The 60,948-nt window shown below is 37.6% G+C and overlaps 1 protein-coding gene and 1 long non-coding RNA gene across 2 annotated transcripts in view; one reads left to right on the top strand and one right to left on the bottom strand.

Moving 5' to 3' along the window:
* Positions 1-2,009: 2,009 nt before the first annotated feature.
* On the bottom strand, positions 2,010-30,702 carry LOC131530227 (uncharacterized). Its single transcript, XM_058760379.1, has 9 exons — positions 30,371-30,702; positions 27,839-27,936; positions 26,329-26,361; positions 25,955-25,990; positions 22,018-22,344; positions 21,430-21,735; positions 3,514-3,598; positions 3,367-3,417; positions 2,010-2,988 (listed from the first exon to the last, which is right to left on the bottom strand). The coding sequence occupies exons 1-8, from the start codon at positions 30,700-30,702 to the stop codon at positions 3,399-3,401; spliced, it is 1,236 nt and encodes a 411-aa protein (XP_058616362.1). The 3' UTR covers positions 2,010-2,988; positions 3,367-3,398.
* A 29,491-nt stretch (positions 30,703-60,193) lies between these two features.
* Positions 60,194-60,948, top strand: part of LOC131530744 (uncharacterized) — a 4,465-nt gene continuing 3,710 nt past the window's right edge. The window contains exon 1 of the long non-coding RNA XR_009268469.1: positions 60,194-60,948. This exon is cut by the window's right edge and continues 749 nt beyond it. This is a non-coding gene — a long non-coding RNA (uncharacterized LOC131530744).

The raw sequence follows: 60,948 nt of genomic DNA, 5'->3' as shown, positions 1-60,948 counted from the left end.
GCAGGACTTTTACTTTCTGACCCTGGATTTGACACCTCTGGTCATAAATTAATCTATTACTTTTCCTACATAATTTTTAACAGAAAAAGTGGTAAAATACCTATTTAGGAGTCTTAGACCTTTCCAACGATATATAGTTTGTCATGATTAGATTAGGATTTAATTGTAAAATACTGATGTTCAGCTGTTACAGAACTGCAGGAATTTACTATTAAACAAATGCCATCGTAATATTAAATATTGGAAAAATTAAGAATTATATTGCTCAGGCTTTTAGACATGAACACTTATCATACGATCCTCAACAGTGGTGACAATAATTATTCATACTGTGGTGTTACCCAGCATGCATTGCAGCATGAAGCATTTTGTTGATTGTCACCATTGTTGAGATTCATACGCTGGTTCTTGATGTCTGTGTGTGTCTGCATAGGACTGGAGTTTAAATATTTAAATGCATTAGATTTAAAATTCTTTCTCTATAACTACTACAGCAGTAAATTCATTGCGTACTGTGGTTTCACAGAGTTGTTTATTCAAACACAGAACATAAACTAAAAAAATGAAAAATGTTGTATGTATATATATATATATACACACAGTATATTGGATGCAAACAGGTAAGCACCTGATGATTACCTCATCATATGAAAACAACTAACAGTTGCTCACTGCACAGCACTGATCTCTCCGCTTTACAACAGCACATGCATTGCTACAGAGATCTAACACAGGAGTCAAGGGTCAAGAGCCCAACTAAAGCAAACACTGATCTACATGATGGTGGTATCATTTTAACCAATAAAACATCAACATCTGATCCTCTGTGATTCACAGTAACAGCAGGTGTTCATCACTAATGCACAATCATCATTTAATTAGTCTCTCAATTATCTCTTAATTACCTCAACTCATTGAGGTCTTGGGATTTGACTCGAAACTTGCTTGTGACTTGAAAGGAATGAGTTGGTTCCTCCTCTGGTGAAATCAGCTGCTGAGTTCATGGGTGGAATAAACACATGGCAGGACTTTTACTTTCTGACCCTGGATTTGACACCTCTGTTTATGACAAGAGTGCACCTGAAAAAAATCTACATCATGACATGAATTCTGACCTTTGTCACAGAAAGTCTTCTTAGTTGCCTTTTCTCTATCACGAATTAGAAATCATAAGAAATTATTTATCAGTAGAAAACTTAAAATTTCAAAATTCATCCTTTGAAACCAATTTTAAAATCAGACATTGCATTACCATGTAAATGGTACATTAAAATCATGTTACAAAATATTTTCATTCATGAATTATAAAAATTAAGTTTGGATAGTGCACTATAATGTCTCTGTTCAAAACTGTGGGTGACAGTTAAGAGGTTAAGTTCATGAAAATGCTTTATGAACAATATTTTATATAATATATATATTTTATGAAACATGTTTAACTCTAAACCTGTTAGAAAATCAAAGCCATAAATCTAAACAAGTTGTGTTCCAAATTTGCGCTGAGAGGAACTATTTTTTGTACCTAGTGTAAAATAGATTTATTAAAGGTAATGAGGGTGGAATATTACAATTCCAATAAAAATACACACCTGAGCCAAATTTATGCAGGCAAAATTATAAAAAAAATAAAATAAATAAACTAAAATGGACAAAAATGTCCATAAGTTTGCACAAGGGTTAATTAGTGAAACTAACTTAAAATCTCAGAGGAACTTCAAGTGAATACTGTTTGGGTAGTGTGTGTAATTCAGTTTTTGTGTGATGAAAGTGTTTACTGACATAAAATAATAATAAACTTTTTTTTTATCAGTTGCCAAGGTAAAATTTTGTTTAGTTCATGTAGAAGTACTAAAACTGAAATAAAATTAATACAAATATTGACATATATCTAAATAAATAATAACAATTGCAAAATCAAAATTACTAAAAGTTTAATTAAAATGAAAATGAAAACAGAAAATATGAAGAGTTCCAATTCAAAAGCCTCTAAAAGCCATCTTGGTCAAAAAATGAGATACTGAGTGAATGCTCTCCACACATAGTATATGTTCATAAGGTACTTTCACTTCAAATGCCCTAAATACCAGCCTCAAGCCATTCAGAAGTACCAGTACTTACATAGAAACAGACTTACTTAGAGGTTTATGCATCTGAACTCTTCATATACAAATTACTCAAAACTAAGCAAAACAAGATGTATGAATTATTTTACACTTTGTATGCAAATGCAAATACAGTACATTAATACAGTGTGCATAAAAACTGACAGTACAATGTGTGTAGCACAGATCTTCTTCACATGGAATTTGTCCATTTAATACATTTTGTAAATGAAATAATGAAGTAATGTTGACTGTCCTGAGAACTCATGGTAGGTTTGTCTTAAATGTTTATACACTTTTATATCTGTGTAAATACATGGTTAAATGCTTAATTGTGTGTTTCCATCTTATTTTCACAAAGCATTTGGTTTATAACTTTATCAAGACAACTAAATGCTAAAAGTAGGTTATTGTTGAACTGAATACAAATAATGTATAAAGAAAGTTTAATAATGAATAAGCGCCACCTGGTGGTTCCATCACAACAAGTTTCTTTCAGAAGCTTCACTCCAGAAACACTCAACCTCTGTTTGATCTGCTGAGAAACAGCTGAAAACACATCACTTCTACAAGCACTTCACCAAAGCATAACCCATAACCAGAAACCAAGGCACTTATTACAATAAGCATGCTAAATGATAAATATAATATTATTCCAGGTTTATAAACTACAACTACGAGGTAATGTTCTGATATAAATGTCCTAAATTATATGTGCTTCTAGTAACAGGTAGGTTATTATTTCCACAACATGTAAAAAGTGTTTTATGATTAGTAAGTAAAGTACTTTAGGTTACAGCTCAACAGCTAAAGCTGAAGTGTGGAAATAATGTTGCAGATCCAAGAACCACTTGGGATCCTCTCAGATCACGTGTCCTTTTTCCATCTGCAAGGAAAGAGTACAGAGAGAGAAATTAACAGCTGTTACAGTTACAGGAACTGAGGAAGTCATCAGATCTGTCATCAGTCAGTGATTAAGAGTCAGTCTGAAGTTTCTATCACCCATCTGAATGATTTTGATGTAAACTCCATTTAGTCAGTGAAAAGATTAGCGGATGAATACAAATGTTTGTTCCCCTATTTTTTTTTCATCATAAGGGCAGAAATGGTATTATATTTTCTGATTTAATGGTGATTCGTTGTTTGATATCTGAATAAATGACATGAATCAAGCCCCATCACACACATAAAAACACACACACATCTGCAGTGAAATAAAACACAGCTGAGAATCTCATAATACTAGTAAGCTGCAGTACTTTACCTCATCCTTGGACTTTTGACAGATGCCTGCGCTTATTTTTCATCTTCTCTCCTTTTAAAAATAAACACACACAGACAATTAAACACTAATTTTGCATAATAAAGACAATATTTTCCTCTCACTATAATAGCTGGTTGTAATACTTGCCCTTTGTAAAGCACCTTCATCAAATCACAACAGTCGATAGGGCCACGAAAAACAGTCACGCGTATTCCTGAAGGTGGACCTGCATCTGGAACACAAGAGCCTTTACAGTTAATTCCCTTTCGAATGGGAACTTGCACTGCGCCCCCTAGAGGACAGTAAAGGATTACTGTAGTGAGGATTACTATGAATTCCAGGACAAAATGCTTTGTGCTCCTCCATGTCAGAGATATCTGACACTTGGGGATTCGCTTATTCGCTTATCTGACAACTTGTGCATGTTATATTTAGGAGAAGAACATGCATGCAGGGGGCTAGGCAGGGTAGGTGATTTGGTTCAAAAACATTTTTTGTTATGCTGGTTGAAAGTCTCTTCACGTCCCGATAGCAATCACTCAGTTAAGTGGTCTAAATGTATTTATATTGTCTGTGGAAAGCATAGGACCATAAAATATTCATCCAATCATATCCCTCGGTCCGAGGACTATGATAGGCTGTTCTACCTGCCTGTCAATGTATGTATTTGTATACCTCCATGAACCCTGTTCGCACAGACATGATACGTCACCAGAGCATTTATTACGTTACTGCAGACCGAGCGAGAATGGAAGGCGTTATTATTGTAATATTATGAGCTTTTTTTCTCACCGGTGAATGAGACACAAGGTAATCTGACATTCCACAAGGTAATGTTCACTGGTGTCAAAAGTATTCACATTCATTACTCAAGTAGAAGTATAGATACTAGGGTTTAAAACGACTTTTGTAGAAGTTGAAGTATCAACTCAAGCTTTTTACTCAAGTAAAAGTGTAAAAGTACTGGTTTCAAAACTACTTAAAGTATAAAAGTAAAAGTAATGTAAGGAAAAAAATGCCATTAAGGACAAAAGCTTAGGCTGCACCACAGGGGCCTATTGTGCACTACCCCACCTCCTCAAAAAAAAAACATTTTTCTAAAGGCCATAATGACTGTAATGTTATATTAAAATGTTAATGTTGAAAAATTTGGGTTGCACTAGGCTACCTGTTTCAGCCGCATATATTTCCATTAAAAATGAACGCATTTTAGTACAATGCAAATACATTAAAGAACCATATATGTGTACTACTGAGCATTAATGTGTTTCATGGAGCGGAAGATATGATGACTAGTTGCCTAGAAGTATTGCAATGGTGCAAAAAGTCAAACTTCAGAGGAATGTCATCATTAACCTTCATTGGAATGTAAATGTACACCCAAGCTTAGCTGCAGGAATCTGTGAGGGCAGCGGACAAGACAATTGCTGTACCCAGGGCAGCCTTAGTAACAATTACCCTTGTATGGTTGTCTATATACAGGGGTGAACATGTTTTTCAGCCTGGTTCTCATATGAGAACCTGGAGATTTGGTTTGGTCCTCACACAGGCCATGGCATGTAGTGTGACCCATAAACTATAACTATAAAAAATTAATTAATAATAGTGATAATAATATTATTGCACTTCATTTCTTTTCTTTTATATATATATATATATATATATATATATATATTAACTAACTAAAAAATAAACTAAATAATCAAGTGTGATAATACAAATGCAATTATTTCATAGTAAACTTAAAATAAAATGTTAATATTTTTATTATTATCATTATTTTAATTTTAATTTTCATCATTTTCAAACGTAAAATCAGCGAGCTTTTATTTTGGCGGGTTGCCGGCAAGTAAGTGTAATGCGCTTCCGGGTTTAGCGCTGCTGATGGAATTGCGTCAGTGAATGAAATGTCACAGTTTTGCTTTGAAAACGGCAGCAGGTAGCCTAGATTATGCTTTCAGTTTGAATAGAAATCTTATACAGTACAGTTTGTCGATCTAAAATGGAATTAATTTGTGCATTAACAGCTGTCAACCATGTCGATACGCCAAATGCGCTGTCAGAACTTATTACGCAGTGCATTTTTAATTTTGGTCGCATGCGGACCATATATGTGCACCCAGTCTATATACAATAAACATTAGTGCTGTCAAAATTAATGATTAATCCAAGTGATTAATAAACTCAATCCTGATACCTTCCTGGTTTGTATATGCTCAATTCTATAGCTAATGGCAACAATGTAACAATGAAAACTAGAAGAGTAACAAACACTTTGGACTCAATCCTGTATGTACAACAACAGGGTAATCTACATAAGTTACATTCCGCTCGAGTTCTCTTCTTGAGTCTCTGCAGTGGCGGTTCTACATTGAATTACTCTCTGGGCGAGACCCCCTCTTTTTTTCAAAAAAAAAACTTTTTTGCACAAACAGCCATGTTTTACTATAACAATATACGTTTATAAGCTTATGTTTCTCAATTGCACAAATCCTTTAACAGAACATTTGAAAAACACAATTCTGCACAAAACAGTATGAGTTATCAGAACTCTATACTGTATATACATAATAAACACTCTGTGTTTATTTGGCAATCGACAATCAACAGATTTCCCATCCCCCAACACCATCACTCACGACCTGAAGTCAAGACTAAACCAATTCACCTCCACATAATCGTTTTGTATATTTTACTAGCCATTTCACACAATTCAGAAAAAAAACAAAACGTGCAAATTATAGGCCTGTGTTTTAATATTATGAATGAAATGTGCGTTATTTGGAAGAAAGTCAAGGTGTGACTGACTTCAGCCCACTTGTCCCACTAATGGAGCGGACAAGCACTAGAGGGCTGCTTTGGGTTTGGGCTCCCGCGGGACCCAACGCAAATCTCGCGGGAGCGGGCGGTTTTACCTTTGCTGCGGGCGGTCAGAATGGTGTGTAATAGAAATGGAGTCAACACATTAAGTTGAGAAGAAAATTAAAGCGGCTGTTTACATGACAAAAGCGAAGCAAGGCAAGTCAGACATCTGGAAACAATTCTCAATTGTCACTGAAAAAAATGGGAAAGAGTTAAACTTCTTAAGTTGCGATAAATGTGCACAAGGACATAAATCTGGCACCTCTGCCTGAGGCGACATACCTATTTTCTAAGTTCTATGTGTTTATTTACTTAAGTTAAAGTTATTTCATATTTTACTTTGGCTTATTTAGCATACTTAAACTGTTTGTTAACAGTTAAGTTCATTGTACACTGAGTCCGAAATTTTTGCGTGCGTTTTTCCGATTTTTCGTATTCCTCATCCTTTCCTATGAAAATGCATGCTACGGATGCGAAAACTTAGAAACTCGAACCTGATTTTTTTTTTATGAAGGACGAAAGTTTCTTTTGCTAATAAAAAAAATACCCAATGTTTTTGTCAGGTGTGGTGCTTTGGTTTAGCATCATCTTATTTAAATGCAATCATGTTTAAATCCTGCTATTCTGGATGATAAATTGAACGAATATTTGAGTATTTGTGTAGCCAACATTTTTACAAGCTCTGAGAGAAAGTCCAGCGGGAGTGGGCGGTCCTGGTCAGAAATTCAGCCAGGCGGGCGGGTGCGGGTTTAAGAAAACAGTCCAGCGCAGGGCTCTACAGCACCTTCTCAGCAAGCAGGGCGCCAATTTGCCAATTCCCACACAGTTATATGATAGATAACAGAAAACCGTTTAAGCGGCGCAGATTATTTTATTTTTATTTTTTCAAGTGCTTGTGCACTTCCCCACGTGTCATGAAAAATGCGCCGAGCGGCTGCCCCGTCGCCCATGCCTAAAACCGCCACTGAGTCTCTGCCACGCAGAGTTGTAAATCAGGGTCAGAAAGTAAAAAGTCCTGCCATGTGTTTATTCCACCCATGAACTCAGCAGCTGATTTCACCAGAGGAGGAACCAAGTCATTCCTTTCAAGTCACAAACGAGTCTCGAGTCAAATCCCAAGTCCTCAAGAGTTAAAGTTAATGAGATAATTAAGAGACTAATTAAATTATGATTGTGCATTAGTGATGAACACCTGCTGTTATTGAGAATAACAGAGGATCAGCTGTTGATGTTTTATTGGTTAAAATGATGCCACCATCACGGAGATCAGTGCTTGCTTTAGTTGGGCTCTTGGCCTTTTAATAACTCAAAGTCATTTGCTTTTAAGCAATTGCAATAGTGTTTACAGCAAACATTTGTGCATTGCTGAATTAAAAGCTTGAGGTTTGGTTCTTTTGAGCTTGAGTTTAGCTTGCACTTTCTGCTTCTAAATCATTTGAACGAACGTCATGAAGATGTCTCTTTAGTTTGTTGACTGACATTCAGCTATTATTGAGCTGTGAAAAAAGTCCTGTTAAACAAGTGCCACTATAATGCTCTAATATTGGAAAAAATAACTATATCAGCTCAGGCTTTTAAACATGAACACTTATCATATGATCCTCAACAGTGGTGACAATAATTTTTCATACTGCAGTGCATCATGGGAGTTTTTACTATGGTGTTACCCAGCATGCATTGCAGCATGAAGCATTTTGAAGATTGTCACCATTGTTGAGATTCATATGCTGGTTAGTGATGTCTGTGTGTGTCTAATTAGAGTAAGAGTTCAAATATGTACAATAGGTTTAAAATAAATTCATTATACTTGTTGGACCAATGCTTTCCTTGCATGCTGTAGGTTCACAGGGTTGATTATTCAAAACATAAACCTACAAATTAAATAAAATATGTTGGATGTAGTCAGGCCAGGTGACGATTATTTATTCATCTAAAAGCAGCTAACAAGTGCTCACTGCACAGCACTGATCTCTCTGATTTATAACAGCACATGCATTGCTACAGAAAGAGATCTAACACAGGAGTCACGGACCAAGAGCCCAACTAAAGCAAGCACTGATCTCCATGATGGTGGCATCATTTTAACCAATAAAACATCAACAGCTGATCCTCTGTTATTCTCAATAACAGCAGGTGTTCATCACTAATGCACAATCATAATTTAATTAGTCTCTTAATTATCTCATTAACTTTAACTCTTTGAGGACTTGGGATTTGACTCGAGACTCGTTTGTGACTTGAAAGGAATGAGTTGGTTCCTCCTCTGGTGAAATCAGCTGCTGAGTTCATGGGTGGAATAAACACATGGCAGGACTTTTACTTTCTGACCCCTGGACTTTACAACTCTGCTGCCACGGACATCTTCGTACTTGGCTATACGTCTGCTGTGTCCAGTGTTGGGGTAATATAGCCTACTTATCACAACATTGTCAATACATAGCTAATTTATTCAAAGCGTCTCTCTACCGAACTACCTACTGTAGCTTAATTTGCGGAGGGCGAAGAAAGCACCCGTTTGATAAATGAGCCAGTAGTGGAGAAATAATAACTTTTAAGAAATAATCTTTTTGAGTAACGACCCCAGTGTTTTGTGATTTGTGTCATGTGCAGGTGCGATGGATCGCGTATAAACCAACAGGGTGTCGGAATGGTATATGTTTATACTTCTCATCCAATCACAATCAAATTCACTCTATCCAGATGGCGCGATTTATCTGGATAGATTTTTTTTTTTTTTTTAACGATGACAAGCGGAATGAAAGCAAGCCGAAATGAAATAGGAGTAACGAGGCTATTTTTAAAATGTAAGGAGTAGAAAGTACAGATAATTGCGTGAAAATGTAAGGAGTAGAAGTAAAAAGTCGGCTGAAAAATAATTACTCCAGTAAAGTATAGATACCCAAAATTTCTACTTAAGTAAGGTAACGAAGTATTTGTACTTCGTTACTTGACACCTCTGGTAATGTTACATTCAACTCTCCACCCAACGCAGTCTCTCATTGTTCATGTGTTTTGGAGGAGGCGTGGCTTTGGAGAGTGATTTGCAGGGAGGGTGGGATCGCTTTCAAAGCTAGCTTGCTGTTGCCGAAATTACTGTTGAAGAAAAATTCATTTTGGTTGATTTTCTATATGCTCATGAAACATAGTGGAGTGTTTCTTTCTAGTTTCTTACCATGAGTGGAAAAGTACAGCTGCAGAGAGCTTGTGAGCTTGTAACCTTGAGTGCGTAGAGTGTATAAAGGTGGAGAAGCACCCTCACCGTGTGTCACACTCTGCAGCAACCTGTGTGCATGACTGTTGACTTTCTTTGCAAAGAATAAACCTTTTTAAAGACTAAGAGTGAGTTTGTCTCTTATGCTGATGGGAGTCAGTTAAAATTGCCCTGACAATTTGGTGTCAGAAGTTGGGATTCATTGGATGAGTTTTCTGGACCTGAAAGCTGTGACTGTACACACTCAAAAAAATGATTCGGTCTAAATTTACATTTTATGTAATTCAATTGCATAACAATTTTCCATCCATTTAGATTACATAGTTTTAACATAAACAAATCAATATACTTAATGTGAGTCATATGCATCAGTCATAAGTGAATGAAACAGGTAAGATTTATGTAATAATTCACAGCAAAGTCCCCACACTGCTGAGTTTTCATGTGTTTCCACACTACAGAGTGTTCAAGTAGCATTGAAGCAGTGCTGGAGTTAAGAAGATAATTATGTGATGATTGATCATTAATGATGAACAGCTGCTGTTATCAAGAAGAATCACCGAAGAAAAGATAAACACAAGAACTACAACTGACTTCAGCCACAGCTGAAGATGAAATCAACTGAAATAAAAGAAGACATTAAATCTCTCAAAATCTGATTAAACAGCTTCACAAACAGCATCAGATTGACCAGATTGACTTTATTTCTGTCAGACTTCTAGAGAAGCTCTTATTGAGAATTAACAGAGGTTTAGATGCTTTATTGTTTTGTTTGAAATCACCATCAAAGAGACCAGTGTTTCCTTTTGTTGAGCTCTTGACCCTTGACATTTTGGTGTTAATATTACACTGGTTGCTTTAATTGTGTGATCATTTAAAACACACTTAGCTTAACCAGTGAAGCCAAGTGCAAAAGAGTTGTGAGTAGATAATCCACTGACCTCGTTCCAAATCCAATTTCTGATTGTATAGATGTTATACTGTTTTAGATTTTTTCATAGTTTCATATCCTGTAGTGTTGTAAATATCAGATAATTTGAATAATTTACAAATCACTTTGTGCACATAAAGTTTTCATCTGTAGCAATACAAAGACCACAGACATCAAGAATCAGTGTATGAATCTCAACAATGGTGACAGTCAAGAAAATATTCAGATGAAACTCTGAATATCACAAAACAAGCTACTAAAAGTCACAACTATAACAGCATACGTAAAATAAAATAGTAAGAATAAAAGAAAATAATCAGACAATTCAGCTGTGTTGTTTATTCATGCTGCAATGCATGCTGGGATACACGGGAGAGTCTTGCACTATGCTGGTACCCAGCATGCATTGCAACATGAAGCATTTTGTTGACTGTCACCATTGTTGAGATTCATACGCTGATTCTTGATGTCTGTGGTCTTTGCATTGATACTGATGAAAACTTTTTGTGCACAAAGTGATTTGTAAATTATTTAAATGATCTGATTTTACAAGACTACTAGACCCGAAGCTATATAAAAAATCTAAAGCAGTACTACATCCATACAATCAGATGTTGGACTTAAAATGTGAAAACTTTTTTTTTTTTCTTAGCTTTGCTGGTTAAGCTAAGCGTGTTTTATATAAACACACAGTTAAAGCAATCAGTGTAATATTAACACCAAAACGTCGAGGGTCAAGAGCCCAACAAAAGGAAACACTGGTCCCTTTGATGGTGATTTCAAACAAAACAATAAAGCATCTAAACCTCTGTTAATTCTCAATAAGAGCTTCTCTAGAAGTCTGACAGAAATAAAGTCAATCTGGTCAGTCTGATGCTGTTTAATCAGATCTTGAGAGATTTAATGTCTTCTTTTATTTCAGTTGATTTCATCTTCGTCTGTGGCTGAAGTCAGTTGTAGTTCTCGTGTTTCTCTTTCCTTCGGTGATTCTTCTTGATAACAGCAGCTGTTCATCATTAATGATCAATCATCACATAATTATCTTCTTAACTCCAGCACTGCTTCAATTCTACTTGAACACTCTGTAGTGTGGAAACACATGAACACTGAGCAGTGTGGGGACTTTGCTGTGAATTATTACATAAATCTTACCTGTTTCATTCACGTATGACTGATGGATATGAATCATATTAAGTATATTGATTTGTTTATGTTAAAACTATGTAATCTAAATGGATGGAAAATTGTTATGCAATTGAATTACATAAAATGTCAATTTAGACCAAATCATTTTTTTGAGTGCATCCTGGACTTAGAGTCCAGCCCTAACCCCGAATAGGTTTGAAGGGATGACAGGGACCGACCGCCGGGGCCCGGAGGGGACACCACTGGAATTAATAAACGAACCCAGGTGGCAACAGAACTCTCTGGTAAGAGACAAATCAAAATTTTCTAAAGAATTTGGGTTTAGAAAATTTGAATTGAAATTAAGATAAGGGGATAAACCATACTGGTGGGTCTGACTCTGTGGTAGTGCGTAATTAAGAAGTATCTGGGAGAAATTGAGATCACTACACAGTAAAACCTCCAGTGTATATATAATCCACACTCAGAGTGTTAAAAAAGTAACACTGAAGCAGTGTTAAAGTTAATGAGATAATTAGTGTAGTAATTGAGTGATGATTGAGCATTAATGAAGAACACCTGCTGTTAACAAACTGAATCACTGAAAGAAAGAGAAATAAGAACAGAAAAAAGAGACTAGACGAGCAGAAAAACAAGAACTACAGCTGACTTCAGCCACAGCCTTAGATGAAATCAACACAAGATAAAAGACATTACATCTCTCAAGATCTCGGCTGAGAATGAATAAACAACTCCATAAACAGCATCACCAGCTTCACACGTTACTAACCAGATTGACTTTAGATGTTGATGCTTTAGTTTTGTTTGAGTTACCATTATCGAGGTCAGTGTTTGCTTTAGTTGGGCCTTTGACCCTTGACTTAAAACATTACAATTCTTTTGGCTGCTATAACTGCATGTTTGTTTAGACATGTTAGTTATGGTGAAAAAAAGCCAAGTGAAAATGTGATCAGGAGTTGGTTATGTTTATACGTTAATAAAGACGTAATCAGTGTATAGCGGTTTGAATAACTGATTAAACTTCGAGTACAGTCACTGGTAGATTTATTAGTTAATTTTGTTATTGAGATTATATACATAGTTTAAGACCTGACCGTTTTAATATTAATCTGAAAGACTTTTAAAACTTATTCTGCACTGAAAGTTTGCTTTTCTTCATCAAACAGACTTCAAGAATCAGCATGTGAATCTCAACAATGGTGACAATCAACATAAAGCTCCATGTTGCAGTGCATTCTGGGAGCACCAATCAAAACTAATCCATGGCTCCCAGCATGCAATGCGACATGAATAAATTATGCAGCTGTCTTAGTATTTCCTTTTGTTTTGATATTTTGTTGTGACTTTTAGTAGTGTGTTTTGTAATGTTCACAGATGATCTTTTTATCTGAATATGTTGATTATCACCATTGTTGAGATTCATACGCTGAGTCTTGATGTCTGTATGATAATGCAGTTTTAACTTTTAGTGCCGATTTACTTTTAAATGTCTTTCAAATTATGATGAATCAAGCTTTATACTTCATTCAAACAAAATAAAAAAATCAATGATAATGCTCTGAATGAAATCAGTTATGGAAATCACTAAACGCTGGTGACTTCTATGTAGAAGTCTGACCATCAACACCAAATGCCATAACTAACATGTCTAAACAAACACGCAGTTATGGCAGCCAAAGGAATTGTAATGTTTTAAGTCAAGGGTCGAGAGCCCAACTAAAGCAAACACTGACCTCGATAATGGTAATTCAAACAAAACTAAAACATCAACATCTAAAGTCAATCTGGTTAGTAATGTGTGAAGCCGGTGATGCTGTTTGTGGAGTTGTTTAATCATCCTCTGCTGAGATCTTGAGAGATGTAATGTCTTTTATCTTGTGTTGATTTCATCTAAGGCTGTGGCTGAAGTCAGCTGTAGTTCTTGTATTTCTTCTCATCTCATCTCTTTTTTTCTGTTCTTATTTCTCTTTCTTTCAATGGTTCAGTTTGTTAACAGCAGGTGTTCTTCACTAATGCTCAATCATTACTCAATTATTAAACAAATTATCTCATTAACTTTAACACTGCTTCAGTGTTACTTTTTTAACACTCTGAGTGTGGATTATATATACACTGGGAGTGTTGATTTAACACTGGAGGTTTTACTGTGTACGAGCGGATACAGCACAGTTAATACATTTCTGGGAGAGATTGAAACTGTGTCTGAGGCAAGGCAGCGTGATCAAGAAGTTTTTGGGAGAGATTGAGATGACGTGGGTAGAGACAGCACAGTTAACCTCTTAACTGTCACTGTCCACCCTGTGGGACGCCTACCTTTACTTCACTATTTTACAATTAAATCCTAATCTAATCATGACAAACTATATATCGTTGGAAAGGTCTAAGACTCCTAAATAGGTATTTTACCACTTTTTCTGTTAAAAAATTATGTAGGAAAAGTAATAGATTAATTTATGACCAGAGGTGTCAAATCCAGGGTCAGAAAGTAAAAGTCCTGCCATGTGTTTATTCCACCCATGAACTCAGCAGCTGATTTCACCAGAGGAGGAACCAACTCATTCCTTTCAAGTCACAAGCAAGTTTCGAGTCAAATCCCAAGACCTCAACGAGTTGAGGTAATTAAGAGATAATTGAGAGACTAATTAAATGTTGATTGTGCATTAGTGATGAACACCTGCTGTTACTGAGAATCACAGAGGATCAGATGTTGATGTTTTATTGGTTAAAATGATGCCACCATCATGGAGATCAGTGTTTGCTTTAGTTGGGCTCTTGACCCTTTTAGTAACTGAGAATGGATTGCTTTTAAGCAATTGCAATATTGCTTCACAACAAACATTTGCACATTGCTGAATTAAAAGCTTGAGGAAGCAGATGAGCTTACACTTTTGGCTTTTATGTCACTTGAATGAACATCATGAAGGTGTCTCTCTTTGGTTTATTTACTGACGTTCAGCTGTTACAGAACTGCAGGAATTTACTATTAAACAAATGCCATCGTAATATTAAATATTGGAAAAAATTAAGAATTATATTGCTCAGGCTTTTAGACATGAACACTTATCATACGATCCTCAACAGTGGTGACAATAATTATTCATACTGTGGTGTTACCCAGCATGCATTGCAGCATGAAGCATTTTGTTGATTGTCACCATTGTTGAGATTCATACGCTGGTTCTTGATGTCTGTGTGTGTCTGAGTAGGACTGGAGTTTAAATATTTAAATGCATTAGATTTAAAATTCTTTCTCTATAACTACTACAGCAGTAAATTCATTGCGTACTGTGGTTTCACAGAGTTGTTTATTCAAAAGCAGAACATAAATTAAAAAAATGAAAAATGTTGTATGTGTATATATATATATATATACACACAGTATATTGGATGCAAACAGGTAAGCACCTGATGATTACCTCATCATATGAAAACAACTAACAGTTGCTCACTGAACAGCACTGATCTCTCCGCTTTACAACAGCACATGCATTGCTACAGAGAGATCTAACACAGGAGTCAAGGGTCAAGAGCCCAACTAAAGCAAACACTGATCTAAATGATGGTGGTATCATTTTAACCAATAAAACATCAACATCTGATCCTCTGTGATTCACAGTAACAGCAGGTGTTCATCACTAATGCACAATCATCATTTAATTAGTCTCTCAATTATCTCTTAATTACCTCAACTCGTTGAGGTCTTGGGATTTGACTCGAAACTTGCTTGTGACTTGAAAGGAATGAGTTGGTTCCTCTGGTGAAATCAGCTGCTGAGTTCATGGGTGGAATAAACACATGGCAGGACTTTTACTTTCTGACCCTGGATTTGACACCTCTGTTTATGACAAGAGTGCACCTGAAAAAAATCTACATCATGACATGAATTCTGACCTTTGTCTTCTTAGTTGCCTTTTTCTCTATCACGAATTAGAAATCATAAGAAATTATTTATCAGTAGAAAACTTAAAATTTCAAAATTCATCCTTTGAAACCCATTTTAAAATCAGACATTGCATTACCATGTAAATGGTACATTAAAATCATGTTACAAAATATTTTCATTCATGAATTATAAAAAATTAAGTTTGGATAGTGCACTATAATGTCTCTGTTCAAAACTGTGGGTGACAGTTAAGGGGTTAAAAAGTTTTCTAGAAAGAAATTGAAACTGGGCAACGAGGTGTGATCGTCAAGAAACTAAGATCACGCGCAACGCAGTTAACATATTTCTAAGAGGGGAAATTGAAACTGTGCGGGATTAATCGGAGCTGCTGGTGCGCGCCGCCTGTCCGGTTTTGGGATAAAGACCAGATCTGTTGGAGACGTCTGACAGATTATTTAGGCGCCTAAAGGAAAATCCACGGAGAAAGAAAAAACAGCCAGTATGGGGAAGTCCCAGAGTAAGCTCGCTACATATGATACACCGGTATTTTGTCAAATGAAAAAATGATATGGCCAGAAATGCATGCAAGATATGGGGAAATTAATTAAGTATCATGATTTTCCAAAAGAGGGAACATTAAGTGTCACGAGATTAAATGCTGTAAAGGAATCAATTGAAGAGGGAAGCAAAAAACAGAAAGGGTGCTGTGTGAAACGTGTGTGTGATAAATGTCAGCATACGGTGAGTTGTTGGAGTGAGGAGGCAGATAAGAGGGAAAGAAGAGCGATGCAAAAAGAATTAGCATGTAGAGCTGAAAGGAAAAAGGGAAATGAAAAAGTAACTGCATCACATACACCTACTAACCACTCTGATGTTTCTGTCTCTAAACATGCACCACCGCCCTATCATCACTATCCTGTGGAGGAGCTGCGAGTCCTGAAAATAGATCCTGACCTTGACTGCTCTCCACCAAAAAGACCAACAGCACCGCGGATAGAGGAGGAAGAAGAAATAGAGGAAGACCACAACATGATTCCTGAAACCCCCCATGAAGAAGCTGAAGAGGAGAGAGTTCTCATGGCTCCCCCGACAAAGAAAAGAAAAACCAGACAAATGGTGAAAGAAGAAAATATGAGTGTAACGGCTCCGATGATCGAAGTTTTGGGACCTGATGGGCCAATGATAGTTTTTAGACCATGAACTGTGAATGACATGAAAGAGGTAATGGCTCACTTGCCGAGTCCGGAAGAAGCAGGTGACAGATTTTCTACAGAACTGGTCACTTTCTGCAAAGAATTCAGCCCCACCGTGCACGAGCTGAGGAGGCTGCTGGCAGTGAAACTGGGGGCTTCGAGCTGGCACAAGGTGAGCGGAAGGCTGCAAAGGGAAGACTGCTGAAGAGAACACAGACGCAATCTGGAATATCGCACAGCTTTTGAGGAGCTGGCTAGAGCTATAAAAACAGCATTTCCAGCACGTGTGGACACATCAAAGATTGGCAATTGCTGCCAGAATGGAAGCAAGTGTGTTCAAGATTATTATCATCATCTCTATGAAATATTCAACAAACACAGCGGCTTAATAGAGCCAGCCGACCGAGGAAACATGGGAATGTCATCTACGGAGCTGGTTTTTGAATGGACTGAGACCTGAGATTGCACACACTGTGAAAACCAGCTACATTGAATGGAAGAACGGATGACTGTCTGCCATGTTGGAACATGCTTTGCACGCAGAAGAACTGCAGACAGCAAAGAAAGAAAGAGATAAAGCAAAGACTGACAAATATTTACAGCTGGCCCTAGTGTAAGCTGTCTCGAGGCCGGTGGAACCCTCTGTGGAGCGCCATCAGCAGACGGGAGGGGGAAGAGGAAAAAGACGAAGCGAAAGATATTCGAATGGGGCTGGAAGGAATTCTGAGAAGTGGGCCTGCTGGATCTGCGAAACTGATGATCATGTGATCTACAAGTGTATCAAATGCAGACTGTGCAAGAAAGATGGTCACTGGGCCAAGGATTGCCCAGAAAATCAGCAAGATCAAGAAGCGGACTGAAGCGAGGATGGTGGAGAGTGGGGAGGAGGGCCAGAGGGCAAGCAGCCGAGAGAAACTGAAAAGGGAAGTGAAAATTCTTTAACCACACACACACACACACATACACTGATGTACATACTGCTCTCTGCAATGAAGACAAAGCTTGCATTTCTTTGTGTGTTTCTGAATTGAACAATGAAAGTTCTGATAAATGTTTAATGATGTACAAAAGTTAAGCATTTAAGAAAATGCCTAAATACCCCATGCTGGTGGAGGGGGTAATGATAGAGTTTTTAGCCGATTCTGGGGCTTCGAGGTCATCTATACGACCATGTGACTTGCCATGTCAACCGTCATTATCAAATGAAACAAATGAGTCTATTTCTGCATCAGGGCATACAATTTTTGAAAGATTTACGGTGCCTCTAAACAGAGGGGGGCAGAGTGCTGAATCATGCATTCGTTTATTCACCAAAATGCCCTGTGCCCATTTTGGGTTGAGATCTGTTATGCAAACTAAATCTGATACTAGTTGATCTGACTCCTCAGGTGTCAGAGTGACAGAAGAGGGGGAGCAATGGTGCTGTTTGCAAGCAGAGCCTCAGTGGTCATATGAATGGCACGTCATAAATCATGATTGGGCTGAAATGATGTGTGAACAAGCTAAAAGTCAAACCAAGCCATTTAACACAGAAATTATGTTGCCTGACAATTTGCATTGCATGTCACATGTCGTAATGGAATGGGAAAACCAGTATGAAAAAGACTGGTTTGAGGGAGAAAAGGAGAAACTTTGAGTTGTGAGAAGATATTTTGGACAGAAAATATGTGTGCTATTTCAGTCAGCCTGAGAGAAGAGCAGCTTCCTTTTTTCTTAATGCCAGAGTCTGTGCCTCACTTATCACTCTCCAAGGCCAAAGAGCAGATATGGGCTGAGATAAGGAGGTTTGTGAAAAACTGTGTTGATGCTACATCTGATTACAGGCCGTGTCAATGTCAATATCCCCTGAAAAGAGAGGCAGTACTGGGAATGAAGCCAGTATTTGACTCACTTTGACTCACAGTATTTGGTGTGAGATAAGCGCTGGTGTGAAACACAGCAAGAGTCTAGGAGCAAGTATGTCAGAGTGCAAGCATGAATTTGAGGTAGAGAGAGATGTGGTACCCATTGACAAAAAACACAAAGGGAAATCGCTGCATGGCAGACATCTGCGCTTCGGAAATTCACCCAGCTTTAGCGGATGTGCCATCAGAGCTGTGGGCAAAGCATAAGTATGATGTGGGATTGATTAAGAGATGTGAACCGGTTGTAATCACTCCAAAATCTGATTACAGGCCGTGTCAACGTCAATATCCCCTGAAAAGAGAGGCAGTACTGGGAATGAAGCCAGTATTTGACTCACTTTTAAAAGAAGGCATAATTGTTGAGTGCAGTGATTCCCCAGTTAGAACCCCACATTTCCTGTGAAAAAGATAAGAGACAAAAGTCAACCCACGGAGTGGCATTTTGTGCAGGATTTGCAGGCAGTAAATGCAGCTGTCAGACAAAGGGTTCCATCAGTTCCAAATCCATAAACGATTTTGTCACAAATACCACAAGATGCAACATTCTTCTCAGTGGTAGATGGCTAATGCATTTTTTAGCATGCCAGTGAATAAGGACAGTCAATTCTGGTTTGCATTTGAATTTTATGGCAAAGGCTATACATTCACGAGAATGGGCCAGGGGTACTGTAACAACCCCACTTTTTATAACGAAGCACTTAGGAGAAGCCTGGAACCTTTGACCCTGACAGCTGGAACTGCTTTGTTACAGTACGTGGATGATATTTGTTTGTGTGCACGTGATGAAGCCACGTGTGTGGCGGACACTGTGACTCTCGTGCAGTATCTGGCTCAGGAGGGCCACAAGGTCCTGGGTCATTTCTGGGTCATGTCATAACATCAAACAGCAAATCTCTGTCTGACAAAAGAGTTCAAGGCATTATAGATGTACCAAAACCAATCACAAAGAAGCAAATGCTGTCATTTTTGGGAATGTGTTCATACTGCCGAACATTTATTCCAAATTATGCAATTCTTGAGCAGCCTCGGACAATAGGGAAGGGGTTAAAGTCATGTGACAAAATTGAATGGACAGGGGAGGCAGAGGAGGCATTTGTGAACATGAAAGTTCAGCTGTCTCTGGCGCCAACTTTGGGCCTACCGGTACCAACTAAGCCTTTTGTTCAGATGGTGGATGAGAAAAATGGGTCTATGACTTCTGTGTTGTTGTTGCAGCGTCATGGAGATAAATTGCGACCTGTTGCTTATTTTTCCAGCAAACTAGTCCTGATTGCAGCAGGAATGCCACACTGTCTGAGGGCGGTGGCCGCTGCTGAGCAGGCCGTAATGGCGTCTAGAGAATTTGTAGGTTAATCTGACCTGATATTAAATGTGCCACACGCTGTGTCCATGATCCTGCAAGAACAGAAGACATTGCATGTATCGACGGCTCGTTGGTTACGATACCACACTATCTTGCTTGACATGCCGAATATCACCGTTAGACGATGCAAAACCTTGAATGCTGCTACTCTCCTTCCGACGCAGGAGGATGGGGAAGAGCACCATTGTTGTCTAACTGCGCTAGAACAAGTGTGTACACCGCGTCCAGGTCTTCCTGATGTACCACTTGAAAACTGCGAAAATGTCCTCTTTGTGGATGGCTCAGCTTACAAAGATCCACAAACAGGCCAGAATAAAGTTGGCTATGCAGTAACAACTGAATTTGAAATCGTGGCTTCTGGCTCATTGCTACCAAATTATTTAGCACAAGCAGTGGAGCTTGTGGCATTAACAGAAGCGTGTAAACTTATGGTAGGAAAATGCATCACAATTTACACCGATTCGCTTTACTCATTTGGTATTACGCATGACTTTGGAGCACTGTGGAAATACAGAAAATTTTTAAAGTCAGATTGGCGCCCAATATTAAATGCTCCTCTGGTGGCAGCTTTACTGGAGGCCATTCTGCTGCCATACAAAATAGCCATTTGTAAATGTGCAACACATACAAATATCAAAGACTTCATAACCACAGGAAATGCCAGAGCAGACGCAGCAACGAAGGCCGCAGCGGCAAAGCAGACAAAAGAAAGTGTACTATGCTATCTGAAAATAACCCAGACATTTCCCCTTCTTTACAGAGCATGCAGGCCTTTGCCTCAGGGGCAGAGATAAACCAGTGGAAACAGTGTGGCTGTAAATTGGATGATTGTGTCTGGATGAGCTGTGATGGCAAGCCTTGTTTACCTCAACACTTCTTTCATCATTATGCCAAGTCGATACATGGGAAAGACCATGCATCGAAAGGGGGAATGGTTACACAAATGAAAGAATTGTGGTTTACAAAGGGGTTTACAACATTTGCTGAAAATTTTTGTAAAAGATATGTCATTTGCAACACCCACAATGTGGCAAAAGGGATAAAAATGTCCCAGTGATCCCATTACCTACCCTATATCTTTAAGAAGCTCAGTTCGCATTTGGCAAACGCTGGTCCCCCCGGCTCGGAATCTGCTAAAGCTAAGGCTCAGCAGAAAGTGCATTCGTGGAGGTCTCAGGTTGAGTTGGCAGAGGAGATTAAAAAGGCCTTAGACCTTTCTCAGTCTTCAGTCACAAACACAAGTGAGCTGCTAGATCAACTGAGCCTTCTCGGTCTCTCTTTTATTTGCACAAGTGACACGAAAAACATCCCGCGAGTAATCTAGAGTGATAACACGATGAGAATATTCACTTCACGTTTTTTTTTTTTTTGCTATTTATGTGTGATTCAGACAAAGAAGAGAATGATGTGTTATACAGGGCACCTACATGGCACAAAGTCAACATCATTGTGGCATTTGTATATGCACAGACACCGGTCAAAAAGTCAATAAAGCCAATAAAACAATAACTATTACTGTCAGTTTAAAAAACAATGTGTTCTTAAATTCTAATGACTAAATGATACTCACCAGTGACAGTGACACTGAAGCTCCTACTGATGCTGAATCTGCTGCTGTTGATCTGTAGTTGATACAGTCCAGAATCTGTGGTTCTGGTGTTTGTGATGATCAGAGATCCAGTCTGATTCACCTCCAGTCTGTCTCTCCACTGATCATCTGTAGAGATCTTACTCTGATCTTCAGTGATTTTAGCGATGAGAGTGTTATTAAAGGACCACGTCATCGGATCAATAGTTTTTTTTATAACACCAGGATCTAAAGTAACATTTTCCCCCTCCTTCACATATATTTCAACTCGTTTTCCAGCAGAAACACCTGAAACACAAACCAACAGCTGCTGGAGGATCTTATGGGGGTGAAAAATAACTAAACATAATTATGCATATTAATTTCCTGAGAAATTCAGGAGAAACAAAATTAACTGCAAAATTGCTAAATATCAAGTTAATTGTGGATATGTCTTTGTTCATATAGAAGTAATTCTGTTCTGTTGAATGATGCAGCTAAAGAGAAAAACAGCTCTGAATGTCACTGGTATAATAAATGCAATGATGTGATTTAAACATAAATAACCTGCTTTTAAACATAATGACTCACCATGAACAGTAACACTGAAGATCTTTTCACTGTCACTGCCGTTGATGATTACTGGTTTATATTCTCCAGAGTCTGTGGTTCTGGTGTCTATGATGGTCAGAGATCCAGTCTGATGATCCAGCTTCAGTCTGTCTCTGAATCTCTCTTCACCATCTTCACACTGTACATCTGTACAGGTCTTACTGGGATCTCCACTGATGTAAGCAATGTGCGTGTCATTAAAATACCACTTAATCTTTTCTTGTTGGTTTATTTTAACACCAGTGTGTAGAGTGACTGAATCTCCCTCCATCACTGACACTCCATCTGAACCAGCACCAGACACATCTAGAAAAGAAATTAACAGATAATTATAAACGTCTGGGGAAAGTGGGACAAAAATATACAAAAAATACAACAGGAAAGTGTTGTAAAAAAATTTTTCTACAGATCAAACAATCAGCATAAAAACATCACTAATTCACACATTCACTCAACAGACAAACATACATGTTATAATGGAGGTTATATGGTGTTTATTGAACTTCATAATATACAACACACACATCTTGACTCATATATTGCATTCATACAACCAAGAAGCGATCATTGCATAGCCTTTCATACACCTCTGAAGACTATACAGGTGCATCTCAATAAATTAGAATGTCGTGGAAAAGTTCATTTATTTCAGTAATTCAACTCAAATTGTGAAACTCGTGTATTAAAAAAATTAAATGCATGAAGTAGTTTAAGTCTTTGGTTCTTTTAATTGTGATGGTATGGAAGCCCAGGTTGATTTGATAGCGGCCTTCAGCTCATCTGCATTGTTGGGTCTGGTGTCTCTCATCTTCCTCTTGGCAATACCCCATAGATTCTCTATGGGGTTCAGGTCAGGCGAGTTTGCTGGCCAATCAAGCACAGTAACACCATGGTCATTGAACCAGCTTTTGGTACCTTTGGCAGTGTGGGCAGGTGCCAAGTCCTGCTGGAAAATGAAATCAGCATCTCCATAAAGCTTGTCAGCAGAAGGAAGCATGAAGTGCTCTAAAATTTCCTGGTAGATGGCTGCATTGATTGTGGACTTCAGAAAACACAGTGGACCAACACCAGCAGATGACATGGCAGCCCAAATCATCACTGACTGTGGAAACTTCACACTGGACTTCAAGCAACATGGATTCTGTGCCTCTCCACTCCAGTCCTTTTGGAACAAGAGACCAAAAAATGCAGATGAGCTGAAGGCCACTGTAAAAGAAACAGAAGCAGTGCCACAAACTGATCACCTCCATGCCATGCCGAATTGAGGGAGTAATTAAAGCAAAACGAGCCTCTACCAAGTATTGAGTACATATACAGTAAATTAACATACTTTCCAGGCCAACAATTCACTAAAAATGCTTTTTTTTATTGGTCTTATGTAGTATTCTAATTCAAAATCATCACAATTAAAAGAACCAAAGACTTAAAATACTTCAGTCTGTGTGCATTGAATTTATTTAATACACGAGTTCCACAATTTGAGTTGAATTACTGAAATAAATGAACTTTTCCACAACATTCTAATTTATTGAGATGTACCTGTACATACATGCATATGTGTGTATTTATATATACATAAAATATACACAACACACACATATATTATATATAAGTATTGTGCTAGTTAGGATGGTTAGCTAAACGAGTTGCACCTGTGCCAAATTAGTTGATTATCTGATCGTGCTCCTCCCGAACCTTGTTAATAAATCATGTATTTTACGAGCTGCGCAATTCGTGTGAATTTGTACGAATGGTCTACACTTAACCCCACCCCTAAACCTACCCATCATTGGGGTCTAGACAAATCATACAAAATCGTACGAGTGAGGTTGTACGAATTCATAGGAATTAGCCATCTCATAAAATAGGTGCAATTGGTCGTGAGATAGCATTGGTAAATTAAGTTGAAGACACTCAAGTTTGGTTCAACTGATTTACATTTACAACAACAACCTGACATTAATTTAGTATTAAAATATTACTTAAGATATACCACCAAATTTGTGCAATTTGCTCATTGTAACTCTTCCAAATTTATGCTGCCTTCGCGTGCTATCGGAAAGTTCCTATTTCCGTAAGTCGTAATTACGAGCTTGTCGTGTTCAAGTGCTTGGTAACACTTTATAATAACTGCACACTATGAATCATTAGGTAAGCATTAGTAAATAGTCAGTTCATCCTTTATAAAGCATTGTCCCAACATTAATAGTCATTAGCAAACAGTTTATAAATACTGCTATAAATGCCTTGTTCTTGATTTATAAGCATATCTATTACAAAGGAGATTTAAAGGCACATTTATCTTCCTAACAGAAAAAAAATAAACAAACACAACACAGAGGGATACAGAACTCAGAAATATTTATTTCAAGATGAAAAAAAAAAAAAACGAAACTGTCCAACTGTACACTTTAATTTTTCTTTTTAGTTGTACAGTTGTACAGTTTCCTTTTTGCATCATGAAAACATATTTCTGTGTTCTGTATCCCTCTGTGTTGTGTTTGTTTAATTTGTCTGTTTGGGAGATAAATGAGTCTTTAAATCTGCTTTGTAAATGCTTTACGAGGTATGAATAATCCTCACTTTAGATGAGCTCACAAAAATAGATGGCTGGCAACTACTAAATGTTTTATAACTACCTGACTTAATCATGAATTACAGCAGGAATATGTGTTAATAAAGCATTTATTAACACACTGAGCAACTATTATCATGTGTCTAAATCATAAGATTCATAAATGTACATTTAAATAGTTTATTAATCATTTACTTACACTTTCTAAATGATCTTATGCACCACTGACAACTGCTAAATAACTGGTTTGTAAATAACGTAATAATTTAGAAATTATAAATTGATCATTAATAAAGTATGAAAATACAATTATTAAACATTATAGATATGCTCAAGAACAAAACATTTATAGCTGTATTTATAAACTGCTTACTAATGCCTATTAATTTTGGAACAATGCTTTATTAATGATTAATTGACTATTTACTAATGATTAACTAATGATTCATAGTGTGCAGTTATTATAAAGTGTTACCAAGTGCTTTAATGTCGGAAAGAATGAAATGTAGCATCCCATTGGTTGACAATCATGTAAACATTCATCGCACTATACATGCAGTTTGCTGACAATTCTGGAATTTCGGTCAAATACATGCTTATTTCACTGCTTATAAAACATACAATATGCTTCGAATGATCGTTCATATCTCTTAGAAAAGATGTGTTAAAAATGACACAACCTGTGTTAAATTTTAACACATTGATGGGTGAGTTCTGGGACAACGTTTTTTGTGTTAATTTTACTCATTCATTGTGTTGATGATTTTAGCACAGTAAATGTGTCAGAAAGGTTATCACAAAGATGTGTAAACATGTATAATTTAACACATTATGTGCTGTCCTTCACTACATACATTATGTTAAAAAACATACATTCACATTTGACAAAATGAATTGAAAAATCATTGGTTGTTTAGCTTATTGTCAAAATATTTATTATGATGAAATATCAACAATTACATTCATAGAACTGCAGAATATATATATATATATATATATATATATATATATATATATATATATATATATATATATATATATATATACAGTTTTAAGCAGTCAAAAAGGAAATGTCCAACACAGGACAAAAAGTTATTTTCATCTCATTAGGTAAAATGCCACATAACCCCACTTTCATAATCATTTCACTTTTTCCAAACTTTGCTGGATTGATGTACACTGGTGGCCAAAAGTATTTTGAAAAGTCTCTTTGATGCTCAAAAATTTTTTTTTTTTTATTATCAATGTCTGTACTCCTCCATCTTTCACTTTTCCACAGCATAGGAGTAGAAGCCATTATCAAAATAGTATTTTAAAAGCCAACACAATGTTTTTGTCCACCTTTGTGAATAAATGAACTTCTCCGAAGTCTGGATCCTGCTCAGAACTTGACTGACAACATCAGAATGTTCCCTGGTCTGTATGCATGTCCACAAACACAAATGTACTGGTAACACTTTAGAATAGGTAACACTTGTTAACTATTAACTACGACTTTTCCCTCAATAAATTCTTAATTTGCTGCTTATTAATAGTTAGTAAGGCAGTTGTTAAATTTAGGTATTGGGTAGGATTAGGGATCTAGAATAAGGTTATGCAGAATAAGGCATTAATATGTGCTTAATTAGCACTAATACATGGCTAATATTCTAGTAATATGCATGCTAATAAGCAACTAATAGGTGTAACCGTAAAATAAAGTGTTACCAATGTACTCAGTCCTTCAGTGGAGATCCCTGGTTCCAACACTATATTATGACAGAGAGAGAGGAGAAAATTCCACATTAGTGTCAATTTATTTTTAACCTACATTTTTAAACCTTTTTACTCTAACATAAGTATATATATTTGTAAGTACACTGTAAAAAGTGAAAGTTGACTTGAGGAAACCCGTTGCCTTAAAATTATTAAGTACATAATAATAATAAAAATAAAATAAATAAATAAAAAAGTTAAGTGAACTTGACAATTCAATTAACTTATTTTTTTAATTATCATTTACTTAAAAATTTTAAGGCAACGGGTTTCCTCAATTTTTTTAAGTTAAGTCAACTTATCACTTTTTACACAACCTAATCTCACAGAATTCCGTGTAATGACCACGTACTCTTAACCCCGAATCTGTGGTGGCATCACGGAATCGCCGAAAATTTCGTGATGGGCTCACAGAAGTGATACCAATGTAAGTCAGTGACAGGCATCAGCCGTGGTCTACGCACGGATTCACTGGTTACACAGTTATATTTGTATATAAATTTATACTTTCACTGGAACACCTAACCCACCCCTACCCTAAACCTACCCACTTCTGAACAATATAAAACACACACAGGCAAATATAAGTGCAGTCACGGGTATTTATTGCAAAAACTGTCCATAAACAAAGCAGTATAAAAGCATTACAAAGTCTTGTTGCATTCCAAGTCTTCTGAAGCCATACAAAGTCTTTATGCAAAGAAGAGAGAAAAACATAATCGCTGAAAATGATCCCGCTCCGTTAACGCTCTCACATCTCATTCAAAAAGATACTCCCGGGCCGTAGCATGACGCAATCGGTCACGAGACACGCAAGAGCCAATGGTATTTCACAACTAAAGCTGACGTAAAGCTTCTTCTGGCAGCATTTTTTTAATTTTCGCACAGAGACTGCAGCACATTGCGGACGGAGACGGCGATCACGTCTATTCCTCTCACAAATCAGTAATTTTGCCTCGGAAGACTTGGAATATTAATACTTTTTGAATAACTTATGACAGTAGTTGTGTCTGTCTGTTATATCTTGCATTTTATTTACAAATGGTAGGTTTAGGGGCAGGGGTTGGGTTATGTGCTCATAAATGTGTAAATAATGTAATATAAATAAAACTGTTTTGACTGTTTACATTGAAAAATCACACCCCAACATATATGCAATAATGGCAATGTTATTACCCAATATATAATTTACAACCTGGTCTCACAGAATTCCGTGTAATGGATCCGTGCGTGGTTCACGGCTGATGCCGGTCACTGACTTACATTGACATCACTTCTGTGAGCCCATCACGAAATTTTTCGGCGATTCCGTGATGCCACCACAGATTCGGGGGTTAAGAGTCCGTGGTCATTACATGGAATTCTGTGAGATCAGGTTGTTTTTACAGTGTAACAGCTTGTCAATAACATATACAAACATTTCAGCTGAACTGTAAACTAAATTATGTCAGATTTCATTTTAATACTTACATATCCCAAATTCGGTCCAAAAATCGGTCCAAATATGCTGAGATCCATAGACTCCAATTGAGCATTTAGCCTTCAGCTTGTCTGCAGTGAAGGGGTAGCTGTTTGAGACAAAAACACACTAAGACACATGCAAGCAATCACTATGTGATGATCTTTCTCCTTCCTACAGTAGTTAACCCACCTGTGTGCTGATATTAGGTACCTTCCTGGTCATGTGGGACTTCAATGGCAGAGAGTCTTCTGCCTAATGAAAGATCAAAATAATGCTAAAATATAAACTAAAGAATGCATGATTTGGTATGAATGAATGATTTAGTGTGAGTTTTATTGCAGAGCTTACCTGAATGGTGACCATAGAAAACGGTCCATCTTCTGATTTGTTCATTTGCTGTGTAATAAACATAATATTAGACATCACTTATTTGATATACTGTTAGCAAATTTATTTTGTAAGCTACCTGGTCTGCACCAGTGGCTCCAAAGCACTTATAACATATTGCTAATCATTTCAGCAAACTTTTAAATACTTTAGACATAATAAATAAAGAGCATTGTTAGCACCATTTCTTTATTGACAAAAACAGAGTCTAAAAGTGCAGTCATATTCACCACTGCTCGGCGAAATTTTGCGTGCTAAATTCAGTCATTTGTAAAGGTGTCTTCACTCTTGGTAATTTCGAGTGAAAGTGGGAAAAGATTGTCTATTTGAAATCAGTTTTCAACGCGTTTCCGCAGCGCTAACCAACAGAAAGCTGCTTGATTTACAGTAAAGTTACGTGACAAAATTTCGCTGTGATCGCACGTTTAAAACAGTATAAAATACAACAGCAGCAGGAAACATTGCTTTTGTTAATAAATGTAAGTAAAATATGATTTCAAGTACATCTTACCTCAGGAATCTTGCTAGCAGTCTCCTGCGCGAACTGGCGCGAATCGTCTCCTCCGTAAAAAGGTGGTTTTGATGAGCAGTTTTTGACGCAAGGGTTATTCGATTAACATCATAAAGCGATTATGGTATAAATACCATATTTTACTTACAACAATACAGACGTAAAACGAAATGGCATGTCGCTGTCGCTACAGACTAAAATAACTATGGTCTGACTGGATTCTGTTCAAGACCTACTCCCTATTGGTTCACATTAGCTAATTTAAATAACGGACATCTTTAAAAACTACACATAAAGTGTTAGCACATTGGTCCACACATATTGTGTTAAATGCTGTGTAAATACACAAGTTGTGTTTATTTTTAAACTACACATAAATATGTGTAAAAGAGGTTATTCTTTTCAACACATTTTTATTTAATATTGACACAAAATGTGTAAATTAGAGTGTTACAAATAAAGTGTGTAATTTTTTAACACGTTTTCTAAGGGATGCAGTTGTTGTGAGAACAGCATTGACGGCAGTTGTGCCCTGTTTAAAGTTTATGACCCGCCCAACTTGGAAACTCTGGTATCAAAATTATTTCCGAAATTCCCAGTAGTAAATACGACATGAAAGGTCACGTCCCATTTCCCATTAGGAAACCTGTATTTATGATAATTCCGCTAGCATGTGAAGGGAGCATAAACTCAGGCGCTGAAGAGACTACGTGGGTGAGGGTGTTCACTGTCAGATATTTCTTAGACTCATGATGATTTGCGTGACTCATAGGTCAGTTTATTTTCTTTCCCCTTCATGTGCTCTCTCTTCAGGGCTGTACCTACCATTGAGGTCCCCGAGGTCCGGACCTCGGTATTTTTCCAATAACAGGAGTTGTACAATAATTATCTTATATTAATTATGCTTTGGTGCTACAAGGATAAAAAGCCAAGATAACAGATCATCTCATCTGAGATGCCTCAGCGGTAGGGGTGTGCGATATATGGTCTGCGACAGTGGCGTGCACAGACATCCTGTGGGGCAGGGGTGGAAGGACCAAAAAGGGCACTAAAAAAAAATTAAAATAAAAAATTACGGTAACACTTTATTTTGATGGTCCCTTTTGAAGATTCTGTTAACACTAAGTAATGTTGCAACTACATGTCAACAAACTCTCATTAGAGTATTAGTAGACTGCCTGCTTCATATCTGCTAACTCGTTTTTGTGATGGTCTCCCAACAGACACTCTACTGACTGTAAGTAACTTTTCAAGTACATGTCAACTTACTCTAACCCTAACCCTACCAGTCAACTAATACTCTACTAACACTCTAATGAGAGTTAGTAGATATGTAGGTGCAATGTTACTTATAGTCATCAGAATGTGTTAAAGGGACCATCAAAATAAAGTGAAACCAAAATTACTTCAATAAACATAACCAAATGAGGTTTTTGTACAGATTTTAAACTTAATTATTTATGAAATTACCTATATTTAAAGCAGTATTCGTCTTTCTGCTGTCTTTTTAAATATTTGACTGACTTCCTCACGAATAATTGGAATGTCTCGCTCAATGGAGAGTAGCAGTAGGTCAGAAAGACTCTCTTCATTGCACAGACTTCAAAGACTGGATTTCACAAGTTTTAACTTGGAAAATGACCTCTCAACTGTAGAAGTGGAGACAGGTAATGTTGCATAAATCTTTAGGAGTTCAGAAAGAGAGGGGAAAACAGACTCAATCTCATTGTCTTTTAGGCACTTTAGCATTTCCTGCACATTATTTTTGGTGAAGGAGTAGGATGCATGAAACACTTTAAGTTCTGTGAAGACCTTTTCTTCCTCAATCCCGTAGAACTTACTAACTGTTCTGACAAGTTCAGCATCAACAGGTTCTACTCCTTTTGACCATTTGGATGCTACTGTCAGACTGTGTAAGCCTTTGAGGATAATGCCAGTTGAACTATTATCCTTTCCTTTGAATCTTCTGAGCATCTCTTGAGTAATGGTATCGAAAAATGTGTAGTACACCCTTGTTCAGTAGAACTCCTCCAAATTCTCAGGGTGATGGTCTTCTCCTGTTGACTTGGAACTGTACTTATACCTTGCAGGTATTTTTCTGGGTCTTGACTCACCAGGTATTTTGTCAGGAAACTCAATTCCAGCAGCCTCAGCCCGTTCCTTTGCTTTTTCAAAGACAACCTTGAATTCACTTTCTGTCCTCAGGTCTTGAAGCCTTTTTAGAACTCCTTCCACCAGTGTGTATGACACTGCTAGATCCACATCTTTACGCTGAAGAGCAGCTGATGCAACAGCAGTCTCCTGAAACACTGGGGTGGCCACCTCCAAACAAAGCATAAACTCAAAATTTATGCTGCGAAACAACATTAGAGCATCACCTGCAGCTGGATCAGGTGGATTGCTGTCTGAGATTTTTTTCAACAGCTGCATAACTGCAGAAAAGACTTTCTGCAGAGCTTTTAAGGCATTTTCACGACAGGCCCAGCGTGTGTCACTCAGCTGTTTTAATTCCCAGGTTTTCTCTCCAGCATACAACAACCTTTGCATTTCTATGAATGCAGCATGACGCTTGCTAGAAGAAGACAGGAAAGTGTAGAGCCTGTCTACCAAATTAAAAAAATGCACAAAATGAGGACTTGATTTCGCAGTCTCCACTAACACCAAGTTTAAACAGTGTGCGTGGCTGTGCACAAAGAGTGCTTTTTCATTTTGCCTCTGAATTCTAGACTGTAGCCCCTTGTAACTAGCACTCATGTTGGCTGCACAATCGTAGCCTTGCCCCCGGATATTATCAGCATTCAACCCATTTTCTGAAAGAAGGGCCATTACCACTTCCTCCAAGTCTTGGCCAGTTGTTGATTTAACATGACACACTTGGATGAAACGCTCCTTTATTTGCATGTCATGGACAAACCGTACCACAAAGGAAACTTGCTCTGAGTGTGACACATCGGTAGTTTCATCCAGAAGAATTGAAAATATCTTGGCCTCATTAATCTCTTTCAGAATGGCATTCCTCACTTGTGTTCCAAGAGATCGTATTAGATCATTTTGGGTCCTGTTGGATAAAAGTGTCACCTGTGGCTTCTTCTTTTGGGACTGAGAGATCTACACTCAAGATGCATTCTGAGGACACTGTCATATTCTGCTAAGAGGTGCACAAGCTCAAGGAAGTTTCCTCTGTTAGAACTGGTGCTGCTTTCATCATGTCCCCTAAATGCCAATCCTTGTCTTGCCAAATATACTGTGATGTCTATTAAGCGAAACAGGATTTCTCTGTTCTTCTGTCTTTCTTTTTCATTTTGTAACTCACATTCTGCAGCCTGAGCTTTAAAAGCTTCAACTAAAGGCCCCTTTCTATAGTTGGCCCACCTCACCATACTGATCATATGGGCTTCAGTGGCTGCATGCTCATGGATCTTTTCAACAGCCTTCCTCCAGTTGACAACTCCAGTTGTTCTCCACGCAGTCCTAGCTTTAAACTTGTCTTCTGTCAAGAAGAGACGACAACTAAAGCAGTACATGGCATCTTTTTCCACAGAATACTCCAGCCAGTTGTTACCAGCATACCACTGGCTCTGAAAAGACCGTCCTTGTGGATTATTAGGAAAGACAGCTACTGGTTGACATGGCCCAAGAGAGCAGTAGAACTGTATATAGTTGCTATTAAGCTTTATTTGAAGCTGTTCAACATGAGCTGGGTCTGTTGGAAACTGTAAGGCCATCAAGGATGGGTAATTGTCTTGTTCATTTGTACCCTGAACCTGGTATTCAATATCTGCTTCTGCAGCTCCTTCCTCTGTTATCTCTCTATCCTTTTCTTGAATCATCTCCCTTTTCATCTCTTCCTCTTCCTCACTGGGCCTAATGTCTCCTTGTATTTCCTCACTTATCTCACTTTCTTCCTCGTTGGCTCTAACCTCTCCTTCATCTTTCTCACTTGTCTCAACTGCTTTCCCCTGAATCTCTTCAATACTCTCCTTATCTGAACTGCAACTCTCTATGAAAAACAAATTTCATTACATTATTTTTATATTAAAGGGATAGTTTGCCCCGAAATTAACATTATTTATTCTGTGGAACATACAATTTAATTACATAATAATTTTGCCCATATATTTAAAGAAAATGGGGACTCCATTTTGTTTCCCACTCGCTTTCAATGTATGGACAAATATTCCACAGAAGAAAGTCAAACAGATTTGAAACATATAGATGAGTAAATGATGACAGAATTATCAATTTGGGTGAATTATTCCTTTAACAAAAACTTCTCATTAAGTATTTTATGGACTGTAATATACGTACAATAGCTTATTAGCTTAAACAAAAAAAATGAAAACACTACCTTCATCTTTATTCTCTCTCCTCAGCCAACTTGTTAGAGGGATGCTACCTTTGGCTGCATCAGAGAGTTCCTTGTGTTTTTTTTTTCTTTTGATCTTTTCTTTCCTTGGCATTCTATTGAAGTTGTTGATATAAATAGAATGCACACATAAAACAAAAATAAGGAGATGATGATAATATTACTAAACATTAACTTTTAAACAAAACAGTGAGTCAAGAAGTTAATCATGTTGATTTCATGTTTAGTTTTGTTGATATTGTAAACTTTATGTTTGTATTACATGGATGAAAATGAATGAATGAAAATACTGCTAGCTATCATTAAATGAAAGATACAAATGTCTTGCACGTTAAGAGTTAGAGCTAATGACATGAGAAGAACATGCTAAACAATTCTAGCGTCGTTTAATGGCCTCGGATAAAACAAATGTTTTATCAGTGTCAGAAATGTGGCAGCAATCAAGTGATGCTTATATTATAATTAAGCATAACTCGCATGCTGCCGCATTCGCCAAGTTTACAACAGCATTATGGTAGGATAAATGTCCATTTTTCGCGTTACCTGTCTGCTGCTTGTGTTTTGAAGACCGCGGCTAAGATGCTGCATAACGCTGTAAAGAAAACTCCACCTACCGCTCCACCTCCGCTAATATGTCTGAAAAAATCAAAATATTTTATTTTGTGTTTATTATTATTGTTAGTGACAAATGGTATAGAAGCGTATTGGTATTTATAATACCAAGCAAATGAAATCAACACAAGAGTCATCTGAAGTGGCATTTAGATGTATTTACACACAGTTTTAAATGCATTTAACCTGCAATTACAAATGCATAAATAATGTTTTGATTGTAATAATATATTGATATTTGAAATTATTTAAAACTTTCGAGAAAGTCGAAATGTGAAATTAAAATCGCCAGTAGGTGGCAGCAAAGTTAATAAGTGAGTCATTGCGATTGAACCGAATCATTTAAACGGTTGATTCATTGAGGAACGAATCACCGTCATGTTGCTCAGAGACGCAAAACAGTGCTGTGGCTGTGTTTGGAGTGATTTTTGTTGGCGAAATAGAGCATAAACAGGCAATATGGTGTCTAAAACTTAAGTCTCTTAATTAACTTATTGTTTATTGAGCTGTTGTAAAAAATCAATATCACATTTGTAATCATGGCACTCTTCATATGAAATTGATTAACTATAACTCTCTTCTATCCGATATCATAAGTCGTCCTCTTGTATCCACAATTTTCTTTTATGTTCCCATTGCCAGAACTTTTCTTAATGTCTGGAAGCCTCACAGACAACCAGAGTTGCCAATTTGGGGGTTTTGAGTTAAGAGACTTATTGATTGTTGCTGCGTCTTATCAATGTTTTGAGACAAGGAGTTATTTTGGCGATATTTGATTATTATTATTATCAGAGGCGGATCTAGAAAATAATTTTTAGGGTGGCAAAGGGGTGGCATGGGCTCTATGAGGGGTGGCAACACCAAAGCAAGCCCCCATGCATATTTTGTGGGGATTTATTGTCTGACACGCACAGTTGTGTTCACAAATATTGCATTACCATTAAGTAATCATCTATACTGTTTAAAATGAAAAATAAATAACATTTCAATATCCATCATGGCACCAAGTCAATATACAATATAAAAAACTTCAACAGGTTGTAAATGTTTCTGAGCTTGTGTCTGTAATCACCCAGAACACATCAATAGTCTAGCAACACCCCAGCAACTGCATAGCAAGAGCCTAGCAACCACCCAGAGTATCCTAGCAAACATCTAGAACATTTAACTGACCAAACTATTTATGTTTCTTAAACAAGACTTTAAGACAAGACAGAATACATTTGTCTTTCAAACTTTTCAGTCTAGTTATTACAGGTATTCTTAAATGCTTACAACTCAAATTCACAGATGACTTTCCTGCCCAGTGAACACTCATGAGATCAATAACACTTAACAAACAACTCTTATTAGGATTCAGGAATTATTTTTGCAGCTCAATGTCTATTACAGTATACACTGGTAAAACTGATGTGTTAGATTTACTTAAATATATATATGCACCATTTTTGCATCACACTTTTTAAGTAAACCCAACTTGAAACAAGTTTACTTAAAATAAACAAGATAATCTTTGTTATATGAACTTAAATATTTGAGTTCACTCAACATTCTTTACTTTAAAACATGCAATATGATGTAATCTACTAAGTAATTTCAAGTTGTGTTAATTTAACATTTAAAATTAACAACATTAAAAATTTAATTAATTGAGTTGAATCTAAATAACATTTTAACTTATTTTAGATCTTCAACTATTGGTCTGCTTACTGCACTGTTACATTTCACTCAGTCACGGTTTATAAAATTTACTTAAACAATGCAGCACTGGGGGAAAAAAACATGCTATGAAATCATGTGGTTTGCTTACAAACGTGTAAGTAAACAAGTAGACAGCTTGTTATCTTTTTAAACTATGTCCACCCAAAACAATTATTACCGAAAGTAACAGAGACCTCAATACCTGGTACACCATACACAGTGACGGTAACAAGTAGTGAATAGTGTATGAGTATGAATGGGTCATTTTTTCTAAAATTTTAGAAAATGAACTCCAGATGTCGCAAAACAATAAGTTACTAAACCTAACAACAAAAGCAACAATAAAGTAGTGTAAATACAACTCAAAAACAGTGAAAAATGTTACCTTTTTAATTATTCATGCCCCAGTGCATGATGGGAAAAACGGGATCATAACTTAACCTCTTAACTGTCACCGTCCACCCTGTGGGACGCCTACCTTTACTTCACTATTTTACAATTAAATCCTAATCTAATCATGACAAACTATATATCGTTGGAAAGGTCTAAGACTCCTAAATAGGTATTTTACCACTTTTTCTGTTAAATTATGTAGGAAAAGTAATAGATTAATTTATGACCAGAGGTGTCAAATCCAGGGTCAGAAAGTAAAAGTCCTGCCCTGTGTTTATTCCACCCATGAACTCAGCAGCTGATTTCACCAGAGGAGGAACCAACTCATTCCTTTCAAGTCACAAGCAAGTTTCGAGTCAAATCCCAAGACCTCAACGAGTTGAGGTAATTAAGAGATAATTGAGAGACTAATTAAATGTTGATTGTGCATTAGTGATGAACACCTGCTGTTATTGAGAATTACAGAGGATCAGATGTTGATGTTTTATTGGTTAAAATGATGCCACCATCATGGAGATCAGTGTTTGCTTTAGTTGGGCTCTTGACCCTTTTAGTAACTGAGAATGGATTGCTTTTAAGCAATTGCAATATTGTTTCACAACAAACATTTGCACATTGCTGAATTAAAAGCTTGAGGAAGCAGATGAGCTTACACTTTCGGCTTTTATGTCACTTGAATGAACATCATGAAGGTGTCTCTCTTTGGTTTATTTACTGACGTTCAGCTGTTACAGAACTGCAGGAATTGACTATTAAACAAATGCCATCGTAACATTAAATATTGGAAAAAATTAAGAATTATATTGCTCAGGCTTTTAAACATGAACACTTATCATACGATCCTCAACAGTGGTGACAATAATTATTCATACTGTGGTGTTACCCAGCATGCATTGCAGCATGAAGCATTTTGTTGATTGTCACCATTGTTGAGATTCATACGCTGGTTCTTGATGTCTGTGTGTGTCTGAGTAGGACTGGAGTTTAAATACATTAGATTTAAAATTCTTTCTCTATAACTACTATAGCAGTAAATTCATTGCGTACTGTGGTTTCACAGAGTTGTTTATTCAAAAGCAGAACATAAATTAAAAAAATGAAAAATGTTGTATGTATATATATATATATACACACACAGTATATTGGATGCAAACAGGTAAGCACCTGATGATTACCTCATCATATGAAAACAACTAACAGTTGCTCACTGCACAGCACTGATCTCTCCGCTTTACAACAGCACATGCATTGCTACAGAGAGATCTAACACAGGAGTCAAGGGTCAAGAGCCCAACTAAAGCAAACACTGATCTACATGATGGTGGCATCATTTTAACCAATAAAACATCAACATCTGATCCTCTGTGATTCACAGTAACAGCAGGTGTTCATCAATAATGCACAATCATCATTTAATTAGTCTCTCAATTATCTCTTAATTACCTCAACTCGTTGAGGTCTTGGGATTTGACTCGAAACTTGCTTGTGACTTGAAAGGAATGAGTTGGTTCCTCCTCTGGTGAAATCAGCTGCTGAGTTCATGGGTGGAATAAACACATGGCAGGACTTTACTTTCTGACCCTGGATTTGACACCTCTGTTTATGACAAGAGTGCACCTGAAAAAAATCTACATCATGACATGAATTCTGACCTTTGTCACAGAAAGTCTTCTTAGTTGCCTTTTTCTCTATCACGAATTAGAAATCATAAGAAATTATTTATCAGTAGAAAACTTAAAATTTCAAAATTCATCCTTTGAAACCCATTTTAAAATCAGACATTGCATTACCATGTAAATGGTACATTAAAATCATGTTACAAAATATTTTCATTCATGAATTATAAAAAATTAAGTTTGGATAGTGCACTATAATGTCTCTGTTCAAAACTGTGGGTGACAGTTAAGGGGTTAAAGAATCCTTGTAAACATAACAAACAATTCTAAGTAAAATAGACTTATAAGTTCAAACGTTAATTTCTACAAGCTTAAATTAAGTAATAATATAGAATTTACTTAAATTATTGCCTGAACTAAATTATTTAATGTAGAAATTACATATGTTTTTATGTAGTATTTACTTCACCACAAAATCATTTTTCTAAAAAGTGATCCACTACACTGTAAAACCCGACAAGTTAGAGTAACTCAAACCATTTGAGTAAACCAATTTCCCTTGGTTTAAACCATCTAAGTTTTAAAACTTGTATTAATTATAGTAAAAGCAATTCTAAGAGCCACTGGTTCTGTGACAGTCAGTTAATAAGAAGGACTTTCTAAACAGTTTGTCCACAAAAAGTTTTAATCTATGGCAACAGTTAGACTCACACAGACATCAAGAATCAGCTTATGAACCTCAATAATGGTGACCATTAAAAATAATATAATAATTTTGCAATGCATGCTGGGTACTAGCATAGTACAAAACTCATCCATGGCTCCCAGCATGCATTGCCGCATTATTTTTTTTACATTTATTTTTTAATGGTCACCATTGTTGAGGTTCATAAGCTGATTCTTGATGTCTGTGTGAGTCTAACTGTTTCCATAGATTAAAACTTTTTGTGGACAAACTGTTTAGAAAGTCCTTCTTATTAACTGACTGTCGCAGAACCAGTGGCTCTTAGAATTGCTTTTACTATAATTAATACAACATTCATTTAACCAGAGATTAGACACACAACGAGTCTACGTTCACTCTCAGTGAGATCAGTTCATTTACAGATGATTGTCATTATAAATATATGACAACCAACTACCGATCATTTCCTCTTGGCTTTGGAGTCGTAACAAATATGTTCGAGGAACACATGATTACAAAAACCAGAGAGAAAAAAAAAAAAAAAAAACTAACACAGAAGTCAAGGATCAAGAGCCCAACTAAAGCAGACACTGATCTCTAACATGGTTACTTCAATTGAAAATAAATCAACATCTAAACCTTAGTTAATTCTCAATAAGATCTTCTGTAGATGTCTGACAAAAATAAAGTCAGTCTGGTTATTAATAAGTGGAGTTGGTGATGCTGTTTGTGGGGTTGTTTAATCAGATCTTGAGATTTAATGTATTTTATCTCAGTTGATTTCATCTAAGGCTATGGCTGAAGTCAGTTGTAGTTCTTGTGTTTATCTTTTCTTCAGTGATTCTGTTTGTTAACAGCAGGTGTTCATCACTAATGCTCAATCAGCACTTAATTAATCACTTAATTACTTAACTGCAATGTATATCTTATTTTAGTAAACTCAACTAAAATAAGTTCAGAGTACTCATAACTGTTAGTTTTATGAAACTTAAATGTTTTATGGCAATCAGTTGCCTCAAACGGTTTGAGTTAACCCAACTTGGGTTTTTAAGTCAATCGGTTTACTCAAACGGTTTGAGTTACCGTGACTTGTCGGGCATATATCTTATTTAGTGAACTCAACTGAAATAAGTTCAGAGTACTCATAACTGTTAGTTTTATGAAACTTAAATGTTTTATGGCAATCAGTTGCCTCAAATGATTTGAGTTAACCTAACTTGTTAGGTTTTTAAGGCAATCGGTTTACTCAAACGGTTTGAGTTACCCTAACTTGTTGGGTTTTACAGTGTATTTGACCAACTGAAAGATATCTTTTCACAAGTTTTCTTCAGTTGGATTCATATCTACATATTATGAAATCACAATTGTAACAATAAAAATGATTTTTATCAAAGTTTTGCATTTTTAGAACTGAGAAAAAAATAAATTTTTCAATAATGTTACATTATGATTTGAATCAAGCCTCAACAAGATGTTACAAAGAGAAAGGTTGGAGTCTTTAGAGTTTATCATTTATTTCAATCATCTGTTTTTCATATAATTTTAAGTGTGTGTGTGTGTGTGTGTGTGTGCGTTCAATATTATTGTATTTCTTTCTAATGTTAAGAAATTCAAAAGTGTTACTCTTAAACTTGCACTAAAACGTGATTTATACCATCTAAGTAGCCTATGTAATATTAATAGAACCGCATGTCTTCTTTAATGACACAAGCTCAGAAACATTTACAACCTGTTGAAGTTTTTTATATTGTGTATTGACTTGGTGCCATGATGGATATTGAAATGTTATTTATTTTTCATTTTAAACAGTATAGATGATTACTTAATGGTAATGCAATATTTGTGAACACAACTGTGCGTGTCAGACAATAAATCCCCACAAAATATGCATGGGGGCTTGCTTTGGTGTTGCCACCCCTCATAGAGCCCATGCAACCCCTTTGCCACCCTAAAAATTATTTTCTAGATCCGCCCCTGCTTACATTTATATTTTATTCTGTGATAATTCTGGGGTGGCACAGCTTTTTCTTAGGGTGGCAGTTGCCACCCTGTGCCACCCCGGTAGATCCGCCCCTGATTATTATTATTATTTTATTTTATTTTTTTTGATCAAACAATGTGTTGCCCTTAGACATTGAAATGTTATTTTTGTGTATTATTTTACTATTTTATTTTTATATATTGTGAATTATTTCCTGTGGGACTTTTATTGTGAAATCGCGATCTCACTGCGCGGAAGCACGGATGTTCGGTTTTGTTCAGAAACGTAAGAGAAGGAATGATGACGCAGCACAGCTAAGAAAGGCATCCTTTAACAGTTTAGCTCTGGAAAACATTTGACTGTAAGTAATTTACGATGTTAATCAAGTTGTTATGGAGGTTTGAATGTAACAAGTGATTTGACTGTCTTTGATGTTAAAACGAACACTGTTATTGAAGAGAACACTTGTGAATAAGAGCAAACAGTTGACTGTCATCAAACAGGATGATAGCTGGATACTATGTTTTCTTGTAATGTGTATTTACATATTGTATTTTCTATATTTTCAGTTTTACAGTAAAGGATAATCACCAAGAAAAGTACGCCTTGGGACTTTATTCTAAATGTTTGCTATCTGTCTAATGGAGCACAGTCACGTGCTATGAGGGCAGAATAGTAAAAAGTCATCATCACAACAGGCTAAGCTTAACAAGGTTACTGCATGAACAGCTCATGATACTGCGGTCATCCAAGAGAGTACCTCCTCCTGAAGATAAGGTGCAACTCACAATGGAGCAACACCAAGGCACAAGCGATCAAACAACTGAAGCCAGGGAACAAGTGAAGACAATCACAACACCTCTTCAGCAGATAGAAAGACGATCTCAATCCTCCAGGTCATCATCATCATCAAAAAGGTCCAGCACAAGCTCAGCAGCTATAAGAGCCAGAGCAAAAGCAGTTGCAGCACGTGCTCAAATTGCTTATGCAGAGAAAGAAGCATGTATGATGAAACAAAAAGCAGAACTTGAAGCAAGTATGCTGAAGCAAAAAGCAGATTTGGATGCAAGTCTACACATCTTAAAGGTTGAACGTGCAGCAGCAGTCGCTTCAGCTGAAGCAGCAGCATATGAGGAAGCAGATGAAGAGCTTGAAAGTGGAGAGCTTCACGTAAAAGCGGTTTCTGACATTTCACCAATAAATGTTGCTCAGCGTACCAGTGAGTATGTGCAGCAGCACTCAAGAGAATCATTCTCAGAACTTCCATTTAACCCTTTGATGGTAGAAACCAATGTCAAGTCTCCATTACTCTCAGTTGCATCTAAAGTCGATCATGCTCTGCTGGCACCACCTCAGGTAGATGTAGACAATCAGTATTTCACAAATCAAAAGAATTGTGCTGTAAAGAAAGAAGCAGAAAATGAGAAAGATGTGAAACAAACATGATTTCATCATTCTTCACAATATGTACCAGAGACACAAGTTACATCAGATCTAACTAAATATCTGATCAGACGTGAAATGGTTACTTCTGGTCTTCTGAAATTTGATGACTGCCCAGAGAACTATTGGGCATGGAAAGCTTCTTTCGTTAATTCGACTAGAGAACTGAATCTGACGGCGAGGGAGGAGCTGGATTTGATGGTAAAGTGGCTAGGAAAAGAATCCTCTGAACAAGTAAAAAGAATAAGATCTGTGCATGTTCTCAATGCGACCTCAGCAATCAGAATGGCTTGGCAGCGTTTAGAGGAGTGCTATGGAGCACCAGAAGTGATTGAAAATGCACTTCTAAAGAAAATTGAGAATATACCGAAACTGTCAATCAAGGACAACCACAAATTGCGAGAGTTAGGAGATATCCTTCTTGAACTGGAGTGTGCAAAAGCCGATGGGTACCTTCCAGGTCTTGCGTACCTCGACACTCCACGTGGGGTTAATCCAATAGTGGAGAAATTGCCCACAAATCTCCAAGACAAATGGATAGTTCAGGGGTCCAAATATAAGGAAGACTATCAAGTAGCTTTCCCACCCTTTGCCTTTTTCTCACAGTTTGTAAGAAGTCAAGCTAAAATAAGGAATGATCCCAGTTTTTCGTTCTCCTCCTCGAGTTATCTGTCGACAACAAGCAGAACCGAACACAAACACAGTGGAAGGAGCACTGTAAATGTACATCGAACAGAGGTGGCATCTCCGACATTAGACCTGCAGTCTAAACAGTTTCAGAAACGAATTGAAAGTCCTGATCGACAATGTCCTATTCACCGCAAGCCTCATCCTCTAAAAAAGTGTAAGGCCTTTAGAGAGAAATCGATAGAGGAGCGCAGATCTTTTCTAAAAGAAAATCAAATCTGCTTCAGATGTTGTGACTCGAACAAACACATTGCAAAAAATTGCAGAGTACCAATAAAATGCTCTGAATGTAACAGTGAACGACATATTGCAGCTTTGCACCCGGATTTAGTAGTCTTAACTACAGAAAAGCTTGTCAAGGAGAAAGAGCAATGCGGGGAGCAGACAGAGACCTCACCCACCTCAGTTACTTCAAAATGCACAGAGATATGTGGCAAATCTGGTCACGGAAGATCATGTTCCAAAATTTGTCTAGTGACCGTGTATCCTGCAGGCAAGAGAAAGAAAGCAGTTAAGGTGTACGCTGTCTTGGATGAACAAAGTAACAGATCTTTAGCCAAGACCGAATTTTTCAATCTTTTTGAGATTGAAGCCAATTTCACACCATACACTATTAAGACCTGTGCTGGGGTAAATCAGACTTTTGGACGGAGAGCCACCAACTTTATGGTAGAATCTCTAGACGGATGTACAAAACTGTCACTGCCAACATTGATAGAGTGTGATATGCTGCCAGATGATAGGACAGAGATTCCCTCTCCAGAGGTGGCTCACCATTATCCTTACCTAAGGTCAATTGCAAACCAGATCCCTGCTGTTGATCCTGATGCTCCCGTCCTCTTGCTTTTAGGAAGAGACATTCTGAGAGTGCACAAAGTTAGAGAGCAAATAAATGGACCTAATGATGCACCATATGCTCAGCGACTGGATCTTGGATGGGTGATAGTTGGGGAAGTATGCCTGGGAACAGCGCATCGACCTTCAAGTGTGAACGTCTATCGTACTCATGTGCTCAGTAATGGTCGCACATCATATTTCACTCCGTGCCCAAAATAGATTCAAGTAAGGGAATGTGTTTGCGGAATGCCAAAGCAACACACTACCATGATACCAGATATTGATGGAAAATGAGCTGGAAGGAAAACTGATAACTTAGGCTGTGCAGTATTCCAAAAACGCCAGATGACGACAAGCCTGGGCTGTCTATGGAAGATAGAGCTTTCTTAGAAATCATGGACAGAGATGTCTTCCAGGATTCTGCGAACAGTTGGGTCGCACCATTACCCTTTCGTTCCACGAGGTCTCGATTACCAAATAATAGAGATCAGGCTCTGAAACGCCTCACATCACTTCGTAAAACTCTAGATAAAAAATAGAGATGAAACATCAGTTCATGGAATTCATGCAAAAACTTTTGACAACGACCATGCAGAGCACGCCTCCCATAGATAATGAAGAAGAGCACTGGTAACCTTCCCATGTTTGGTGTGTACCACCCACAAAAACCTGACCAAATCAGGGTTGTGTTCGATTCGAGTGCAGAGTTTGAAAGAATGTCCCTTAACAAGGTATTACTCAGTGGGCCTGATTTAAACAACACACTCCTTGGTGTTCTCATGAGATTCCGAAAGGAGAGCATTGCAGTTACTGCAGATGTACAGCAGATGTTTTATTGTTTTGTAGTGCGTAAGGACCACAGAGATTTTTTAAGGTTTTTGTGGTATGAGGACAATGACCTAGACAAAGGGATAACGGAGTACAGGATGAAGGTCCATGTATTTGGCAATAGTCCTTCTCCTGCCGTGGCAGTTTACTGCATGCGACGTGCCGCTCTGCAGGGAGAAAATGATCATGGCTCTGATGCGAAGCACTTTGTAGTAAGACATTTTTATGTGGATGATGGACTAACTTCAGTCTCCACTCCCGAGGAAGCCATTGATCTCTTCAGAAACGCACAAAAGATGCTCGCAGAGTCAAATCTGAGATTACACAAAATTGCATCCAATAGCAAAACTGTTATGGAAGCATTTCCCAAAGAGGATCATGCCAAAGACTTGAAGGACTTGGACCTAGGAGTTGATAGTTTGCCTGTCCAACACAGCCTGGGTCTCACCTGGAACCTGGAAACTGACAGCTTTAACTTCCATGTGAATCAAGTAGAGAAGCCCTTTACGAGAAGGGGTGTTCTATCCACTGTGAATAGTCTATATGACCCTCTTGGATTTCTAGCTCCGGTTGCAGTGCGAGGGAAAGCACTACTCAGAGAACTTTCTTCGGAACAAAGTGACTGGGATACACCTCTTTCTATAGAAAGACAAGCAGAGTGGAATGAATGGAGAGGTTCTCTAACAACACTGGAAGAATTACAGATTAAGAGGACGTATGTACCTGTTTCGCTGTCTGCCACACAAAGGAAAGAACTGTGCTTCTTCTCAGATGCCTCTACAGTCGCGATAGGAGCAGTAGCTTACCTTAGGGTAGTGGATAGTAATAACCAATACCAAGTTGGGTTTGTCATGGGAAAAGCAAAGTTAGCACCTCGTCCAGCTCACACAATTCCTTGCTTAGAATTATGCGCAGCTGTGCTAGCAGTAGAAATGTACGAAATGATCAGAGATGAGATAGATGAAGAAATAGACTCAGTCAGGTTCTTCACAGACAGCAGGATAGTCTTAGGATATATCCATAACGTCAGTAAGAGATTCTATGTATACGTAACAAATAGGGTAGCTCGGATAAGGAAGTCAACACATCCTGACCAGTGGTATTATGTGAATACCAACAGCAACCCAGCAGACCTTGCCACCAAAGCTGTATCAGCAGAGCATTTGCAGGACACATGTTGGTTTTCTGGACCACAATTTCTACTCCAGAGAGATGCCCAGGAATTGACCGAGACCTTTGAATTGGTGGAACCTGATTCTGAAATGCGACCTGACATATCAGTTCTTGCAACAAAGATTTCTGTAGCTCAATTAAGCGCTCACAGATTTGAAAGGTTCTCTAGCTGGAAAAACCTTTGTAAGTCGATAGCTCAACTAATCCATATTGCAAGATCCTACTGCGGTAAAACAGAAGACACATGTTGCAAAGGTTGGCATCACTGCAACAAATCCTGTAATGCAAGTGAGTTGACACAAGCGAAGTATACAATCATACGCTGTGTGCAACAAGAAACATTTATGGAAGAGTTTGAGTGCCTTGAAAATGGAGTGGTCCTTCCTAATCATAGCCTCCTCAAAAAGCTAAATCCAGTAATTGATGATGGTTTGTTGAGAGTAGGAGGTCGCATATCTTCATCAGACCTGTCTCAAAGAGAAAAGCATCCTCTCATTATCCCACGCAAACACCATATTGCCACCCTCCTGGTAAGACACTATCACAGCCAAGTAGCACACCAGGGACGTCATTTTACTGATGGAGCCATCAGAGCTGCTGGATTTTGGATAATAGGGAGCAAACATCTCGTTTCCAGTATCATTCACAACTGTGTTATCTGCCGCAAGCTAAGAGGGAGATTGCAGACTCAAAGGATGGCAGATTTGCCTGCAGATAGACTGTCGACTGAACCACCCTTTACTAACGTAGGCATTGATGTGTTTGGCCCATGGAGTGTGGTCACACGGCGTACAAGAGGTGGCAGCGCAGATTCAAAACGCTGGGCAGTGATTTTCGTGTGCTTGTCTGTCAGAGCAGTGCATATTGAGCTGATTGAGTCTATGTCTACATCAAGTTTTATCAATGCATTGCGTCGATTTTTCTCTATTCGCGGCCCAGCAAAACTACTTCGAACTGATAGAGGTACAAACTTTGTAGGTGCCTGCAAAGAGTTGAAAATCAACGTGAATGACTCTGGGTTAAATGCCTACCTCAAAGACACAGGATGCACATGGATTCAATCCGCCCCATGCTTCACACATGGGGGATCTTGGGAGAGACTCATTGAGTTGCTAGATGAATTCTGGATGGTATTCTGATTCAAAACCCACACGCCTCACGCATGAGATTCTGACGACTCTAATGGCTGAAGTTATGGCAATCATAAATGCGAGGCCTTTAGTACCAGTGTCTACAGACCCAGACTCTCCTGAAATACTAACTCCAGCATTGTTGTTGACACAGAAACGGAACACAGTTGCAGTTCCTGAGGGAGATTTTGACACAACTGATCTCCACACAAAACAGTGGAAACAAGTACAGTGTCTTGCCGATACCTTTTGGAAAAGATGGCGAAGGGAATATTTGTCGACACTGCAGAATCGTAAAAGTGGCCTGATGCAAAAACAAATGTGAAAGTTGGTGATGTTGTGCTTTTGAAAGAAAGTCAAGCACCAAGGAACAGCTGGCCTATTGGACTTGTCGTAAAAACCATTCCAAGTGCAGACAAATTGGTTCGTAAAGTGGAACTGAAAATTGTTGACCAAGGAACCACTAAATTATGAGACCAATATCGGAAATAGTCATTCTCTTTTCTCCCAAGACTTAGAGACATTAGTGAAAGACTTTAAAAAGTTAATGTCAAGATAGTGGCATAATTTCATTATACCATGCGGGGAGTGTGTTGCCCTTAGACATTGAAATGTTATTTTTGTGTATTATTTTACTATTTTATTTTTATATATTGTGAATTATTTCCTGTGGGACTTTTATTGTGAAATCAAATCTCACTGCGCGGAAGCGCGGATGTTCGGTTTTGTTCAGAAACGAAAGAGAAGGAATGATGACGCAGCACAGCTAAGAAAGGCATCCTTTAACAGTTTAGCTCTGGGGAAAAGAATAGGAAGGTGTCGGGGTCAGGGACCGGAAGCTGACGACTTTATTCTGGACGGGCGCGAGGAAACGGGGCGATGACTAGATCACGAGGAAATAGAAATGAGAATGGAGCAGAGACTCAAAGGAAGGAGGATACAGGTGACGAGGATGATGGAATGGAGGTAGGAGGGAAACAGGGAGATGGAAGGGCAGGAAAGAAGATGAAGAAAAAGAGGAAGAAAATAAATGAGTTGAGGTCGGAAAGCAGTTCGATAGATAGTGAGGAAGATAGGGACACGATGGAAATGGTCAAGGAAGAGGTAAGGATCATTCTGAAGTTTAAGGGAGAGAAAGGTGTTTTAGGAACTAATCCAATGATGTTGACACAAGAGTTAAGGAAACAGGTAGGAGAGATTGCATTTGCTAAAGTATTACAGGACGGTAATTTGTTGATTGCATGCAGGAATGAGGAACAAAAAAACAAAGCTGTAAAACTTACAATGGTGGGTAAACAGACGGTGCTAAGTTGCAGGATTTTAGGACAGAACTCATGGGTGTATGGGGTGATAAATGGAGTTTCACTAGGATTAAAAATGGATGAAATAAAAAGAACTTAGAGGGAGGGAAAGTAATTGATGCAATTAGGATGCAAATGAACAGAGACGGAAAAGAGTTGATAGTTTGTCGGCACGCTTAAAATTAGAGGGAAGGAGATACCAGATCGAGTTAAGTTGGGTTTTATTAGCTACCCGGTTAGGAAGTATATAGCACCTCCTCTGAGGTGTTACAAATGCCAGAGGTATGGTCATATAGCTGCAGTGTGTAAAGCTAAAACGAGATGTGCGCGATGTGGAGGGGAGCATGAATTTGGGAAGTGTGAGGAAGGAGCAGGAGAGAAATGTTGCAATTGTGGAGGTAAACATAATGCAGCATATGGAGGGTGTGAAGTGAGGAGGAAAGCAGCGGAAATACAACAGGAAAAAGTCAAACAAAACATATCATATGCTGAAGCTGTGAAAGAAGTAAATAATAGGAACAAGGATAATAAGATAGAAGGGAAGGAAATCGGTAGAAGAGGAAATGATGAGGGAAGTATACTTGAAAAAACTATGTTAATAAATAAGAGAAACTTTGTTCTTTTCATGGTAGAGGTAATTAACTGTACTGCTCAAACAGAAAGAAGATCAGAAAAGATACAGATAATTGTTAAGGCAGCCTCAAAATTTTTAGAAATTAAAGGATTGACATGGGAAGAAATAAGGGATGGACTGAGCTCAGAATCTCAGTCTAGTCAGGAATCATGTGTTGGTTAATAGGTTAATGGTATCTGTCTTACAATGGAATGCAAGAAGTCTATATGCCAATGGTTTAGAATTTAAAAGTTACATCAATCAAATGAAAGTAAAACCAGAAGCAATATGCATTCAAGAGTCATGGTTGAAACCGAACTTAGATTTTGTGTTAAAAGGATATATTGGTGTTAGAAGAGATAGGGAAGAGGGGAGAGGAGGAGGATGTATAACATTTGTGAAAGAGGGTATTCCTTATAGAGTTTTGGAGAAAGGGGTTGAGTTAGAGTATATAGTATTAGAAATATGGATAGAAAAAAATAATTATGTAATAATAAACTTTTATAATCCATGCAAAAGACTGATGCTGAACCATTTGGAAGAAATAAAAGGATTAAATGGAGGAAAAGTAATATGGTGTGGGGACTTCAACGCACATAGTTCTTTATGGGGAGGACAATTAACGGATGCGAATGGTCAGGTCATAGAGGAAATATTAGAAAAGAAAAACTTGGTATGTGTGAATGATGGGAGATATACACGAGTTGAAGTATGCTCAGGAAAAGAATCAGCAATTGATCTGACTATTGTGTCAAATGCATTAGGAGGTATAGTAAATTGGGAGGTACTACAATATTGTACAGTTGGTAGTGATCATTTCCCTATAATTACTTCAATAGGAGATAACTGGAGAAAGATAGATAATCAAGGAAAAACTGGAAAATGGAAGTATGAGAAAGTGGACTGGGAAAATTTTAGTCAGATGTGTGAGGAAAGATTGAATATGATCCAAATGAATGAAGGAGAAGATATTGAGAGTATTTATAATGAGTTGATATTAAAGATGCAGAGTGTTGCATTGCAATTTATACCTAAAAGTAAGGGAAAGAGGAAGGGGAAAATTGTCCCTTGGTGGAATGAAAGGTGCAGGAATGCAGTTAGAAAAAAAAGGAAAGCATTTAAGGTTTTGAGGAAAACGCATAACTGGGAAAATATGATCATATATAAGAAAACACAAGCAGAAACAAGGAAGATAATAAGGGAAGTGAAGAAAGAGTATTGGAGATTATACTGTGAAGAGATAGGGAAATGTACTCAAGTTGAGGAAGTATGGAATATGATTAAAAAGATGAGTGGCATTCGTAGAGAGTATGATTATCCAGTTTTAAATATAGAGGAAGAAATTGCAATAAGTGACGAAGATAAAGCAGAAATGTTCAGGAAGGAATTTACAAAAATAAATAGTTCAGATAAATTATCTAAAGAATGTAAGGAAATGAGGGAGAAATTGTTAAGAGAATATCCAAATATAAAGGAAAAAAGAGAAACATCACAAGGTCTGTTAGACGTCCCGTTTACACTTACAGAATTAAAATGCGCGTTAAAAAATACAAAATCAACTACTCCTGGTCAGGATGGAATTAGTTATATTATGATTAAAAAGTTAAGTGATGAATCAATTAAGATAGTTTTAAAAAATTTTAATAGAATATGGGAGGAAGGGAGGTTACCCCAGAGCTGGAAAGAAGCGGTGGTAATACCTATTAAGAAACCAGGTAAAGATTCAAGTATTCCCTTAAATTATAGACCAATAGCATTAACTTCACATTTTTGTAAATTGATGGAAAAAATGATTACAAGTAGATTAATGTATCATATGGAAAAAATTAAGTTCTTTTCGCCTTATCAAAGTGGATTTAGATACGGTAGAGGTACAATAGATTCAGTTATTAATTTGGAGACAGATATTAGGAAAGCTTTTATAAATAGAGAAACGGTAGTAGCAGTCTTCTTTGACATTGAGAAGGCTTACGATATGTTATGGAAGGAGGGATTGTTGATTAAATTGGATCAGATTGGAATAGGTGGAAGATTATATAATTGGATAAAATAATTTTTAATAGCAAGGAATATAAAAGTGAAAATTGGAGAAAGTATATCAAGGAATGGACATATTGAAAATGGAACTCCACAAGGAAGCGTCATTAGTCCATTGTTATTTATTATCATGATTAATGATGTATTTGCTACAATAGATGGGAATATAAATAAATCACTGTTTGCAGATGATGGAGCTCTGTGGATAAGAGGTAGGAATGTGGATTTTATTGTAAATAAAATGCAATCTGCTTTGGATAATGTTGAAAAATGGTCTTATAAGTGGGGTTTAAAATTTTCGGTGGAGAAAACTAAATATATATTTTTTACTAATAAAAAGTCAAGGATAGAGTTAAAAATGAAACTATATAATATAGAACTAGAACAGGTTAAAGTAATACGATTTTTAGGTATGTGGTTTGATAGTAAAGTTACATGGAGTTGTCACTTAAGTAAGGTGGAGGAGAAGTGTAAGAAGATTTTAAATGTAATGAGATGTATTTCAGGACGTGAATGGGGTGCAGATAGAATGGCATTAAAAACTATTTATATAACAATGTTAAGAGCAATTCTAGATTATGGATGTTTGACATATGGATCGGCAAGTAAGTCACAGTTAGAGAAATTGTAAAGAATCCAAAGCCAAGCTTTGAGAATATGTTGTGGAGCATTTTCTTCTTCTCCAGTTTCAGCATTACAGGTGGAGATGGGTGAGATTCCAGTTCATTTAAGAAGGAAACAGTTGATTTTAACATATTGGGCAAATTTAAAAGGTCAGATGGATAATCATCCTACAAAATGTTTACTTGAGGAGAGGTGGGGACATGGTAAAAGGAAAGTTAATAGTTTTGCATGGATCATTAAAGAATTGGAACAGGAAATGAAATTAAATGAGTTCAGAATTATTCCAGTAGTAATAATACCAAAAGTACCCGTATGGATTTTACCACAACCGAGTATAGATTTATGCTTATTGAAAGCCAGGCAAGGAAAGGGTCAGTACATGTCTGAAGCAGAGGTGATAGTAGAATACATTAGTTCCAAGTATGAACACTTCACACAGGTTTTTACAGATGCCTCTAAGGATCCACAGAGTGGTCAGGTGGGGGTAGCATATGTGATACCAAGATTGAAAGTGGAAGGGGGAGTAAGAATAACAAATCATGTTTCAGTGTTTACCGGAGAATTAATAGCAATCATGATAGCAATAAATAAAGTAAACGAAATGGGAATAAGTAACTCAATAATATGTTCTGATTCAAGCTCGGCTTTGATTTGTTTGGAAGAGCAAAAATCAGAAACCAGACAAGATATAGTTTTGGAGATATTACAGATTCTAAATGCTATGGAACAAACAAACAAGAAAGTACAGTTCATATGGGTTCCGGCACATACCGGGGTGTCAGGAAATGAAGAAGCAGATAAATTGGCAAAACAAGTTATGGCAAAAGAAAGTATTGATTTGCATATAAGATACAGTAAATCAGAATTTAAATCAATTATAAAAAGGGAAATAAAGAAAAACTGGCAAACTGATTGGGATAATGAGCAAAAGGGAAGACATTTGCATACAGTTCAACCATTGGTTGGAAGAGGAAGGAATTCAAGTGGTAGAAGGAAAGATGATTGTATTATCTCTAGGTTAAAGGAAAACGCCACCGGTTTTCCATATTCTAATATGTTCTTCCCTCAACTTAGACGAGTTGATACGTACCTCTCCGTCTCAGTGCGTGCACTTAATCGCTCTAGCGCGCAGGCGCAACTATGTTAGCGTTTAGCTTAGCCCCATTCATTCCTTAGGATCCAAACAGGGATGAATTTAGAAGCCACCAAACACTTCCATGTTTTCCCTATTTAAAGATGGTTACATGAGTAGTTACACGGTAAGTGTGGTGACACAAAATAAAACGTGGTGATTTTCTAAGCAGATAAAAAATGATAACTATAATGTATGGTGGAAGAGCACTTTGCAGCACTTCGACCTCAGCGCAGTAATATCATCGCTCAAGTGAGCACGTCGCAGCACCCGACCTCGGCGCATGATGATATTACTGCGCCGAGGTCGGCGCCGCGACGTGCTCTTCCGCCATACATTATAGTTATCATTTTTTATCTGCTTAGAAAATCACCACGTTTTATTTTGTGTCACCACACTTACTCGTGTAACTACTCATGTAACCATCTTTAAATAGGGAAAACATGGAAGTGTTTGGTGGCTTCTAAATTCATCCCTGTTTGGATCCTAAGGAATGAATGGGGCTAAGCAACGCTAACATAGTTGCGCCTGCGCGCTAGAGCGATTAAGTGCACGCACTGAGACGGAGAGGTAGGTATCAACTCGTCTAAGTTGAGGGAAGAACATATTAGAATATGGAAAACCGGTGGCGTTTTCCTTTAAGGTTGGGCCATACAGGGCTAAATTCAACACTGCAAATTATAGGGAAACATCCTTCAGGGTTGTATGAGTGTGGAAGTAGAGAGACAGTGGAGCATGTACTTATACATTGTGATAAATATTCTGAAGAGAGAAGCAGATTAATTGAAGACTTTTTGAAGGAAGGGTATAAGCAGTTTACATTAAAGGATATTTTGAATCTAATAGGAGGGAGCAGTATATTAATACAGTTTCTGAGAAGAACCAGGTTAATACAGAGAATATAGATAGATTTATTATTAATATTAATATAGTATTATAAGTAATATCAGTATTCCTATTCTCCGGGTTGAGACGGGATTGTGCTGTAGATGGAGGAGCTGAACACGCAGCAACATCGAAGGCACAAATCTTGATTGGCCTGGAGATCTGAGTCTCTGATCCAATTTCTACAGTAGATGGCGGTAATGCTCTATTAAGATAGCGACCCGCCAATAAGCTCAAAGAAGAAGAAGAAGAAGTTTAGCTCTGGAAAACATTTGACTGTAAGTAATTTACGATGTTAATCAAGTTGTTATGGAGGTTTGAATGTAACAAGTGATTTGACTGTCTTTGATGTTAAAACGAACACTGTTATTGAAGAGAACACTTGTGAATAAGAGCAAACAGTTGACTGTCATCAAACAGGATGATAGCTGGATACTATGTTTTCTTGTAATGTGTATTTACATATTGTATTTTCTATATTTTCAGTTTTACAGTAAAGGATAATCACCAAGAAAAGTACGCCTTGGGACTTTATTCTAAATGTTTGCTATCTGTCTAATGGAGCACAGTCACGTGCTATGAGGGCAGAATAAACAAAATAAATAAGGCAGACATTACATAAGATTTTCCCCGTTCTCTCGTTATCATTTCATGTGCGAATATAGCTGAAATCACAGCACTGCTGTTATCTTTAACTTGTGTGGTCTATGGTGATTTTATCAGATGAGGTCACTGTGAGGGTTTCTCGTTGAGTCACTTGCTCTCACATTGTTATTCTATTATTTCCACATAATTATACAAAGTTCATTCTCCGAACATAAACATATCAAATTTCATTAACTTAAGTTTTGTTGCTGGCTTCATTAATACATCTGCAACCATATTCTCAGTTGGACAGTACTCCAGACTAATTCTGCCCATGTTTATTACTGACCTCACAAAATGGTATTTAATGTTCACATGCTTACATCTATGTCTATACACAGGATTTTTTGCTAAGGCTATGGCACCCTGATTGTCTTCATAGACCTTAGACTCATACTTCAGGCCATCAATGTTTTGTAGCAATTGCTCCAGATTAAAGCACTCTTGTACAGTCGCAGCCAACGCCATATATTCAGCCTCACAAGTGGACAGTGCAACAGTAGGCTGCCTTTTGGTCTTCCATGAGACCAGTGGACCATTTTTGTTTAGGCTAATGCAGTAACCTGTAGTACTCCGTCTATCAGTTACATCAGCTGCCCAGTTCGCATCACTGTATGCATGTATCAGGTTCTCATTGGCACCTTTTCTATAGCACAGTTCTTGTACACGTTGCCAGGTAGATTAAGCTACCTACTGCCTCAGCATTATCAGTGTAGTTTAGTTTTTGTTCACAATTACAATTTTGCATGTCAAATCTCTCAAGAATTTTCTCAAAATACCTGTGTTGTGACATCCTAACACAATCAACACATTGCTCAAAATCACTGCCAAGAAAATGTGTCAACTTCCCCAAATCCTTCATTCTAAATTTTGACATGAGCATATCTTTTACACCATTAAGCACATTCATATCACTGGCTGCAATAATCAAGTCATCAACCCATAATATTATAAAAACTCTCTCGGTTTCTGTAACTTTGTGTAAACCACATAAATACTCATGCAACATTCTATTCCAGTTCCTGCCTGACTGTTTCAGTCCATACAGTGATTTTTCCAGTTTATACACCAGTTTTTCATTGCTTTGAGATTTTACTTCGTAACCCCCTGGCTGTTCAATATAAATTTCACATTCTATTGGTGCATGTAAATATGCTGTTTTCACATCCATCTTATGAACAATAAAATTTTCCTGTACCGCTTTTTTGAATTACCACTCTGATACTAGTCATACTGGCAGTTGGATAAAAAGTCTCATCATAGTTCACACCTCTCTCTTGACTGTACCCTTTATCAACATATTGTGCCTTGTATTTTTCTGCTCCATCACTATTCTTCTTCATCGCGTAGACCCATTTACCCCCCACTACTTCTTTACCTACAGGTAGGTTGGTCAGGGTAAAGGTCCTATTTTCCTTTAATGACTGCACCTCCTCATCCATAGCATTAACCCATTCATTTGCATTCACTGATGTTACAGCTTCTTTGTGTTTGGGGTACAGTGCATACAAGTCTGTAACAATAATCAATGTTAGTTATATCACCTTCAATACCACAAACATAATCATCTAAATAACCTGGCCTTTTCCTCTCCCTGGCAGGATGTCTCCTTTGTTCAGGTTTATCTTCATTATCTTGTGTTTGGTCATTACACACTACCGGTTCTTTTACTGTGGGCTGTTCCTGAGTACTTGGAAGATCAACATCAGGGCTTTCCCCAAATTCTTTAGGATTGCTCCTGACCCCGAAATCATCATCATCATCATCATCATCATCATCATCCGGTATAATTTCCGACTCAGCACTCCTTTTGGATACAAACTCCACTAGTCTCTGTTTCTGTATTTTCTTGCTATTAGGATAGTAGATCATGTATGCTGGACCATTCTTATCATACCCTATGAAAATACCTTTCTCACACCTTGAGTCCAACTTTCCTTTGTCATGCTTGTAAGCGTAACATGCCAACCCGAACTTCTGCATCTTAGAAATGTTAGGTTGTCTGCCTGTTAACATGAAGTAAGCTGTCTGTTTAGTGCGATTGCTGAAACATCTGTTTCTCACTACAGCAGCTGTTTGGACAGCATAGGTTCACAATATTTTTGGTAACCCACTTTCTATTAGCACTGGCACACTTTTATTAAACAAAAACAGGCACGTGCATTCATTCAGTCACTGATTAGGTCACATGACATACACTCTGTGGTTGCCTGTCCCACAACAAAACAAAAACAAGACTGGGAAAACAAATACAAATGAGAGTATAATACATATACTGTACATTAACACTTCTAGCCAGGGTGAGCAGGATTTGAAGCTGATGAAGGTGAAGGGGTAGTCGTGGCCTAATGGTTAGGGAGTTGGGCTTGTAACCTGAAGGTTTGATTCTCGCGTTTGATTCTCGCGCTGCAGGAATTGAAGGTGGGGATTGTGAATGAACAGCACTCTCTCCACCTTAAGGTGCCCTTGAGCACTTGTTAATACTTGACAATATGTCATGACTTAAGATGATGTTTCTCCATCTGCCCTGCTTATGGATCATGCTACTGCTAGGTTAGACCTTCAGTGGAGGCACGAGAAAGGGGAAATTGCTCGTGGTAGACTTGATGTGCGATTTCTTTCTGGACATAACCGCCCAGCTCCCGTGAGCCTCCCATTAATTCCAGATCTTCATAGTGAGATCGAGAGAGCATGGGATAAACCATGTTCAGCCCGCATCCATCGGTACCAGCATGCTAATTATGCTAACATCAAAGGGATGCGTGAGCATGGATATGCGTCAATGCCCCCTATCGAATAGATGCTTGCGAGCTATCTCTCGGCTGGGCTGACGTCGACATTGAAGGCTCCGGCCCTGCCATCCAAGCCATTAAAGGAGACATCTCGCCTGAATGGTAGGGCATAAGCGGCAGCAGGTCAGGCTGGTGCTGCCTTGCACACAATGTCAGTGTTGCAGGCATACCAGGCTGAGCTGCTGAAGGACTTAGACCAGGGTCAGGGGCTCTCCCCTGTAAGGATCCACCCGCTAGTACAAACAACGGAACCCAGCGACCTGGTCGAAGGTTTAATGCATGTTCGGTCTTTTAATTGCGCTTCTTAATTTATCAGGATCTAGTTTCAATTTTAGTCTAACCCTGTGCTTGATCTGACTCCAATTTCTAGTGATCATTAATTTAGACAATATTTATAATTAAACTGATCACAGATATCGATTGTACATTCATTTAGATATTTGATTATTCCGAAAATCCCATACTTTCAATTATTCGTTCATTAGGGACCAGGTATCGCATAGGAATTACACTTCAGCCGATTTTTTAGTGAATCCACGACACAAACTCGTCAGTTCTGAACTTACTCAGAGGGTGCAGAGCGGTTATAATACCTTTAAGTGAGCTGCACCTACATACTCATAACAAAAAGTGTATTTTTTAACCACGAGAGCTACACCGTGTTAAGCCAGTGGCAGTCAGAAATCCAAAGTCTCCTTCATGGTGCTCCCCATGGCTCATCCATTAGTGCTTTGGTGTGATCTGTCCTGAACGCAGATTTGCGGAAATACCCCTACCATTAATCTACTAGAAAAAATGATTTCAGAAGAGATCAGAATAAATCAAATATAACAATTTATTATTAGTCAGGTAAACGTGTTGTGCCGATTACATAATAAAACAATAAGAAGCCAATTCAAAAATAAGAAAATACATAACAACAGTTGTTCAAAGATGAATCTAAGAGTAAAATGTTTACCTGACTTCAAGAAGAAGATACATAGTATGGAACATATTAAATACCCTCCACACTACGGGCTGATCTGGCTACAAATCACCCCGACTGATTTGCAACTTACCCTTAAATACTACCAGAACAAAAGGCCCATACACATTTATTCTCTGCCCCAAAACAGATTAGATCTGTGTATGGGGGATGAGAAACCTCAGTAGGAGCTGTTCTCATGCTCCAAATGGTCACACCTGGTGTACAGTAGAGCAATGTTTATCAGATTTTGAAGGGAGACCGCCCACAACAGAAGAAATTGAGACCAGTTTACCCATCGCACCGAGACCGCACCCATCCACATTCTTCAAAAGAGCATTTATGTTTAGCAGAAGAATGAAACTCATTGAGGTTTAAAACAACTTGAGTAAATGATGGCATAAAAATAACATTATTCCTGAATTATTCCTTTAATGTTAATAAAACACCAAACACAAAGAGAAAAATCACTCTTGACTGAAAAACTTTAATACAATAAGAATCAGTCTGGTGCATCTCAGTAAATTAGAATGTCATGGAAAAGTTCATTTATTTCAGTAATTCAATTCAGATTGTGAAACTCGTGGATTAAATAAATCCAATGCACACAGACTGAAGTAGTTTAAGTCTTTGGTTATTTTAATTGTGATGATTTTGGCTCACATTTAACAAAAACCCACCAATTCACTGACAAAGATTTTTATCTTCACCCACTTTGCCCTAAATTTCGACCATCCTTTTTATATTTTGTTACCTTAAAATGCTGTCTTTATAATACGCCACTGATAGGCAGAACATAAAGCTTTAAAATGTTTAGAGAGCATAGACAGAAAAATGTTCTTATTAATTTATTTTTAGCCTTTAACATGTTGTAGAGTTCAAGGTCAACACATGTTCTTTCAGTTATTTTTCATTTAACACATGAATTGAGATGTGAATTTACACATGATTTATTTTCCTCATAACCTGTAGGTTATATATTTTTTGGGTTTGTTAAATATGTTTGTCTGATAATACGTGTTAATAAATCATGAGAAATAAACAAATACATGTCCTACCTTGCCAAAGAAAAGCAGAAACTGCAAACAAACCAACGAAAAACATTTTTGTCCCCATGTTTCCTCTCAAACGTGCTTCAGTAGGCTACTTTGGATGAATGGAGCAGCATTGCTGGACTACAGAGTCGTGACGTATCAGGAGGTGTGTGTCCCTGTCAGACACCACGTCTCAGCCGCCCACTGACCGTTGGCTGAATGTCTGATGTATGTATCCCAGCAAGCAATAGCCGTCATTTCAACGTCTCGGTTAACTATAGACCTGATATAGTCCGGCTATGTGTAACCCATTTCTAGCCCAAATAACCTTGAATTTGGTTACATGTCATTTTTTGGCAAAATAACTTGTGAGATGATATTCCATCATGTAAGAAAAGTCAACAGTGATTAATTGCAAGGTGTTTGGTTTCATTTCGTTGACATGTTCTATGTGTAGCCTCGGTTTAGCTTGTCGTCTGAGCGGCTTTGTAGCCCACTTATAGTCAAAACCAGTAGCGTGTTTAGGCACCACGCAACCCACGCAATTGCATGGGGCCCCGTGGTCCAGGGGGCTCCCCGCGGAACACGATTTTTTCCGATGGGAATCGAGAACCGGTATTTTTTTTTTGACCGGTCCGTAATTGGGTCAATACCGGACTACCGATAAGCTTCAGGACAAACAATATCGATACTTGCGTTATTTTATCTCCGTATACTTCTGTGTTAATGACACACTAATTCTAACGAATTAGAAGCTGTTCTCATGAACCGATCTGCAAGCTGATACGCGTCCCACTAAACATTGGACGTCGGATAGACGTGCAGATCATGTCTATATTGGGTCCGTCGGTCCATGACCAATTCTGGACATCTATTCGACGTCCAAACTAGGTCCTCTATTTGGACGTCTAACCATGACCCAAATTGGACGTCAGATTGACGTTCGACATTTGACCTTTGAACTGGGTATTTTTTTGGACGTCATTTGGACGTCTAGGTGCAGGAAATTTACATGATTGTATGTAATATTTTTTTTATTTACAAATATCAACATTGTTGTCATCAACATGATTGATACATATGAATACAGATTTTTTTTAAATAAACAGTCACGATTTATTATGTGTATGCCAAATAGGCCATGTTTTTTTTTGTTTGTTTTTTTACATTTTCCTGTTGAATCTAGCTGCTGAGCCAAACAAAACATAGGACTACAGTTATAGAAGTTAAGTAAAATTATATATAAAATAAGTCTAAATTTGACGTTGAAAAGACGTCCACAAACGACCACATTTGGACTATAAATAGCCCTTACACGGAAGTCCCACGGACGTCAATATATGACGTGCTGTAGACGTCGAAAAAAGACGTCGCCTGGCGTTACAAAACAACCCCTTCAGTGGACCTAAATTGGACATCCAAAAATAACATGGAAAAGACGTCACTCCGACGTCACATGGCGCAGTGGGGTCTGCCGTGAGAGGTTTGGAATGACATGCAGCCGCACCGTCTCTCTGTCCGGCGCGGGTAAAATAATTAATGCTGAAGGTGAGGTGCAATTCATATTTCTTTATTAAATAACTCACAAAATAATTTGAAAACTTTCGGTGAGCCCTGTCTCTGTCCCTCTCAAAATGCATACCACATCTCGTCTGCACTATAAGCGAGCTGCACACTGCACGGTTGACATAGGAACTGTCACAGTTTACATGCATCGTCACTAAAGTTTATAATTTGCATTTCTTTTTAAATTTGGACAGTATTAAAACCACTCAGCACTCGTGCGCTCTCCAGAGACTGTGTGCTCATGCACACTCAACAATTGCCCCATTGTAAAAAACAAAATACACAGCATGATCAAACATTTAATTATATATTTTTTAAATAAAATAAAAAAATTTAAAAAGTTCTCCCTCCCACAAGAGTGACCTAAGATGGGAATTCACCCCATTTTCTAGAATTAAATTCAGGCCCTGAATGAATGTCTGTAAAAATCCTGATTGGAGTATCACTGTAAATAATTATACATGTTAAAAAGAAGCCCTTGACTCCATTTGGCTTAAATGTTGATTTTGATCTGAGTTGTTTTCTGTAAATTTATCTTGGATAGTAATCTTTATTTATATTTATATTTTGTTTGTATAGATTATTTTTCATGTTGGAGTCTAATTGTTAATTATTGAATGATTTGGATTATATTATGTTCAGCTGTGTATAATTATCATCATTATTTATACTGGTCTCCATGTTTATGAAGCTATACCTTGAAAAAGGCTACTAGCCGAAACGTTGGTTAATAATTGTGCTTAAGTGAGTGTGCAGTTGTTCTCCAATTTATTTAAAAAGAAGCCTTTTATCATGCAGATAAAAACAGAGATTAAAAAAGTCCCTCTAAACAACTCGTTCTCATCAATCTGCCTATAAATAACACGGCTTTACACTTTCCAATTGCGTATAATGCATACGCCAAATGCCAATTTTGCGTGCATATGATACGCCAATCCTTCCCACCAACTTCGGTGGAGAGCAGATGCGTCCGAATACCACGCAGCATCTTCAGAGGCAGGGGACCTCACCAGCGAGGCTCGGTTCGCCCGGGTCACCTGATGCGCGTGCAAACAGGTAAGTAAGGGCAAAAATCTTTTCCTTTTCAATGAGATCATTATTTTAATTAATTCAGTCTTTCTGCGTTGCATGCGGTCATGTGTTACAATGGAAGCGTATGCATTCAAATGAGTTGT

This window comes from Onychostoma macrolepis, chromosome 22, assembly GCF_012432095.1.
Source record: "Onychostoma macrolepis isolate SWU-2019 chromosome 22, ASM1243209v1, whole genome shotgun sequence".
In the NCBI taxonomy this organism is placed as follows: domain Eukaryota; kingdom Metazoa; phylum Chordata; class Actinopteri; order Cypriniformes; family Cyprinidae; genus Onychostoma; species Onychostoma macrolepis.
Note: the sequence above shows the minus strand (reverse complement) of the source record. Positions and strands in the feature narration are given on the sequence as shown.

Excerpts from the sequence above, each read along its gene's own strand:
- LOC131530227 (XM_058760379.1), bottom strand. The coding sequence starts at position 30,702 with ATGCTCAGAAGATTCAAAGGAAAGGATAATAGTTCAACTGGCATTATC. Across the intron at positions 22,345-25,954 it reads AAGTTCATTTATTCACAAAG|ATGTGTCTGGTGCTGGTTCA; the intron begins GTGGACAAAAAC and ends TTTCTTTTCTAG. Across the intron at positions 21,736-22,017 it reads CTTCAGTGTTACTGTTCATG|GTGTTTCTGCTGGAAAACGA; the intron begins GTGAGTCATTAT and ends TTTGTGTTTCAG.